Raw genomic sequence first — 72089 nt, forward strand, 5'->3', positions numbered from 1 at the left:
GGAGCTGGGTTCGGTCTCTGACTCAGTTGAGTGTCCTCCTTCCCTATGAGACAAAAAGGAGAAGGCAGAATATCTAATGCAGCTGATTACAAATATGATGTTGTATAACCCACAATCCCATTATGAAAAAAAAGTAATTACCTGTTTGAGTTGAACAGGGTATTGTTTTCAAAACAAAAGGTTCTAGTTTGTTCTCTTAATGAATCCCTTCCATTGCCCACACAAGAGACAGAAGTGCTGTCTCAGCGGAGATACCTGTCCTCCAAAGCAATAAATGAAGTATTTCTTCATGGAGATGTAAAAGATGAAGTAATGACCATATCACATTTTAAAGCAGAACACGTTTTTATTTAACACAGAAGTTATATAGATAAAAATCGAGAATAACCAGCATTTTTTAAAAAAAAAAACAACCCACAAAATCCAAACCTTGTAGTCTTACTCAAATTCAGTTCTACCTATCAGTCACTCATGTTTCTACATACAACATTTTGTCAGTTTTGTTCATTTCCAGATTAATGAATATTAACACCCCGTACTAACAAAACAGCTTGCTCACTTTTTGGGGACCCATGGGGTTGTTACAAAAGAGCAGGCATCTTCATCTTATCGTCCAACACATTCACTGCTGGAGGGACCTGAAACACCGCTCGTTAAGCAAGGAAAGAGCCACCAGTGCAGCGAGTCCCAATTACCTCCTGTGATCAATGGAAGGAAGGACTCAGCCAGCACCTCCAATATTGTCATAATCCCATGTCCAAGTCACTTCGGTACAAAAGCTATTCAAATAAATAAATAAATAACAGCAGCAGCCCCATCAAGTAAAACAGAAAATCCACACTTCCACATCTTTACAGTGTACAACTGTTCATTACAACTGAAAGCATTTTAACTTAAGACTTCAGCCCACGGGGAACAACCCCTCAAAGTCTGAGTGCAGCAGAGTTTAAGAGTATAAATCATTTTGACAAACTAGCAACACCGCTCTGCAGTCCTTCTGGGGGAAAGGATGGGCATCTTCAGCTAGAGAAGTCCTCCATCTCTCCCTTCTCACACAGGTCTTGGAAGTCGCGCCAGCGCAGCTCTTTTGGGGTTGCAACGTTATTTTTCCTCACAAATGATTCCTCAGATCTGCAGCAGAATTCTGCTACATTTAACTAGCAGCCTAAGGCCCAACTGCAGCATGTGTTTGTGAGGGCAGGCTGAGCGGTCCTGCTGGTCTCAACAGCTTTACACAAAAGGCGTGCAGCTAACCATTCAGCTAGGGAACTACAGCTTCTGAGACTGTAGAGCATTCACCTGCAAGGATTCTGGCACCTGCTATGAGCCTCTGTGGGGCCAAAATCTTCTCTGTGCCTCTGTTCAGCAAAACAGTTTAAAATGAACACAACATTCAAGTTAAGCAGAGAACACATGCTGAACCAAACCAGGGAAGTAACTCATCAGAGACTAAAAAATTACAAAACTGCCCTGGAAATCAAGGATTGTGCCAACACATGGAACAGCATATCAGCAGCTGATGAGATATTTCTTTACACTTTGCAGAGCTATTTTAGAGTGCTGTTTTGTTAATCAAGTATAAAGATCACTGCATTGTTTTGCAAAACTTAGAGCACAGTTCAGAATGAGACACATCCCTACAGATTTAATAAATATAGTTATGAACAATACACAGCTTAAATTACCTAACCTTCACAATCTAAGCAGAAACACCCCATACAAAAACAAATTCCTTTATACTTTGTACATCTCTAAAAAAAAGATCACCGAAACACCTGTTTTGCTAAGGAGATACCTGTATGAAGAAATGATATGTTTAGAAGACATTGAATTGTCTGTTTGCTGGGTAACACTTGTTACTGAAATGTTCTCTTACAACCTGCCACCTTTTCTTACAGACACATATTCTGGCTCTGAATCTGAAATTCAAAGCCACTTTAAATTAGCCATGTGAAAGAGATTTCTGGCTATTAAGGCCTTGAGCTGTCAAAGACTTCCAAATATAAATGACACCACTGAAATAAGCAAGTACCCAACAGAGATCACTGTGGCACTGAGCACTACAGCAGCTCATCTTTTCAATCCAGTAATTCAAAGGTATGGCAGCATACAGTTCTCTGCCACCTCAAAAGGAACAATCTCTCATTTCAACCCAGCCTAGAGGAGCAGCACAATAACGATGTGACATTTCCACAATCATTTTAATACAATGCCCTGAAAATTATTTGAGTCCTGCACCGGAAATTCTGACTCATAATCTACTTTTTGATGCTTAGGACTAATTTTTACACAATCCTAACTGTAGAATAGCACACACCCAAATAGTTTGTGAAAACTTCTAACTACGATACACTGCGACTATAAATTCTATTTCATCACTTACCACAAGGTTGGGTGTTATCCTTGGGATTAGAATTTGTGCTGTAGTTAAAAACTAATAATATGATGAGGTTATCATTGTCTGAGCAGCTTCAAAATACTAACAGCAGTGCATATTAATAACCAGATGGTATTATTCTCTACAAAGTGATGCCCTCAGTCACAGTGATGCACAAGATGACGTACAGGATACTTTGCTCACCAACAAGGGGACATTTCACTGCTAGGCTGTCTGTTATGATTTCAACCTCCTTCTGCTCCACTTTTGACTTGTTTTTAGAAAATACACAGTATAGCATTTTCATTAAAAACATCCTATCAAAAGAAATAAAAAAGGCACTTGGTATTTCTCTTTGGCTCAGTTGAGGCGGTCTGCTCAAAGCTTCCCAAAGTTCCTGTCCCTTCATCTGATGAATAGTTGCCATCCTGAGGTACTTATTCATGTGCAAAAATAAGAGCTTCAGGGATTTACCAGTTGCATTTCTCAAATTGCTTCCAGTAAATGTGCAAAATTCTTCACCGAACAGAACCTCTTATGTATAGCACATACGTATAGCACATTCCATTAAGGTTTCTTTCAGGGAAGAGCTCTGGTCACTTGCGCAGTCCTTGTTCCAAATCTGGTCTCTCAACTCAGTGTTCCTTAAACCTGGGAAAGAACAGCAACCAGGCAGGAAAAGTTTAGGTGTGAGATATAAACAGCCAAAATGCAGGGTCCATATTCCTTGGTATGTATTTTTTTTCCTCGTCTATTTCACTGCTGCAAAACAGCCAATGGCTGAATTAAAATTTTGCTTAGGCAAGAGTAACCCCATTAATTCACTGGATTTTCTTTCCCAATTCACAACACTCTGATTCCAGTCACTTTTTCCTTCAAGGAGACTTTTTAGAAAAAGCTACATTTGAAACTACCAACAACACAGAGCAAGAAGCTACCTGACTGCTCATTCCCCACCTGCATACTCCATGATGAAAACCACAGAGATTACATATTTGGGGAAAAAAAAAAACACCAACAAACCATAACTAAGAAACTTTGCAAAAAGAAATCAGGTTTTCAGGCACTTTTCAAAACAAGATGTCCTAAAGAAGAAAGTTCATGATTAAAAACATTAAGACAAGATTATTCCTTTGAAGCAAAACTGAAAACAACAAATGGAAATGGACATACAGAAAACCTTTATATGTTTTGTCTACACTTAGGTATTAGGGGGCAGTATCTTTGTAATCTGTTTTTAAATTGTTACTTAAGAGCAACAGCTGTATGTAACACTTACAGGGTATGATCTGCATTACACCTTAGTTCCTTCTGAATTAGATGGAGTAAGAACTGTAAAAAGAGACACAACATCTGTGTTACTATCCATACAGATATACCAACAAAGTTTCACAACAAGCTGCACGCTGTTATTCAGAGTTCTCTATTTGAAACATTACTCTGTAAATGCTGAAACCATCAAAAAAAAATACAGATGCTTAATCAATGTTTGGAAAATGAGTTTTCACACTGAGCATGAAACAAAAAATAATTTCTTTTTCACAGTTGTGAGATCAATTTCTGTGTAAAAAAACAGAACAGCTTTCCAGTTACTTTCCCAGCAGACATAAAAGAATCCAGCAGAGGGAACCCAAGACTCAAAAAGAAAATGCAAATGGAAATGTTGGAGCTTAAAATTATTTTAGCTGTTAATCTGAAAACAAGCTTGTGTGAAAAACTTTAATCACACAGTGATGAGCAATGTCAGCCACATTTACTTGCATACATAGCATCAGGCCTTCCAAATGCATTTTAAAAGGCTTACTAACTGAGGCAGCCTCCAGGAAAGTGATTCTACAAACAAAATTTGAGGATTCCCACATATATTAAAGATAGGATGAGAAATTCTAGGGTTCCTCACTCTTACAGATTTCCTTATCTTCAGTCTCACTGTCATAAAAGGAATTTTCTTCAATACTATAAGTAGTGGTGTTTTAAGATGCTAGATCTAATATTTCAGAGATATGAGTGGCCGATCATGATGGAACTGAATATCATGCATGAGACCAACCCCTCTCCAGGTATCTTTGAAGAAATAGAAGTTGAATGCAGGCATCTCTGCGCTGTACAGCAAATAACAGTGGATGCAGGAGTTACCAAAAAAATATTACAAGAGCAGAGGGAACATACTTCAACTATTAGTATATCTAATTTAATTAATTTCCAGACATTTGACATCTTGCATGTAGAAAAAAAATAGTTCAACATTTTGGGTTTAACTTCAGTTTAGAAAGAAAGCTTCCATCCCAACTCCAAACAGTGCTGCCTGCTTTTCTTGTCTGAGGAAAGAGTGATGCACTCAACTGGTCTTTCTGCAGAAGTACAGAGCTCAGTGAAATAACCAGGCAGACAAGGGGTTTTGTCTGGGCACAGCCAGTACAGAGGAAAGTGCAGTTCTGAAGTGTTTCACAGTCATTCCACCCTTTCATGAGCACTTCCATTCAGGACTTCAAAAGGACAGCATAAGCAAGCGATACTTCAGGATATCTCAGTACACAGTCATGAGAACATGACTGGCAGCATTCTATGAGAACAGACCAAATTGGTACAAATGCCTGCTAGGGAAGTCTGTGGCAAACACAGAAACATAACCTATAGGTTAACCTATAGGTGGCTACAGCAAGGCTGACTTCAAAGCCTCTTCTCGCCTCATCTTCTCTCTTCTTTGGTCTTTAAAGCAAAGTAGTTGAAGTTAAGGAAAAAAGACACCTTATCAGATTTTCCTATCCAGCACACAGAATCTCAAACAAGAGAGGAGGAAAAAAACATAAAAAATAGAAAAGGATATACTTTGTTTCAAGTAACCATGCATGTCACGCTCCTTTTGCCTAACATCTACTCCTGATAACTGTCAAAACCAAGAAAGTCATTTTTTGTTTAATCCAGCACAGCAATTTTAGGGCCCACCTGGAGAATGTAATGTATTAACTTTCAACAGTTTCATGATCGTGGTGATTTTGGTGACATAGCAACATGCCAAACAGCTGTTACTGCTCCAGTAAACCAGTTTTAAGGAAAATAGAAGTAATTCTTCTGTGAGTGGAATCTAGGGCATCTTCTAGCTTTAAATGTGAAGGTTCACTTACAATTTTGCCTGCTGTAATCTGCTCAGCCAGCAATTAACAGATGCGTAATTGTTCACAAATTGAAGTGCATCAAAACTAATTTGCACTTCTGATTACAATTAAATGAAAATTTCAAAACAAGCTACTTTGCTCTTTTATTGAAAATCTCCTATACAATGGGATGTTCCTTAGACAACAAAGCACTGCATTTGCAAAAGGAAAACATGCATTTTAAGACAAACAGTTTAGCATAAAGAAAATACACAGCAGGCAAGAAGTACTTTTAGACTTACCAGCAAAGCACACCCATCTGCTACCATGAGCATGTAAAACACATTGTTCCAACCAGATGGTGAAATGAGACCAGCCAAGAGAGGCCCCAAAGCTGCACCTAAAATATAGTACTGATAGTGTCACAGTGATGCAATGCAGGTTTTATTATGCTGAAATATAGCTGTTCTGAGACAGATTATCAATTTCTCAACTTAGTTAACTCAGTATTAGCTGATGTTCTAAAACATCCCAGAAAGCTCAAAATGTAACTGATATATCTACAAGCCAATAGGGAACTTAACACAGGGGAAGCTGGAAGACTAGAAGTTAGAGAAATGTCATTCTTTGGCTAAAAATATGCCTATTCCACATCAAGACAAATCCCACTCAATTCTCTCTTCTACATACTAGTGCAGGAGTCACAGGTAATCACTGATCTCAGAAAGAGCCCTATCACATCTACTTTTTTTTTTTTTTTTTTTTTTTTTTTTTTACTTCACCCTCCCTCAAACATGGGAACACAAGTGCTGCTAAACACTAAGTTTGCTCTTGCTCTCAATTCCAAAACTGTACCTAGCCTTGACAAAACCTGGAGAGAGGATAGTTTTTCAAAAATCTTTTGTTTTAACCTACCACAACCAAGCTCTTGCTTACCTACAGATCCTGTTCCATCGATGATCGCTGTTACTGTGGACAAGGCTCTTGCATTCCCTTTCAGGCTTTTATGGGTACCCTAAAGTGACAAATACTGCTTAGAATCCTGAGTCGAACTCAGAAAAAGTTTCTACAGTAGTATCTAGTCTACACCTCTCCATGTCAGATGTACATTGTGAAGCTGGACTCTCATTTGGTACCTTCAGAAACCAGTGCCTTTGAAAGCAACCTTCAAACTCTTAGCCAGTGAAAGGTATTAGGGTACCTTTGGTCTCAGATGGCATTCATAATCAACAGGCCTCATCCAACTGAAAGTTCAAATGGCAGCATGGACAAGTACCAGACATAGCTTTCTACACTGATGAGAATTAAGTCTCCAGCTTCTCTCTCACACAAATATAGCCCTTTCCTTCATTCAAAGATGCAAAGTATAAAAGAGGGTAGAGAGAAGTCTGTACAGAGTCTTGGCCTTGCATGCAACTTTTACGTCCACTTTGGACTGTCACCTAGAAGACTTGGTTAATCTTGTTACTATGGAAGAATAATTTAGAAGTGTCTCACAGGCAGGAGACTATTCTTTACTAATGTATGAACAATCTCAATGTCTGAGCTCAACACAGCTTAAGCATCTCCTTATCACCTTGCTTTAGGACAGTGCAGCCCCTTCTGATAATCCTTCAGAAGTCAAATGGCTCTCTCTGGAGGTCAAAGCTGCAAAGGTGGAAACAGAGGGGAAGCCAAACTCACCAAGTCAGCAGAGACAGCGGTGGTAATCAGTGCATAAGGGCCATTCACCAGGGCACCACTGATAAGCAGCATCACTGTTGCAAGTTGGACAAAAAAACAGAAACCATGAGTTGCCCGAAAGACTTAACTGTAACAACAAATAGAAAGACATGAACATAATCAGCCTGTATGAGTGAAACTGCTTTCAAAAGCACTACAAGTAGACTTAAAACATTTCTGATATTTGCACAATACATATAATATACACATAATACAATACACAGGCATTATTTGTATAATAATGCCTATGCTGAAATAAAACCTCATAACAAAGACCAATGATACTACCTAAGTCACTGTTAGCTCAACCAACAGTTAGTTACAATTAATTGACACGAATTAACGATTTGTTAACAGAATCCCCATTACATAACTCATACCACCAATTATTTAGTTTGTATTCCTTCTCCTTATTGCACAAAAAGCAAGGCATAGTCTAAGGAGTTTCATTCCATACTTCCTCCTCTCAAGGAAAAAAATAAAAAGGAAAATAAAGAGCTAAGCAGAGCAAAGGATTGTAAATGAAAAGTTCATGTGAAGTGAGAGGCATACAACAATTTAGAAATACTCACCTACAGTAGCCTCAAGGCCCATTTTACTGACTGTACTGAACATGTACAACTGCAAAAATGAAAAAACACACATGCTATAATACCAACATCTGCAGTGATGCCCACTTCCCCCATGTTAACTAAAAATATCTGAGGCATCAGGTGAAAAATAGTTCTGGCATCTGAGGTTTAAAATAACCCTTTTAGATCACAGCAGGATGGTTGCTTGATGGAACGGATGAGGGAGATGATAAGGGCTATGCTCCTATTTCCTCATCTGTCTTGTTAGAAGAAAGGGCTGTGTGACGAGATCACTCAACTTTAAACTCTCAAATAGTCAGCTTCAGTGCAGCACAGAAGAATTCACAAAAGAATCAAAACATACATCAAAAAAGTGCTCTTGACATGTCCAGCTGCCAGTATTCAGTTAGAGCACAGTAATTTCAGTCTTTGAGCAACTAAAATTCTGGCTAAGAACTGCACATCAATTTTAAAAGAGTGATAAACTACGCAAGATTTTCAGTGTCCAACTTAGCTCTCTGCTTATTACTTCTGCTTTTCTTCACAAGATATAAGGCACAAGAAATAACAAGCAGTGGATTACACTGGTATGATTGCTTAAGTAAAGGTGGTCCAAATCTATACTTCCTCATATGCTCAACTTCTTTCGCTTTTAGCCTGGTCTGAATTCCATGTCCAACTTAGAAGACGCTGTTGCAGAACTTCCTAAGGAATGCTGTCAAAGTCTCAGCCACAGCTGTAAAAGAAGGGCAAATTCTTACTGTGGGTGCTGCAAGCAATAACATCATTCCACAGGTCGATGCCCTCTTCTCTAGCCTGTCTGAAATCAGGCCTGCCAAAATTCCACCTGAAAGAAGAGACAGGTATGTAACACTGTGTACGTTTTACACAAAAAGGCATCAGTTACACTTAATGAAACTCAACTAAAGTTAAAACAATATATGACTTTTAATGCAGTTACACACAGCAACACAGATTATAGAACTGATGAGATATTTGGCACTTGGTGATATCCTATAACTCAGCCAGGTTTGACTCGGAAGGTAACTGATTCATTGGTTATTCCAACTGAATTTCCAAGATGGCAGGAATGAGGGTGGAACAGAGACTGAAGAAAAACTTAGAAATTATAGTTCTGTTGCTTTTGAACAGAAAATGCCTTTGCAACAGTGTCTCGTGCTCTCACTCTGCTTGCACCCCAGCTAGTTACTGGTCTCTGAACTCCTCACATGCAACAGTACTCAGCTGTAGTGTGCCCTGTCCATGTCATGTTTGTAGAGGAAATGAGCTAGTTTAGATCCTGGGACAAATGAAATACTTGTTTTTCACTTCATGCAGTCACTCCATGCTCTTTAGTTTTCTCTTTTTCTTGTATGTCCCAATGATCACACATAGAAGTACTAATTGGAGTATGTGGCAGATGCAAGTTTGAAGGCCCAAGGGAAAGAGCTGTCAAAATGATGTACAGAGAACTTGGTGCAGGGAGAAAGAAAGGAAGTTTTTCAGATTCTCCACATTCCTGCCTCTCCCCTCCCAGCTGCCCATCTTCCAAGTGTCTACATCATACTTGAATTTAAATGTAAATGCCAGTTTGAAATAGCACAGGGCACCTTGTTAACTTTGCATTCACGGTGGAATGAGACAAAGCTGAAAGAAGTCGTTTGTATGCCCAGGGTAACACTAACTCTTGCTTCAGCTGTCTAGGATGTAATAAGCAGAGGTAATATTTAGCACAAGTGTGAAACAGTAACTGCAACACACCTCAATACTCCTACAGTCAACTACAAGGCCTACACAGCTCTTGACACAGTGAAACTTCCCCTACTACAAGTATCATTTTCCAACAGACTGATACAAAGCTAATTTTCATAAGGGCGCTGCAGGGTGTGTAGGAGAGGGTACACATAAAACAGATGGAAATTGAGATAGTGCTTATTTATTTGGGAACCATACGGTCTGACTGCAGTAAATAATTAATCATTCAATGGTGTTCCTCACAAGTTACAAAGGAATAATCTCACCCCTATGATCAGTATAATTTCCCAACTTCATTTTATATGAGACATCATGAAAAAAAAATGTGGCCATTCGCTGTTGCGTCCACAAAAAATACACAAGTGTACAGCAGGGATAGTTCAGCTACATTAAAACAAATAGATTTTGACAAGGAAAGTGACAAAGATTCACAGTCAAGAGCATTTGGTATTCTTTTTTTTTAAAATTTCTGAAATACATTTGAAAGAACAGTGGTGTCAGTGGCACTACTATGATCTCACCAACAAGGAACACTGTGTAGAAGACACTAAGGAACCATGCGGGCACTTAAAATCTTAGAAGCTATCATGCAGTATTCTAAACACTTGTACTGAGTTGGTAGACAGGATGCAGGATTTATGGGAGACCCTGCTCCTGCATGAAGCAGAAGAACAGAAAAAATATCACGTGAAATCTAGCTTAGCACTGTAAAATTATCTTATGGCACATTAGTTATTCCAGCAGCAGCACCATTTATCTTCTGAATTACTGGAACAATTTCAGAACTTGAACTATTTTAACAGTAGCAATGCAAACTACCAGCTATTAATATTAAAAATAATTTTTAAAAATTAATGGAAGATGTATCTTAAGTAGTATCTTATGGGACGTCTCTTGCACAAATCCCACAGCAAACCTGACCAGGGCTGTCTGAGGTAAAACACTGCTCATTTCTGACATATTGCTCTGAGCTTTTTTTTAAAGTAAGAGTGGTGAAACACTGGCACAGGTTGCCCAGGCAGGTGGTGGATGCCTCATCTCTGGGAACATTCAAGATCATGCTCAAGGGGGCTCTGAGCAACCTGATGTAGCTGTCGGTGTCCCTACCCGTAGCACAGAGTTGAAACAGACAACTTCTAAAGGTTCCTTCCAACGATCCAATGATTCTATCATTCTACAAAGCTTATTTAAAATAGAGTGTCAAATGTGGCAGTGAAAGTGACTGAAAGCAGTAACTCAGTGATACCAACTCAGGATAATCACTCAGACTTGGAATTTTACCAACAAAATGGAATATCTGCATTGCTGAATAATTAATGAAAATATCAATTTGTGCTTAGCAGAGATACCATAGTTCAGCCTTGTCAGTTTGTCACGGAGTGTGATTTACACACTCTTGATCTTTGGGGAAGGATTGATGCATCATTCCTTCATTTTGTACTATATTTAAGAAATCAATCTGACATAAGCAGTAACAAACACATGGAGATATCCAGGTCACACGGCCTACACCACAATCACGGCATATCCTGAGAATCTGCTTTTTACAGTAGTTGAAGAGGTTATTAAAAAAAAAAAACAAAATCAGTCAAGGTTGCCAGTACTCCAGTGTCTGAAGCAGATCAGCCCATAGAAGCAGAACATCTATTATGCACAATGTAGCTAAAAAATTCCATAGTATTTGGCTCAGTCTGTGATGAACAAATCAGGGAGACTGTAGCGTTGTCCAAGTGAAAATGCTTAACAAGGATTTCAATGTCTGATCTATCTCTATTTAGTACCTTACTGCAACTCTACTTCAGGCAATATAAGGCAGAAGACTACTAATATACATCAGCTGTGTACACTACTGCTTCTGCTAAACTGGTCTGATTGAAGATGTAATGCTGATGTTTAAACTCACCAAAGATTCCACCCACATCAAACAGTGTAGAAAGATCCCCAGCTCTTTTGGCATCAAGGTGCTCTAGTGACAATTACAAAACAAAAACAAAAATAATCAAAACAATTTTCTTCATTTCCAGACTATGAAAAGCAGATCTCAGTACAGTGATGTGATGGGTATCATAATCAGTCACTCAGCAATACAGTCCTTTGAATACAATTACACCCAAGGGAGGACGTTTTAATGCTTCAGTTATAAAGTCTACTCAGTAGAGCTGTTGACTGTTAAAATTTGGCTTAACAATATTCCAATTTGTGAACAGCCACAGTCTTATGATCTAATGAGTGCTCCTAAGTGAGGCTCTTGGCTCTAAAATAATGATTAGCATACACTTGGATCACTTACAGAGCCTCATCCTGGGGGCTTCCATCACATGTCAAGTAATATTCATCATTAGATGGCTGGACACGTGCTCAGCACAGCACTTGCAGTGCAGTTTCTGTAGACTATGAAGACACAAATGATTTCCTCAAGTCCACTCTCTGTTATTGACAGCAAGGACCAGTGTTGGCATATATTTACATTTAGACTAATGTAGTCACTCAAGTACTACCAGGTCAGATTTCCAGAAGCTTCTCAGGAAGCCTGGCAACTTAAGTTCCATTGTGTTAGATACGGCATTTCAAAAGCAGCTAAATTTCTAAACTCCTTTGGTATGTATTGTTTAAAAGCTTCTGCAATACACTTGAAAGAGCAGCAGTGGTGTCAATGGTGCTACCATAACCTCACCAACAATAAATCTGCTACAGCACAGATTGGAGGACTGTTGATAAATATCTCCTATTACCAGGCAGCTGCTTTCAAGGTAGCACTGGTTACTTGGCAGTCCACACAACAGCCGTTAGCTATAGTATTTCCAGCCGAGTGTGTTTGCATGGGTTGTTAAACTTGTCTCGCTCCACTGTCTGCTACTGCTAGACTCAGCCAACAATGCATTTTTGTTAGCTGGGGATTTAAAGGTCACATCATCACTCACAAGAACTCTCTGTCTAGGGAGAACTCCTTCCTCCGCACTCTTCAGTGAAAAAAACAGCACTAGTGAACAGATAAAGAAGTTTGTCTGCATTTTAGTAGTTTTGCACTTTGGTAATTCAAAGCACCTTTAAAGAATGAGTTTGCAAGAGCCACAGCATTACAGGTTGGAATTGTTGAAGACAATCCACTTGCTTTTTTTTTTTTTTAAATTTAATTTTTTTTTTAATGTCTTCTCATCATACTGAATTCAATGAGAAACATCTCAGTTGGTGCCTTACAGCCCTCCTGCTACTCTAGCAAAGACAGCCTATTTCAGAAGCAGTAACGTTTACTCTCTTATTTATTAAGCCCATATTTCTAGACACTTCATAATCATAATTCTGTTTCCCCTTACCGTGATACTTACCTACATTTGTGATATAGAGGGGAAGCCAGAAGAGAAAAGTATAGCTCACAAGCTTTGCAAACAAAAGGCATAGGGAAAACTCTATGACTCCCTAAGAAAACAAAGGAAATAGGAAGTCAGTATCTTGATAATGGTTATTATCTACTTTCAAAGACCATTATAGAAATATTTCTAAGAAGCATTTTACACATTTTCTCTCAAGAATTCCCAAAAGACATTTTTCCCTTGACAAAAGAAAGCTCACAATCAGAGCAGACTACAGTATTCTGCTTACATACATTCCCTTAATTACACTGAACTGAATAGGGAACACTAAAATAAACAGGAAGGATCGGATATTATTTGGACAGCTGCATGACTTATTTTCCTAATTTAGAGACTTTCTATGCAAGGTGCAATCATATTCCAGAGAAATGAATATACTTTTATGTTATTTACATTTATCTTTCTGATGGCTCTAAGACCTCTCCCTTATTGTCACACTCTTTAAAAAACAGCCAGTTAACCGGTATGACACAGCTCAAATTACTAAGCAGCAAGAGCAAATCATAGATGTGGCAGATGCCTATTTCAAGTACTAATTTATTCAATCTCCTCTCTTGATGGATATATGGAAGGTATAGTTACTTGCTCTCTATAACTACCTGAAGGGAGATTGTGAGCTGTAGTGAGGGTCAGCCTCTTCTCTCCTTATCACCAGTGTAACTGGTGATACGACCAGAGGGAATGGCTTCAAGCTGCCCCAGGGGAGATTCAGGCTGGACATTAGGAAGTATTACTTTTCAGAAAGGGTGGTCAGGCATGGGGATGGGCTGCCCAGGGGGGTGGTCGAGTCATCGACCCTGGGGGTGTTCAAGGAACGTTTGGATTTTGTGTTGAGAGACATGGTTTAGTGAGAACTATTGGTGATGGGTGGATGGTTGGACTGGGTGATCTTTAAGTCTTTTCCGACCTTGGTGATTCTGCGATTCTGCACAGACCTGTAACTAAAGTGCCACAGTGACTTACCTTCATTCCCCTTAAACTGATGATATTTTCTTGCTAAAGACAGACATTTTTAAATTCCTAGCATGGTATACTGCAAGGACCACATACGGCTGGCTCTACTTCACCAACAGCTGTATGGCAGGAAAAATACTGAGGAGGTGCAGAGAACTTTAGAAGCAATTTTTCTACATATTTTTTCCACTTTGCCACGGGAAAAACAATTGAGACAGAGAATCAGATTGATAGAGTGAGAGGATGCAGGAATACAGTGGTTGGGTCCTGGGACTTCCCCCTCTACCTTTACACCTGATCTAAATCAGTGCAGGTATAATTCTTATTACTTCTGCATTGCATTGATGCTGATAGACTTCAAGCTGACAGTACAATCAAGACCTACTGTTCCTGAACTACAAGAAATTTCTTTTCCTTTCTTCTACCAGCTGTCTGGATGCTTTGACTATCTCAAACTTGTCAATACAAACCATATCACAGAATCACAGAATCACAGAATTGTAGGGGTTGGAAGGGACCTCCAGAGATCACTGAGTCCAACCCCCCTGCCAAAGCAGGTTCCCTACAGCAGGTCGCACAGGTAGGCATCCAGGAAGGTCTTGAACATCTCCAGAGAAGGAGACTCCACCACCTCCCTGGGCAGCCTGTTCCAGTGCTCCGTCACCTCACTGTAAAGAAGTTCTTGCGCATATTTGTGCAGAACTTCCTATGCTGCAGTTTCCAGCCGTTTCCCCTTGTCCTGTCTCCACTCACCACTGAAAAGAGTCCATCCTTGCCATTCTGCCCCCCACACCTTAGATATTTATAGACCTGGATCAGGTCCCCTCTCAGTCTCCTTTTCTCAAGGCTGAACAGACCCAGTTCACTCAGCCTTTCCTCATAGCAGAGATGCTCCAGGCCCTTCACCATCTTCGTGGCCCTCCGCTGGACTCTTTCCAAGAGATCCTTGTCTTTTTTGTACTGGGGTGCCCAGAACTGGACACAGTACTCCAGATGAGGTCTCACCAGGGCAGAGTAGAGGGGGAGGATCACCTCCTTCGACCTGCTGGCCACGCTCTTTTTAATGCACCCCAGTAAGCCATTGGCCTTTTTGGCCACAAGGGCACACTGCTGGCTCATGGCCAACCTGTCATCCACCAGGACACCCAAGTCCCTTTCCGCAGAGCTCCCCTCCAGCAGGTCATCCCCCAACCTGTACTGGTGCATGGAATTATTCCTCCCCAGATGCAAGACTCTACACTTGCTTTTGTTAAACCTCATCTGGTTTTTTTCTGCCCAGCTATAAGAGATTTTAAAATGAAAACCTTAAAAAACAATGTTGAGAAGTGTAAAACATAATCCACGGAAGAAAGATCTGACTCTGAAAAATGCTTACGCTCTTCCATTCCTAATACACATATCTCTAATTGACACCAGTGAACTTCCGTGTTACAGGCTGAAAAAGAGCAACACTGGAGCCTAAATGTTTGTCTCGTGCATCAAAATCTGCTTCAGCCTATGTACACCAGAGTCACCAATCAAAGCTTGTGATGCAAAATTAGTGACGTCTATCACTTCATCTAGAACTTCATGGAAACATGGAGGCAAAACCTGATTCCTACAGGAACTGGTAACAACAGCACACATACTCACAGGTATTCGCAAAGCCCCAAGGAAGCTGATAGCTGATGTCCCATGTCTGCCTTCCCCAGTGCCCATAGAACTGGAGTTCTGTGATGTCATGGAATTTTCGCTGTCAATAAGCAAATGCTGCATTTCTGAATCCTGCAATTCCCCCCAGTGGCACCATACACAAGAGAAGAGAACAATGTATCAAAACACATATCAAATCAGCAAATCATTCCAAAATAATTTCTTAAACAAACATATCTATTTTATTACAGATAGTTATAACTTTTTAAATATCTTGATTTGATATAGAGGATATAGAGAAACCAAACAGTGTATATGAAAAACAGAGTGAAATAAGTCTGATTGTTTATGCTTGCTTGGTTACTTATGGAATCAAGTTTTCACTCTGTAGTGGCTTATTTCAAGCTGCAAAAAACTTACATATCATAATATGGCCTAAAGGAAAAAAATAATTTCCAATTTCGCTACTTAAATGTGGTCTAATTACAACTGAAATCTACGTTTCTGTACAAAACCAATTATTATCTTTTCTACATATTAATATCAAGCTTGTTTTCCAGATTCTGTAACATCTTGTTCACTGATTAAATTATAGGCCAGCCCATTTTTCCAAGTGAGGTATGGACAGTGAGTTCTTCATGTTAAGCACTGATTTTTCACCTCTGTCCCATTTGAGAACTGCAATCCACAAATTTTGAAAAGCCTGACGTTAACCAGTATTGCCTAGGAACTAAATTCTGAGTTCTTTTTTACCACTAGGAAGGATTTTATTCTAATAATAGTTCCACTGGCTGCTAAAAATACTAGTGAGTGAATTATCACTCGACACAAATAAGCTGCCCCAGTCTAGCCATGAGCGCAGCTTATTTTTATCCATCAACCACAGTGAACTCACAATAGAATTGGAAATTTACATCTTACAGCTGAAAAAAAAAATGCAGTTATTAATAGTACTTCTTTGCCAAGTAAGAAAAAGAACAGGTTTTAGCTACCCTCACTTTTACTGCTCTTGGAGAAGCTTACCAAGCTGTATGCATCTATAAGTTATAAATGTATTCTATGTACTGTCTTCCTCCTTTCCATTCTTGTGCTCTTGAATAAAGCCTTACTGAAGAATTAAGCCTCATTTGAATTTGGCTGTATTTTAGTAAAGAAAATGAGATGTCATTACATATGCAGTACTTTTGACCTTTAAAGGCTCCTTCCATGTCAAACAATCCTATTATTCCAGGAAACTTACACAAATACAGAGGGTTAAATGTGGCAGTGAAAGTGACTGAAATCCAAATAACTTATTTAGTAACTCAGACTTGAAACTTTTACCAACAAAATGGAATGTCTGCATTGCACATAGCTGAATAATTAATAAAAACATCAATTTGTGCTTAGCAGAGATACTATGGTTCAGCCTTGTCAGTTTGTAAAGGAGTGTGATTACACACTCTTCATCTCTGGAGAAAGATTCATTATCCCTTCGTTTTGTACTATTTTTAAGAGACCAATCTGTCATCAGCAGTAACAAACACATGCAGATATCCAGGTCACATGGCCAATACCATGATCGTTGCATTTACTAAGTGTCTCCTTTTTACAGTAGTTGACAAGTTATTTAAAAAAAATAATCAGTCAAGGTTGCCACTCCGGTGTGCTCGGAGGAGGATTGGCTCATAGGAGCAAAACAACTGCTGCCTGCACAGGCAGAAAAGCTGACAGTGATCCTCATCTCAGTATCACCATAACACAACTGCTGTGAAAAGCAGAGGTGTTCATTCAGACAAGACTATCTTTTGTAATTAGCAGTGATAAAAAGGGGATTCCCCCCAACCCTCGTTTTTTCTTCTTCTAAAAAACAAACAAAAACCCAAAGCCAAATAAACAACAACAAAAACAGTTGCCCTGCCAGTACTCTATAATACAGACATAACTCAGCTAGTAGGGGGAAAAAAAAAAAAAAAGGGGAATATTGAAAGGATTGCCATTAAGTGCCTTCCTGGTTTGTCGTGCAAGAGTGTCTCTTCTCTGCCCACTTGTTATGCAGACTCTCTGCATAGTTAGAGAAGAAATCTGTGTGTACTAATTTGCTGGCTATATTTTAGCTCTGTCTTCATGACTTGTCTACAGACACCTACTTAGATTCTTAAATCTTCTCCCTTTATCTTCCAGATGGTTGTCAAGTTATACTGCCAAATGGTTTCTGGGCTGGAGACTGCTCTTAGGTGACTCAAAATGAACATGAGTAAACTTGGTACACTAAGTAAGCTCAGTGGTACTCTGAACTGAGTTTACTGACATTTATTCCAAACCACTGAACGAAGATTACACTGCACTGATTGCAGGAGCTACAGAAAGTCAACCAAAATACTGGTGGAGCTTTTTCTTAAAGAGTACAAAACCTTTCCATCAATGCCAATTACTGTTGAGGAGACCAGGAAGTTTCTGTTTTCCTGTAAAAGTCCTAAAGAAGTGTTAACAAAAAATAAACAAAAGGCTATCCTCTCAGGATATCATGTGTGAAGTGTACTGAATACAAATACAGTATTTCAAATGGAATTTCTTCAGTTAATTTTCATCACAAGATAAAATTCCTTTTTGCCTATAAATTGGCACACCCAGAGTTCAGTTTCCAGTGATAATTACCAGCAATTACAGTTGCATGCTTTAACCATTATTCCTGTGAGTAACTGCTCATATTTAGAACTTTGTATCCATGCACGCACCTGTAAGTACGCACATTTATTACTTTACATAAGGAGACAAGTGAGACTGCAGGGAAGGGACAGATATATCCACTGAAATATTTAAAGGATTTCAAATGGGTTGTCTTGAAAACATCTGGCACTGCATTACATCTGCTGAACTGTACAAAGATCACAAATTAAGATCAAATAAGTTACCATGCTATCTTATTAATCTCTCCTGCAGTACCTATGCAAGATAATGATTAGATCCCTTATCTGATGTCACATTTGTGTATGGAAAGGAAAGTAGATTTCAGCATTACAAAGAAAGACCAACCTTTGCCAACAGTATATCTACTGTAAATTTCCTGTGTGATGTTTAGAAAGTCTACTATACTGCTTTACAATAACACATCACATTTTACCTGAGACTTGCTAGTTTCCTTGGCATTTAAGGTTGTCATCTGGACTCTGAACCGAGATGCACCATTCAGGAATGCTTTAGAACTCTGAAAGAAAAATAACAAGCCCTCATACTTCTGTTACCTGATTTGTAAAGGATTACATAGTGCTAATAATTTCTTCAGAAATGAAGCCTATGCGTATCATAGCATCAACATATAGCATAATCCCAAATGAAGAATCCTTAATTAAATGCCTGTGTGTGTTTTGTGTTTAAGCTCTTACAGAGACCTATGGCAATATATGTAAAATGCAATTAAAAATGTCTTTGGAGGCTTAAGTCATACTGTTTTTTACAAAGTAGCCTTATACTGAATTTAGAGCACAGCCACCATTTTTCCACCATCTTACCAGCTTCTTTCTCTACTGAGCTTCCTTTGGCATTGCTGACATTTTTTTCTCATATGGAAATTATCTCAGTGACAACTACAGATTTTTATTTAATTCTATTTTCCCAGAAAAAATTTGTTTCTTTATTTCTCCGCCCATTTAAGCTAAAAGCGTCTTCCACTTGTTTAAGTTCACTCCATTCCAACTCAGAAGTGAACCAGAGACCATGCGCCTGGGGCTTCCAGAGGATGACTAAAAAGTCAGAGAGCCTCTGGGGTACACAGAAATCAAGGCAATGAGTTGTGTTTTAGGCCCTACATGGACCTGAACTAATGCACTGCTTTTTACATCTATTTATTACCCTGGTGCATTACTGCATCAGTTCACACCAAAATTACATTCCTTATAAAACACCATCGTGAGATCCTCAGCCTAAAATGACATGCCAAGGAGACTATGATGTGCCTAGTGAAATAAATATACAGCCTCAATGCAGGCTTGTGGTCAGGGAAGGAGAACCTATTGCTAACACCGTTAGAGGCACTGCGCATTCCTCAGGGGTGAGATATCTGCTTCCCAAGTGTCAAATCACATTCTGAATGCCACATCAAAACAAATGAATGAGAAACCACCACAAATCAAAAAAAGAATGCCTGTCCTCACTGAACATTTTAATTCAAGATGAATCACTTGGTAACTCCTGCCCAACAAAAATACAAGGACATATAATGCAGTTTTCTTTACACAAACCGCCTTTCATCAATCAAATCCTCCTAAGAGGGCAAAAAACTTCTGAGAGGTGAGGATGAATACCAAAATTTGTGCTGCACAATGCAGAGCTGAGGCACAAGCAGTCTTGGCCATACATTCTGCAAAAAAATTGAATAACACCCATGGGCAGAAGAACAGGTTTTTGTCTTACAGAAAATTAAACTCTTGTCAGAAAGTGATTTATAACAATCTGTGGGGAAAAAAAAAATCCATTATCTGTAGAGAAAAACCAAAAACAAAACAAAACAAAAAAAAAACAAAATACCAAAAAAACAAGACTTTCATTTGACTTGAAAAAATAAGATTTACTGTGGCAAAAAGGAAATGTCTTGGGATAAGGACTAGACATAGAGGCTGCACATTTAATGCTTAGAACATCTTTCTTCTTTTCATTAAGATAAAAACTGCAGGTTTCTTCTAAAAGCACAAGCACGTTGCCAAAGGAATTTAAGAGAGCTAGGTTTCCTGGAAATGCAAGTCAGGTTAAAGAAAGTTCTTAGACAATAAAGGCAAGTCTGTATGAACAGGCTGCAATGAATATGTGTACTTATGAGAAGGAAAAAAAAAAAAAAAAAGAAAGCACAGGGAGAAAAGACTAGAAGCAATAAAGACAGTTTTAAATAATCATATTTTACAAATGCCATTAAACCTTTCCTTCAATTTTGATGATAAATAGTACATCAACATATAATAAAGCCCATGGACTTCTTGCTGGCATTTGTCATGGGTATATCCTTCTGGAATGCTGCAGATTAAGTTTCCAATTGTAGTACTCAAAAGCCCTTTATTATAATCAAATGTCTTGAAGCAAATCCCAGATTCATAAATCAGAGTCAATGAGCAAACAAAGCACAACTGAAGGAACTGCTGAATAAGGAACGAGAACTGCACATCCGAGGCTCTGTGCTTGGCTCTCCATCTGTTCTTCTGGACAACTCAGTGAAATCAGATTACTCACCACTACAAACTCTGTAGAAATACTGGGCTCATGATCACGCTGCAAATAAACAGTAGACCAAATTCATCTAAGATAGTGATATCACAGAGAGACTAACCTAACCTTTAAACCTTAATATGAACATATCTTAAATTCTTCCCTATTTATTTCAATTGTCTTTGAACTTAACCAGCCTCATTCTTCCATTTACAGGTTCAGCTTTTGGCACCAACTGGCACAGCTGTCTGCACTCAATCAAAATATTTGTCTTAAGTGACAAGCTACAACCTTATGAGCAAAACAAACAGGCATGTTTCCTTGATTTCTTAAATAATATTTAATAATAATTTCTACCTATTTGCAAAAGCACAAGTTGTTCTGGTTGTCACCTGAGATGACTGAGCACAGAGTGACAGTTACCATTTTATGTATGCCAGCAAATTTTAACCCTTGGTTAACAAGTTTGGAAGTTTGTTCCCAGTGATAACAATCTGTCTTATTACATGTGTCTTCCTTCCTTTTTCTTTTTCTTTTTTTCCTTCAATTCAGCAATCAGATACAATAACTACCACATCTGCATTTTTAGGAGATCTTCTCAGACTTCTATTCTTGTCGATTTCCTTAACTTTTAAAACCGCCCTCCCCATAGTGAGCAGAAACTGTGACCCAATGTAATTCATAGACCACACAGATCTGAAGTGAGATGTCTAAGCAATTAAAGTGGTATAGAGCTTCCCAAGAGAGAATCTGAGAAACATTAGAGGCAGGCAGGGAAATACTTCACAAAACCCTAGAATATTTGCAGATGTGGATACGCAGAATAGGGAAGGAAGAAGTGATGCCTTCTGCTATGCAGAGTAAGGTTTCCATGGAAACAGAATGCCAAATGCAATGCTATACAATGAGACTGCGCGTGGTGCAGAGATCTTATTGATGCCCTGGAGATTAGGTCAAAGGACAGTCCCAGAAAGGGGAAATTGTGGTGAACAGAAGGGGAAAATAGGGGAAAATAAACCCCTAAAAACACTGGCTTCTAGTTAAAAACATCAGTACGATGTAGATATTGAATGCCTTTTTTTATTACTAGCTCCTTGAGGCATACGAACAGGCTATTGCATGCAATTTCTTAGTCATGCTTCCCAATAAAAGTGCATTAGAGACAAATAGTAAACATTTACTTTCACAAAGCTTAAGAGCCAATACTGACAATATTATGCTCAAGGTATTATAGAAGCAGCTGACATTTTTGCAGGAGAACTTATGAACGACATAAAGCCCAAGGAAAAAATGCCTCCTGTTAGGAGTCTCTACAAGTCATGTAAATGATTCTCATATTTGACAGAAGTTACCTTTAATAAGTGAAAAAGAAATAAATGAAAAATACAGAGCTCATTGTAAGTACAAATTATCTCACAGCAACAAACTAAGAATAGGAGTTCCACAGACCATTAAAAGCAATCAGAAGCTTTATCAGGAAACTTCCATATGAGGAAAAAATCCATTAACTGGTAAAGAAAAAAAAAAATAACAGACAGCAGAAGAGTCACCATCAGTTACTATTCAAGAAAAGAGAGAATTTACAACATAAAAAGCCATCTATCTAAGATTTTTTTTTGGGGGGGGGAAGGGAGGGAAGGAGGGGAAGGTGGACACAGTAAAAAGCAGAAATCATCCCTGAACAATCTGTCTGTGATACCTGAAACCAGTAGGTGCAGTTCACATATACGTGCAGACAGCCTTCACATATAGTAATTCTCTACTTTATGAAAAGACATATGGGATTCCTTAGGACCCTGCCTCTAACACACTCCTCAGCAGCCTTGACTTGCTGTCACACACAGGAAACCCCGAGACCTGTATTTGCTCTCTTGTTCTTCCGAAGACCTAGTTGAAAATGTAGCAGACTTGACTGCCCACGGGTCCCTGGGAGTCAAAGGAGAAATAGCCTGGAGCAAAATACTGCTCTGCGTTTTAGTTACAGTAGAAACAAACACATACCAAAGTCTTACTGAACATGAAACAGAGATGAACCCACAAACATATTCTGGAACAACAGGAGGATAGTGATGACATTCTGTAACATAATTGGTCTCCCAAGTACTCTCCTTTTTGTTTTTTTTTCCTTGTCTGTTATTTTTCTTTCTGCTTGAATTGCCTCCCTCCTCTTGCGTTACAGGTACACAAATCAAGAAAGGAATCTACTTCTCATGAGAATGAATGTGTACAAGTCCATGGGGCAGGATGACACGCACCCCAGTGACTCAGAGTCCTAAGGGAGTTGGCTAAGGTGGCTGCTGAGCCACTTTCCACCATATTTGAAAAAGCTGTGGCTGTCACGTGAAGTCCTTGAGGACTTAAAAAAAGGAAACATCATTTCCACCTACAAGAAAGGGAGGAAAGAGGACCTCGGGAACTTCAGGATGGTGAGCCTCACCTCTGTACCTGGGAAGATCATTGTACAAGTCCTCCTGGAAGACATGTTAAGGCACATGAGGGATAAGCAGGTGATCTGAGACAGTCAGCATAGCTTAACAAAGGGAAAGTTGTGCCTGACCAATCTGGTCACCTTCTATGATGGAGTGACGGCATCAGTGGACAAAGGGAAGGCAGCTCACGTCATCTACCTGGACTTCTGCAAAGTCTTTTACATGGTCTCCCACTGCATCCTTATCACTAAGTTGGAGAGACGTGAATTTGAAGGATGGACTATTCACTGGATAAGGAATTGGTTGGAAGGCTGTAGCCAGAAGGTTGTGGCCAATGGCTCTATGTCCAGTTGGAGGCTGGTAATGGGCAGTGTCCCACAGGTGTCTGTCTTGGGACAGGTACTCTTTAACATATTCATCAATGACACTGATGATGGGATTAAGTGCATCCTCAGCAAGTTTGCTGATGACACTAAGCTGAGTGGTTTGATGCAGCAGAAGGAAAAGATGCCATGCAAAGGGACCTTAAACTCAAAAAGTGGTCTCTTGTGAACCTAATGATGTTTAACAAAGTAAAGTGAATGGTTTTGCACTTGGGTCGAACTAATCTCAGATACGTATGCAAACTGGAAGAAAAATTCCTTGAAAGTAACCCTGTTGAGAAGGATTTAGGGGTCCCGGTATGAAAAACTGAATATGAGCCAGCAGTGTGCTTGCAGCATGGAAGGCCAATGTTATCCTGGGTTCCATCAGAAGTGGTGTGGCCAGCAGGGGCAGGGAGGTGATTGTCCCCCTCTGCTCTGCTGTCATGAGGCCTTAGCTGGAGTACTGTATTCAAGTCCGGGGTCCCTAACACAGGAAAGATTTGGAGCTTTTGGAGAGGGTCCAGAGGAGGGTCATGAAGATGATCTAAAGGCTGGAACAGCTCTCCTATGAAGACAGGTGGAACAAACTGGGCTTGAGAGAAGCCTTGAGAGAAGGCTGCAGGGAGACCTTATTGCAGCCTTCTAATATTTAAAGAGTTTATAAAAATGAGGGAAATGAACTTTTTACACAGGTAGATAGTGATAGAATAAGGTGGAATGGTTTTAAACTAAAAGAAGGATGATTTAGATTAGATGTCCGGAAGTTTTTTTTTACTGAGACAGTGGTGAAGTGCTGGCACAGGTTGCCCAAAGAAGCTGTGGATGCCCCATCCCTGGAGGCCAGGATGGATAGGGCACTGGGCAATCTGATTTAGTATATTTGATCTAGTGGATGTCAACCCTGCATGTGGAAGGGATGTTGGAACTTGATGATTCTTGAGGTCCTTTCCAACCCAAGCCATTCTATGATTCTCAAATAGCAGCTGAAGTTTTCAAAGGCGCATCTCTTTATCACTGACATAGATTTCTACATTACTTAATTCTGAGCGCACAAAAATTGAACTTCTGTGTTAAGTGTACTGGGCAAACATCTCAGTACCAGAGCTCACCTACTAACCAACTTATTTTAAACAGTGTTTGAACAACCCTGTACTAAATATTTGAACAAAAGGATTTTCTTTTAGAAGCAATTGAAAGCTAGAGTTTTGCTGCCACAACGGCACAAGGAAGAACGCATGTAATCTTCAGCAAGACAAAGAAAGCTTATCTATTCACATGTAGACTGTTTTGACAGCAGTAAATTGCATAACTGACACATTTTAAAACTCACCTAATATTTAAAGAGAAATAATGTATCTCTGTTCTCGGAGATTTCAAAATTTCACTAGACAGTCCTTAATCAATCTAATCCAATGTAAAAGTCAGTCCTAATACAAGCAGAGGGTAGGATCAGATGGCTTACTGAGATCCTTTCCAAATCAAATCATTCTATGACTCCACTAACAAAAAACAACACAAACACAACATAGCACTGTCATGTGACCAATATCGTTAAGTACAAGTTATTTTTCTCTCCACTTCACAGTTCTTCATTAATATCAATACAGTCCGTAGTAATTCCAATTAGCTTGGTTTAAATAAAGGCTGTACTGAATCACAACAAAATTCTCTGCCACAGACTGACTGCTTGCCCTAGTCTCTTAATCTTTTAGTTAAGAAGTGAGAGTCATCATCTCTGCAGGTGTTCAAGAACACTGTAAGCATGGCACATACAGCTTAATGAGCACAGTGGTGATGTCTAACAGTTGGACTAGATGATCTTAGTGGCTTTTTCTAACCTTAATGATTCTATGAACTGCAGCTTCACATACATTTTTTGCTCCTCTTTTCCCCAGTCATGTGTTCCTGCTGCCCTTCCCTCTATCCAAGGGATATCCCACCTTTCGTTCAAGCTCAGAGATACAAGGTTCATAGACCACATACTAGGTAAAGGGCTGCTTGCATTTTACTTTCTGCAGCACCCAGTACAGGGTTCTTAACAGTGAGATCCTTGATAGGCCATGGTTGACAGCTATCTCATATCCAAGCAAGTAGGGAAACTGAAGGACACCAGTCAAAACACTCTGAATACACTCAGGAAGATTGGAGGAAAATAACATGAAGAAAAACGAAGAGCTTTTACTGAGTTTGCTGTGCTAAGTTCATCCGCTGCAAAACCTTAGCTCAAACCAAGTCATTCACCTCCTCATTTGTACTGCTTTGGTAGACAGTAAGCTTCTGGTTACCACTGAAGCACAGAGGACCAATCATTCTTTCAAGTCTGGGTAAGTTATAACAACATGATACAAAAGGACCATGAAGATGATTTGAATACTAGAGCTACCATAAACATGTATATTATATTAAAAGGAAAAAAATCACAGCAGAAAAAACATTCACTTACACTGGATGGAGTGCAGGAGCAACTTATATCTTTAGGATCTGAAATACAATAACAAACGTAGTTAATGAAAGAAAGCATAAATAATCTCTCTTAAAACACTTGTCAGTAGTATAATTTACTACCAATAAGCCAACAGTACAGAAGATACAAAGATAGTTCTCATATGAACATCTGGTTATACATATAGAGAAACAGAAAAGGATGCTTCACAGTACCCTTTGCATTCTAAGACAACAGTTCTATCTGGCAGCCCAGTTCATTGCATCATTCTAGTTGTGTCAACAAAGCTTTTTATGTCCTCAGACAGGACAGATGCAGAAAAATAAGCATTCATATTGCTATCTTTAAGTCTACAAAGAGACAAATGAAAGGACTTCTTTCTCATTTCTAATTTAAGGTCACAGAACTTGCTCTTATCAGGCAATCTCTTTATTTTGTAGAACAGAATACGGATGTCATACATTGAATGGTAGCACAGAATACACAATACAGCCAGGTGGGATATTCTAATATTTAGATGTGTCTGACACCTGAACAGTTGTTCTTTTTTTTAAAGACAGGGGATTAAAGATAGGACAGTGCACTGAATTCTGAAGTGTTACTCTCAGATATGATAATCTGGGTGTATGAACTTGTCAGACACACGCAGATTTTTCTTAATTTAGTTCTAGGACAAAGTTGTTGCAGTATTAAGTGTATCTTGAAGAATAATTGCTAGCTATTACTATGCCCCAGGTCATTTAGCTTAAACAACAACGATTTGCCAATAATGAGCCCTTTCATGGTTCTATCACACTAAAGCACTTACGTTCAATAAGAAAGAGGAAACAAACAATCCCCATCACAGCAATAATAACACCAGGCATCACAAAGGAGAGACCCCAGCACGTAGATACCCAATAAGCAGCAATTAAGGATCCCAAGATGTTTCCCACTGATGTGTGTGAATTCCAGATTCCCATGATCAAACCTCGCCTGCATTAAAAAGAAACAAACAAGTCCCACAGACATTTCTTATTATTCCAACAATAAGCAATCTTGAAAAAAGCATATAAAAAAAGACTGCTTACCTGTGGTGACAGTGAAATATCTGAAAACTCATTGCTCTGTAACTGACCACTACTTTATGCTAGCCTTTCAACTGTCAGTTTCAAAGCATCTAAATATTTAGAGAAGTGTTCCAAGAACTTCTCTGTGCATGACAGAACTCATCCTGCATGTAACAGCACCATGGGGAGTTGCATACATCCAGATAAGAGTTTCTTTGGTAGAAACATGTATATAGATGTTGCATAGCATATACATACATACATGCTAAGTCCAATGCTTCTGTGAGTGGAAGTCCTGCAAATACACTGCACAGACATGACTCACAGATGCACTGAACTTGTCAGCCTGGAAATCCTAGATTAGAGCTGCTATACAATAGCTCCAGCAGAACCACTGTAAATCACAATTCTGCTGAAGTGTTGGCAGTTAGCAGGCTTTTTTCCTTGTAAGTTTGGGAAAACTGCCTTGCTTTCAGCAGGAAGTTACCTGGAGCAACCTAATTTTAAATAAAATAAATCTTTTTCTTTGACTGAAGACAAGATCCAAGAAGTCTGCTCACGTTTCAAGGAATTTGTAGCAAAATGAAACTCAGTGACATTGGACCAGAGCTCTATCCAACAGCCCATTATGTAGCCTCCTAAAACTAAAGACTGTTGCTATTGCTTAAAAAAGAAAATCTGAATGAATGCATCTGCTATGCACAGACCTGTTAATTCTTTTCAGTAGTTTGATACTGTATTTTTTCAACTGTCTCACAATTTTACATAGAAAACTTATACTGAATTTTCATATGCACTCCCCTGGAACTGATTGACAGTAATGTTCCCTTGATGATATCTACAATGGACTGCACTAAATAGCATTACTATACGCTACAGCCATCAACCATCATCAGAGGCAATAAATTTAATATGCAGCTCTCACAAAATTCATGGAAGATTTCTGCATGCTATGATAAAACAAGCATTAAGAGTGATCTCTATGCAGGATTTAAAAAAATAAAGGAAGAAAAAGGATTATTTAAAGAAAGTGACAAAAAGAAAGGTTAAGTCAGCTATGATATCTCTCTTCTTTTTTAAATTAAATTTCAAGTTTTTCTAAGTGTGTTAGAAGGAATATATCAGACCAAAAGATATCTTTAGAGCTGTACTCTGACAACTGCTTTGAAACACAGATGAAAACACATTAAAAAGGCATGATAACAGCCTTTATCAAAAGTGGTTTTAGACTGGTAATATTTGCAAGAATTTCAAAACAATTCATCTGAAAAATTAAACATCAAACAAAGGAGTTACCAGATAACACTAATTTGACATGAAAGAGAGCATTTCAGATTGAAATGTAAGCTAACCAGAAAACTTCTGACAAGGATCCACCTACCTTTTCTTTTATCCCAAAGCATCACTGAAGCGATAGGAAGATACTGACTACAATCTTATAGCCCTGAATGCACTGATTTGTACTTCCAAAACTTTGCATTATGTATTACTTACCTTCCTTTTCCAAACCAGTTGCCAATACATGTAACGACACTTGGCCAGCCAGTAGTCTGCACCAACCCATTAGCTATCTGAAAGCATATAGAAACAATAATAAATAAGCACAGCCTATGACAAGTTCCTACATAATCCCTGTTGAGTGCTGTGTCAGGAAGATTGAACAAGTGCTTTGATTTCAGAATTTTACTGAGGTTTTCAAAAGCATTATTTTTCAAGAATAAACAAGGTGAAATATTTATGGACAGGAAAGAACCCCTGTGAAACATTTCCAGTAATGCAAACCACAAAAAAGTAAAATTCAATCATGTGCTTACCAAAAATCTCATTTCATGCACAACACAGAACAGGCAAACCAATTCCCCAAACTCTAAGGGCTACACAATACTTCACTCAGTTTGAACATATGGCAAAGTTATATTTGGGATATAAGTGAAAAAATAAAAAAGCTTTCATGAAGACTGGACAATTTTGAACACTGGATTTAAAGTGATTAAAAGACATATGCAAATAAGCTTAGAGGAGAAACGTAATACACTGTATTCAGTCTGAGGTAAGAGATACTTTGGCCTGCAAGTTGTACAGATGTAAGGGAATCCTAACTCAATTCCTAAAACCTGTCAGGCAATCGTTCATTAACCCAAAGATCACAGCATATGAGCAACTGAACATGAAGTGAAGCAATCTCACACCTTCATGTTACAGGACTCACTGTCCACATCACTGGTAAGCACACAGCCTATGCCTAAGGCAGCTGGCTCCAGTCTTGGGAACCACACAGGCTAACAGCCCTGGGCACTGACACGTTTTACAGGTGACTTGGTGAAATAAAAGCTTTCAGTGCTCAAGTCTGTATTGCTGCAAGTCATGTTACACATGCCACGCAAACATGCCAGCTGTGAAAATGCAACCAAGATAATGCAAAGAAAGCAACAGCGCACGATGCAGACCTGTCCAAAATGACTCAGAAGTGCTAATCATACACTGGTCATGATCAAAATTCCATTTTGGGTCAATGGTAAATATTCTTGTGATGCGCGATTAGATCTACAAGCACTCTGAAAAATCCCACACAACAAATTTTATTAAAAAGGCTGACAGTTTCTCAGCCACACCAACGTGGGAGACTCCAACATTAGGCACATAAAATGTAATTTTCCTGAAGAGAAAGCCAAGATGAATCATTCAGGTCTTGGCAGAATGACAAAAGTAAATACATTTGTTTTAAAACTCATCCACATCTAAGCTTGCAAAGATTTGATCATCAATGAATTTGCCACAGACTAAAGCACTAATTTGTTTTCAAATATTTCTTTTCTTTTTTTTTTTTTTTTTAAACCTGGGGCTACCTACTCTATCATTTCTGTATGTTATTGTTGATGACAGATGTCAGCCTTCATATCCTCCCATCTAACCACTAATCATAGCTAGTAACTCAAAAGAAACAATAACAACACAACATTAAAAAGCACCATGGAAACTCAGACTATCTAAAGAAAATCATGCCTACCTGGGCCATTATGTAAAACCACAGATTATGTATATTACAGAAATAACCCAATCCAAACATTGCAGTGAAGAGCCCGCTAGCAAGCATTCCGACTGTCAGATAGTACCGGATGGGCAGCCGTTCTCCTATTATTCCACTTGAAATGTGGAAGGAAAGAGAAAGAAAAGCTGTAATTAAAAGTCGGATCATAAGGCTTTCAGGAATAAATAATACTTGGTGTTGCTTAATTCTTGTTGAAGGGAAACTTTACTAGTAAAGTACTTGACAGAAAAAAAACAATAAATGTTTCATGATCAATAAGTGCCTGGAACTAACATCTGCACAACAATCTTTCAGGGACATACTCACCTGAAGCCCATTGGAAGTGACTTACAGAATCATTCTCCAAATGGCCCACAGCACTGGGAACATCTCCAGTCATTTAAAATGAGATTTATCTCTCCCACTTATGACTCTAGTTATGAAGGTTCCAATGTTGGTAAAGAAAAAGAGGCAACTCCAAATGGCAGTTAATAACCCGTGGATAGTTTAGATAGTGTCTGCTACTGCTCTTTCACTACAGGACACATCACCTCAGTCTACACAAGTGTATTGGACACGGATAAAATTTGGGGATGCGCCTCCCAACCCCAGTGCACCCCCAAAGAAATACAGGTTAGACTGCAAGTTGAAAAGCACTCATGCACAAGGCAGTGGGGAGAGTTAAAATAATCTTTCTGCACACCAAGAGGTACAATACCACTGGCAACTAAGGAAGATGCATCGTTTTCTATAGCAATTAGCACAGATATAGGAGAAGGCATCAACATTCGAGTTCTCATTCTCTTCATGAGAAACTTTACAGTAGGATAGGACAATATATTGGGAATAGTATGGTCTCCTATAGTAAGTGATGAAGGTTTCCAAGAGAATCAGATTTACCTTAAATACATTCCAATTGCGTATGCGCACAGAAATGAGTAATCCAGTGCTCCCAGCAACTGCTTGTAGTTATTCTTATCTAAGAACATATTTTCAAAATAAATCACCAGTTTATACGTGCCAATTATTTTTATATATGATGAGAAAAATGACATGCATAGGACACGGCGGATGTACACTGGATATTTATTTGGACTTAAGCACATATTATGTAAAACACATTTGATAACAGCAACAAAAAAACAGCTACAATTTATGCTTTCTCTTGTAGTGCATTAGGAAAATATTTCTAGGCCCACTTTTAATTCTGCTTTACTCAAAACATCACTTAGGAAGTTATTCACAAGGTACCACTTCTTATAGCTACTTAAACAAACAAACAAAAAATAGAGCCCAACCAAGGAAAAAAAAGCCACCAAACAACTAAACCATAAAGGCTATTCTCAAAAGCGCAGTGGAAGGATGAGTTTCCTATATATGTGGTGCTAAAAGCAAAAATACCTTTTAAAAAATAGATTTAAAAGATTTTTAAAAAATAGATTTAAAAAAATCCATCATTGTACAGGCTTTTTAAGGAATTGTATTTTTTAAGGAATCATCTTAATACAGTTTTTTGAATGGCCAAATTCTTCTGCACTTCATTTTCTAATTTCTCATAAGCCACAGTGACAGAAGTCTAGTTTAAAAAAAGAAAAATAAGGTTCAGCTCTCTGAAGAAATGACCATAATCACAACAAAATGGAACTTGCAGGATGGAAGAGTGCAGCAGGAGGAACTCCATCCAGATGGAAAAAACATGTATAGCCTCAAGAGACCTGAACTCATACCAAGAATGATAACTATGTTTGCACGGAGCCACAATTCAAAGAATCATAGAATCACTTGAGTTGGAATGAACCTTTAACACTCATCTAGTCCAACTCCCCTGCAGTGAACAGGGACATCTACAGCTAGATCACATTGTTCAGAGCCCTGTTCAGCCTGACCTTGCATGTCTTGAGGGATGAGGCATCCAGCAACTCCCTGGGCAACCTGTTCCAATGCTTCACTACCCTTAGCATAAAAGCTTTTTCCTTGTAACATAACAGCCTAGATTTCTCTTTCAGCTTGATACCATTTCCCCTTGTCCTATCACAACAGACCCCGCTAAAAAAGACGTCTGTCCCCTTCCTTCTCACAGCCCTGCTTTAGATACTGACAGGCCACCTGGAGCCACCTCCTCTCCAGGCTGAAAAGCCCCAGCTTTCTCAGCCTGACCTGGTAGGGAAGGTGTTCCATCCCTTGGTTCATTTTTGAGGCCCACTTCCAGACATACTCCAGCAGGTCCATGTCCTCCCACTGACTCTGAGAATAAAGTTGCTGTTATTAAAACGCCCTTTTTTTTCCAGTGACATTCCAGCTTGCTGGCTCTGACATCTCAAAAACAGAGCTGAAAGAGCATCTTTAAAGAGCCATCTCAAAGAGACAGCTTTGCAACAGCATGTGTGTTCATGGAAAGAAGTAGGACACTAGAGCTCAGAAGTTTTCAGTATTAATAAATCCAACTAGTATCAGACAAGTAAGCTCAGTCTCCCCTTGGTCAAGGGACAAAAAAAACCCACAATCAATCAATTTTACTGCACACGACAACATTTGAAAACATGAGACTACATTTCAGTTGACTGACTACCTTGCAGCAGGCAGTTAGTACACAGAATTCTGTCAGAAAGCCTAGAGCTCTCTGCTCTTATTCTCTCTTATTCTCTTTGATGAGTGGATTTTTTAAAAATTGCTAATTAAAGAGTGACTAGAACAGCTTACTGATGGCTAGAGAGACTGGAGTTGACTATTCTATTCCAATGATTTTCTTGCCAATGATTAAAGTGACAGGGAATGATTTAAAATCTCCATTAAATTCCAGTACAATTACATTTGAAGTGTCTTTCTAAGTAGGCAAATATTCTTTCTTTTTGAGTAAAAAGACAGGTTGATAAGCTAGTCAGTACGTTGTCAACTCCATTCTTCAATTAAGTCCCAAGATTTTGATCTCCAACAGAATGATGAAAAATACTTTCTTCCAATAAAGACTCTGAAAAGTTCCAGTTTGGATAAACACCAAGTAATTTAATTTCAGTGTCTGTTAGACCTTGAACTTGAGTAGCAGAAAATGATAACCATTTATTCTATCCTGTCCCTTAAACATTTTAAAGATGTATCTAAATTTCAAGCCCATTTTCTGACTGAAAATAGTTCTACTGAAACCACCTTATAGCTCTAACAGGTAAAATAACATCAGTTGTTTAAGTGATTTTAAGGAGGCAAGACATTGCAAGCTAAGTCTTTACTTCCTTTGAAAAAAACATCCCTCCCATATACAACCCCTGAATCTCCCCATGTATGAAGAATAGCAAGAGGCAGAAAAACTAATTACTAATATAAGCACTTTATTATGGGGGGAAAAAAAAAGGGAGAAAAATATGCCTTACCAAACGGCTCCCATCCACACTGAGATGCATTAGACAGCTTTTTGACAGACTGAATCTGGGCAGCATATTCTCTGTAGGAGCTGAGTTCAACTTCATGTGAAGCAGCACAATGCTTATGTAGTTCTCCCTGATACAGAAAGGAAATTTGAAAATGAAAAATTCACTTCCAACAGAGCCCTTGTTAAGCTTCATACAGCAAGAAACTTAATAATTCTGTGTGAACCTGTGTCAAACACAATGACATCAGTAAAATTTTAAGCCATTATTAACTGCTGTTGTTCAGTGAAGCCACCTTTACACCAAAGAGTAACCATGTGGCCAGTAACGATGTGCTATAGAGAAGTGGTGTTTGTAAGTGCAGAATTTCAAAATTCTTCACTAATCCTGAACTACCATATCCACTGTTACTCACCAGTTATATACAAGAGCCCTGGCAGATTTGATTTGTGCTTGGCAAGTTACAGGTACATGACATTAGAATGAGAAAAACATAGGAATAGAGAATATCTTGTCACTGGCTTCACTGGGAACAGAAGTGAAAGCACGGAGTCCCAAGCATACAGACAACTATGATGTTCAGCAGCACTTGGAACAGTCATGTAAATGTCAATCGAATTTCAGCACATTTGAGTCATCAGTTGCAAGATTTTCTCAAATATAAGAATGCAGACGTGTTCTCTGTTACATATCTACATATTGGATTAATTCACATGAACTGCCTCAAGTGCAGGCACAACTGTTCTGAGCCTTAAGCCCAAAGAATAGAAGTATACACAACATTCTAGGAATGGTCTCAATCAAACTTATTACGTAAATATCCCTGTGTGCCAGTGTCATCAGGTTTCCATCTTTAAAACCATTCCAAGTTAAACATGGCCTTTACAAAAGAAAACACTGAAAAAGATGACTACTTCCTTGTTTTTTAACAATAGAAGGATGTTTAAATAACAACACAACCTTGCTTACCTTAACTATACTGATAGGTTTCCTTGATAAATGGAAGCTGGCATATAAGAAGAAGGTGAGAGTAAAAATGAAGGCTCTATACCTGTAATACAAAAAAAAACATGGATGTAACTTACTTTTAGTGCTTTTACAGAAAACATTACACAATGGTAATCTGGGAATAGATGAAGACAACTTTTTTTTTCACATTCTCTAACAGCCAGAAGAATCGCCCTAGCAGAAGTACCCGCTGTCATCCAGCTTTGGAAGGGAGCATAGTGATACACAGGTGATGTGCAGGACACATGTGAGTCTGCAGAGCTGATTTGCATGTTCACAATCTTCCTTCAGGGGCTATTAAAAGACAGTTAAACATTAAACACACAGATAGTCATATCTCACGCTTTATGGTTTCAGCCAGCTTTCTGTTACAATTAAGATGTAAAAGATGGCTGAGCTGTCATTTTAACTATTGCGAATGATTACCTTTTTCTTTCCTTATACTGCTTTTAGGATTTTTGCTTTATTTTTGCCTTCCACTGCAACAACAGCAATTGGCCATTTCTAGGGACTGCAGCACGGACAGACACTGCTTGCATCTGCTGTCAGTTGGAGCGTATGAACATAATTCTCCAGCTTTGGGTTTGGACAGGCTTTTCCCTCATGCTTTACTGGGCATCCTGGGGTCTTTCTCTGCAGTTCCTATGAACTATAAGGTCACTCCACCACTGCAAGCATAAAACAAATGCAGCAATCTAATCTATTCTATTCCCTACCTACAGAACGTATGTTTCAGCTGCTTAAGAAGCTGAGTGTTCTGTGGATTTCTACTTTTAACAGCACAGAGAGATCAGAGTATACCTGCTGGCTTTTTCTAGCCTTGATCTTAATGTAAAAATCTGCAAATAAAACTGCATGTGCACATAAGAAGATCTGATAGCAGACAGCTTAATACAGTCCCTAATTTTTAATCAATCTTCAATCAACTCCTGTCTTATAAACTTCTGTATAGCAAGGGTATTGTTCATAGTTCTGACATACAAAGACATTAACAAAAAAAAAAAAAAAAAAGGGTGAGTTTTACTGTGAGTTGAGTTATTCACCCTTATTACTGAAGGCATTGCCATGAGTTATAAAAGTATAATGACACTGTCCTTGCTTCTGTACTGTGATAAATTGTTTCAACAGAAGTGCTTGGTCTTCCATTTGTTATTTTTGTTATTAACACACAATTAATTCAGTATTCTTTCTCAGAAAGCACACAAAACAATGCCATCCACTTATCAGGACTGTTTGTTTTTTCAAATATTACAGTACTAAGAATTAAAACCTAATTCTAAAGGTCTGTACCACACATCAGTTCATGGAGAAGAATACACACTTCTGGTTAAAACACATAATCTATGTCAAGAAGGGTGCTCAAGAGTTTGAATACAAAAATGTGAAAGTTATCCTTTCAAGTGCATATCTTGCACAGGAAAATCCTCTAGGATACTTGACTAATACTTTTAAAATGAGCAATATTTGTTATACAACTTACAACACTTTTTGCTTCACATACCAAGTGATAAAAAAGCAAAAATAGAGCAAGAGAACAAAATAATCTATCCCAGACTCAAACTCACATTGTCAGCACCATACTTCAAGACTTACCACTGATCTCGTGAAAATGAAGTGATGAAGCGAATCCCGGGAGGCAGCTGAGCCATCTACAGCTGGTATCAAATTTTAGGCGACAGTTATGTGCTTGTGAAAACCTTAGCTGCTGTTCAGAATGCGTATTAAAGATCTTCCATAAGCCATGCAATTGTAGGCTGCAAACTTGGAAGACTTCCCTTTAGATCTTGGTCTTGTACCTTCAGCCACTACGTGGCAAGTGCTTCTCTCTGTTTTTGTTAATTGCTGATCTATGAAAAAGAAAATCTGGTAAGTAAACATCTTCAGCAAGGTACTTAGTATTTTCTAACCATAGTATTTCAGCTGTGATGATCTATTCAAGACAGAAGTCATTACCATAACTAGCCTTCTAGACATCAAAAATGTAAAGACAACTTCAAGCCAATATAAATTGCAACCTTTCCTACATTTTATCATTTACAATCTATTTTGAGAAGTCAGCTTAGCATAGAGCAGTGGAAGCAGAAGGAAAAGATGCACTTTAAACATGATCCAAAGCCTGCTGGCATCAAACCACTGCTTTTGTCTCAGAAAGAATACAAATAGGCAATTAGCCACCTTAGAGAGATCTATTTTAACATATCATAAACATTCATGAGGTTGAAATTTGCTCAAAAACAACTGCATTGTTTTCAGCCCAGGAATAGAGAATTCTTCAACTTGCAATCGGGTGCAGCTGAACAATGCTATCAGCAACACTTGACCAGAGCTCCCTGTTCTAGCCTGATTCCCCCAAGTATCAGTGACACACAAGGCACCAAACTGTCGGTGAAGCTGGAAAAACAAAGAAAGAAAATGTCCCCACCTGAGCTCCTTACAGCAGCTCACCCAGCAGTCAGGCTCATGCACATATGTGAATGACATCCCCTGGCATGCAGGGAAATGGTGAGATTATGGCAGCATTGATTCAGATCGATTTACAATGTAGGAGAATTCTAGCTGAAGCACCTCAACAGAAACAGCTGATCCTTTATTACAGGTGCTGCAACAGGAACTAGCTGCAATTACTTTGCAGCAAGCATGAGCTGTTGAGTAAGATGACAAAAGGCTCTGTGGGCATAAGGTGTGACTGCAAACCAAGTAGGCAAGCTGAGCCTCCCTGTGTGCTAACAGCAGGGCCATCCCAGCAGGATGACAAACGGTGTGCCAGGACTATGACCAGGATCTGCAACGTACCCCCAGCCCTGTCACCAGCCAAGCTCGTAAACTCAGCACCAGGCACATTTTCCTGAGCCTGGAAGTTGGTAGGATACAGAAACAGGTCTCCTGGAAAACAATGGGAAGTGAGATAAAGCAAAATCTCTTCTGAAGAAAGCACACCTGGCAAAACCAAAGGACTGGCTTAACGTGGAAATATTAAAAACTGCCACCCCGCAGGCTGAGGTATGAGCCTCTCTCCTCTCAGCTTTATCCTTCACATTATTACAGAAATCAAAGTTGATGGTCCTCAGCCAGCAGAATAACAACAATGAACTCAGTCCTCTTGTGCCAAAGCTGACCAGATCAAGGGTCTGGTTCATTATTCTAATGCATATTTTTGTCACGCCTTTTGTTTTTCACAGTGTCATATAATCATAGAATTGTCTGAGTTGAAAAAAATCTTTAAACGTCATCTAGTCCAACTCCTCTGCAATGAACAGGGACAATCACAGCTACACCAGGCTGCTCAGAGCCCTGTCTAGTCTGACCTTGAGCATTTCCAGGGATGGGCTTACACCACCTCTCTGGACAATGTTTGGCTTTCTGGGCTGCAAGGCACATTGTGTCCTTGTTATCTCCCTTCTCCGAAAGTGAATGGACTTGCTAATCTTGTTTGGTGTGCTCCACCTCCTTCCCCGCACTCTCCATCAGATTGTGCAATCAATCAGCAAACTTTATAATCATTCCCAGCTTTCCTGCCAGGAGTCTCCTACCCTGCTTTCCTCCCTGCTCCCACTCCCAGCTGTGGGTTCCTGCCTCCTTATGTACTGGTCTTTGTAGCCACACATTGATGGTTCTGATGGCTGATCTATCACAAAATGTGCCCTGAAAACCAGATGATCCAACAGAAAATACTAACTCCCTCTGTGGCCATCAAATTGCTAACTAGAATAAATCTGAAGCAGCAGGAGTATAAAGACAGGGACTGAAGGTGGCACTGCCCCCTTATAGCAACAGCTAGTTGTTATGGCAGCTGAATTCCAGACCAACACATGGCCATCAGTGATCTCACATTTGGTTGGAAATGAGCTACAGATAGCTCCTGTGAAAGAGAAGCAAGAGGAAAAAGAGGTGGGTAAAGGAGCAGAATGAACTTTTCTTCCAGCAGTAGCTGATCTGTTTCAACATCCCGACTCTATCTCCCCTTCTCTCAGTTAAACAACAGTTTTGGTATTTGAGTTAAGTGATCTCACTGTGAGGTGGCAGAAACATCTACTGAGGAAAAAAAAGTGGGAGGCTTGCAAAGAACAAAGATCCAAAGTCTTAAGCCTATTCATGTGGTTCCTTTAAAATATCGTGGGATAAGGCAATGGCCACCACAGAAAAGTAATTGTTCAACAGGTTGCTGTTTACAGTTTCAGCGTAAGCAGTTGCAAAAAGACTTCAAACATCTTACAAAAGGTTTCAGTGCTCTGTGTTCACTGCAAATCCCTACACCTGCTGCACGGATCACACTCACACCTCCAAAGTGCTTATTGGGAAGACAGTAAATAACAAGCCAACAACCAAAGCTAAAACCACAAGCTCCTAAATCCCTATTGTAAACGCAGAGCCCTGTAGCCCCACAAGGAGGACTGGACATTGGAATTACACTTGGAGTCTATTTGGCAGGGGCTGATTTCATTTTATCTAGTGCAGGAGGGGGCCCAGACCACGGCTGTGCAAAGTCTGCAACACCTTTCATGCCTCAAGTTCTTACTGCCTTGTCAACACCTTATCTCTGTATATCCAGAAGTTTCTCTGGCTTCCAGGTCATGCCTCTACTAGCAAATAAAACTTCTCACACAAAAGCCAAGAAACTTGTGACAATAAAAGTCGTGAACAGGTTATAAAGATCATATCCTCCTGTAGATGAGATTGGTTTCTTAAAACAAGCTATTATTCAGAAAGGGCACTAACAGACAACAACAAATAACTGGTAATTTACCAACACATTTGTTACACTTTCATTTCACAAATGAAGCACAAAGACAAACTTCAATCACTTGAACTGGTCTTTTGTACTTCCATTTTCAGCAACATTTTTACCTAAGGGTGAGCAAATACTTGTAGTTCCTCTTGGCTGTACTGCAATGCATGAAGCAACACTTAGAAGCAGTAGTACTTAGCATCTGTATTTAACCTTTGAAATTTTATGCTATTTCTCCAGGCTTCCACTGTACCATCTGAAACACAGCTCTCTCCCTGTTTCAGGAAAACATGGTCATTTGTAACTGGCCTTTCTCACCAGAAATACTGCAAAGCATGGTTCGACTGTGCTGGAGGAACAGCGTGGAGTTTCGCCTGGTGCTGTCTCTCTGTGCACTGCTGTGTTTAAGGACAGGCACACACTGCCTGCTGCTTCTCATACACCAAATCCAAGTCCTCAGGGTGTGGGCTCAAGAAGCCTTCAGACATACACATAGCGGAGGCATATTGTAATACTCAGCAGCAAAGCCTCACCCAGAAATAGTCAGATCCATTGGTTTTAGAGCTTGTATGGCAACCTAAATGTCCATATCTGTTTAGAACCATACAATATGGAGCTGGAAGAAACTCACAAAGATCAAGTCCAGTTCCTGGCTCCATACAGGAACACCCCAAATCAAAACCTATGTCTGAAAGCATCCTCCAGACGCTCCTTGAACTCCATCACTGGTGGCCGTGCCCACAGCCCCGTGCAGCCCGTTCCATGCCCACCGCCCTGTGGTGCAGACCCTTTCCCTAATCCCCAGCTGCCCCTCCCCTGACACAGTTCCACGCCGGTTAACATTAATGCAGCAAGCGGGAAACAGATTAAAAAACACAGGCCAAAGGTTCCTGCAAGTCCATACCTGGGGCCCGTAACACCGCATTACAAACCACCCCGGGGGCCGAGGGAGCACAGGCCGGCCCAGCACCCGAACGCCGGGCGCGGGCCGAGGTCAAAGTGCCTTAGGGCTGGCCACTGCACTCCCACCGGGCTCCCGAGCACACCGCGCTGTAGCTGCTCCCTCCCAGCCCTCCCCGGGCCCGCGGCAGGTGCACGGCCACCCCTCGCCCTCCTCGCCTACCCGCTGCCGCCGCTTTCCCAGCCGGTGCCGGCGGCTTCCTGCTTCCTGCCTGGCCTGAGCCGCGCCGAGCAGAGCCGGGCGCGGCCGCGTATCGCCACCCCGGCCGCGGGAGCTGCGCGGCGGGACCGGTCCGCCCGAGCCCCTCCCCGCCGCGCCGTTAGGAGTTGCGCCATGGACCGGGCTGCCGCGGCGGCGCGGAGGCCCCGGCCCGCCTCTAACGGCCGGCGGAGGAAAGCTGCCGCCCCCAGCACGCTCCTAACGGGAAAACTGTGTAATAATAATAATAATAATAACCATTTAAGCATTTGGCCCATTCCTGGAGGTGCTCAAGGCCGGGTTGGATGGGGCCCCAGGCAGCCTGAGCTGGTGGGGGGCAGCCCTGCCCGCGGCAGGGATTTTGGCGGCATGGGCTGTGAGGTCCGTCCAACCCAAACTATTCTGCCGTTCTGAGCTTTTGTTTGCTTTCTGGTTCCTTGATCCTGACGCCGGCAACCTCATGGCACGCACCAAAATGCTGCGGTTTCTTTCATTCCTCCTTTCTCCCTTCGCACTGTCTGTGCCAGCAGTGCCAATAGAAAACGCTCAGATCCCTGCTGTGACTTTACCCCGCGTTTTGAACGCTTAGATCCTGAGCTTTGCTATGCAGTCACAACGAACCCTTCTCCCTTAAAACAGTCAGGGTCTCAGCGTGACCACTGTGCTGCGCAGCTTACTGCTTCGCATCTTGTCACCAACAGATGGGGGCTGCCGCTCGGGCTCACCTTTTCCTAGTTGCCCTCCATCTTCACAATCCCCACTATGATGGTACATGAACTGAACAAGGAAACGCTTCAATCCTCTTTGTTCTGTGCAGGCTTGTCATGGAAATGCCATTGCCTGCGGTGGAAAAGCACACACCAACGTTGGGTGTAGATGGGGTAATTACAGTGGGACATTACATCTGCGCATGCCGATGTTTGTCAGTTCTGCGGTAACAGCCACTTAGCAGAGAGAAAAATAGAAAGGGAGTACTCCCCAGGAAGTGAATTGCATGAGTTGGGTGGCTGCACCACCGCGGGAAAGCACCCGGGCAGTGGTTATTCCAATCAGCATACATGCAAAATGAAGATGTGCAAGGAAGGTGAGTCCCATCATGGTACATTTTGTATCCATGGTGAGCCGCTCCAAATTAGCACAGCAACCACCATTATCATGAAGGATGCTCATGTATTTTAAATATATTTTAGCTTGCCCTTTTGTAGTTCCTTAAAGAATTTAGCCTTACTTTAGGATATTTCTATCTTCTTCTACAAACCACATGCTAAAAGCACAAACCAAGCAGCCACAAAAGAAAATATATATATATATATATTTTTCTCCTACTTTCTCCATTAAAATGCAGGCACTTTCCTATTCCATTCCTCTAGCATCACTGACACCTGCTGGCTGTTACACTTCCCAGGACTGATAAATGCGTGGCTTTTTAGTTTCCTTTGTTAGTTCTGCGTGCTTTGTTTTCCCAGCAGAGCAGCTGGGTTATTGTATAAGCAATTCACATCAATATTGGGAGCTGTCCAAATATAACATGCCATCAGGCTTTGGCAAGTAAATATATATACATACATACACGCAAAAGAGCCAAAAAAAAAAAAAAAAAAAGAAAGAAAAAAAAAGAGGCTGTGGAGAATGTATCTGTACACATGGGAGCCGAGAGGTAGAGTTCTGCTGCAGCCATCCTCAGGGATGGTTGGAGGTGAGCCAGCTCTGATCTGGAAAGCTGTGTTATCACAGCATGCCCTGCCTGCTGGTGAGAATTTTTAGCTCTGGCACAGGGCCACAATAGTATGATTACACAGTTTCCAGACTGGTAATTTTTACCACATCTATCTTGGATCAAAGGTAGTGAGAAACACCAGAAAAAGGGATCAGCAGATGACACCAGTGTCAGCAAAGCCTTTTTCTTAATTGGATCAGGTCAGTGCCCAAGTGCTAAGGTCTACTTACAAAGAAAATCTATAACACGTGGAACATGGAAGAGGCAGTAAAACTGTCTCTTGAGTCCCCTATGTAAAGACAGATGTTGCTGTGATTACAGGAGACATTTAAGAATGTGGCATTTGTTTGAACCCTGGGAGTTGCCTATCGGTTCAAAATTAGATCAAGTCATTCTTGCTGGTAGGACACTACTCTGACACTTGTGAGGGCTTTCCAGAGGGATGAGGAGTGAAACTCTGACATCACCTCGTCTTCTCTGAGGAAAGACCTGTGAAAAAAAAAACAAGCATAGCAACAAGGGTGTCTATTGTGGTAGAACCTACTGAATGCAGTCCCAGGCAAACCTACTGCTTGTAGGGATCACTGACCCTCTAATTAGGATGGAGAATCCCTGGTGAGGGATCCAGACAAGCTATATTATACTTTAGCCACTCACGGAAGAATGATCAAGAATGCAGACAATACAGAATTTAAAAATATATATCAAGTAGTATTATTAAAAATGGAATCTATAACGCAGATATAGCCAACCTAACAAGACAAAAGAAGAATATTTATTACGAGGATCTTATCTTGAAGAATTTATTCTACTTCCACAAGGAGAAAACATAGTTTATTTTATTACTTTAATTTTATTTGTACTCTTCTTTAGTTGATCAGGAGGTTGGGTAGAAGTGCAAGACATGGCTACAGAAACAATTTCAGAGGAGCAGGCAGATTAAACCAGGTAGATAGGCTACCAAGGGGTTTCATTTCTCCATGCTACAGGTTGCCGAAAAGCAATCATATGAGGAAGGAGTGCTGTGCTGTGGCTTTTTTAAATAGAAACGAAATACCAGAACAGTTACAAACAGAAAGCATGCCAGAACAGGGAGCCTGCACTAAAGCAACTGCCTTGCTAGTCAAGAGTAAGGACGTGAGGTATGAAGTTATGTGAGCTGATGGGAATGAGAAGACAGCAAAGTAGTCCCATCTACCTCAATCATTTCATTCTTCTCTGTTGAATTCATTCTGAGTTGCCAGATTAGAACTTCAGATGTTATGGGAAAAAAAGAAAAAAAGAAAAGGATTGTGCTGCTTTATCTTTATGTCATTATAAACTGCACATAAAGAGAGAAGCTAAGGTTGGGAAGTATTATTTGTTTGCTTGGTTGGTTTGGTTTGTTTGTTTATCTCCTTAAATAAACAAAATCCACTTGCAGGAAAACAAAACAAAACAAAACAATAGTATTGACACTGCTTTGTTAACACTGGCCCTAAGATATTTTTTACTTTATGAATGCTAACTGCTTTCTTTGTAGCAACGGTAATGCTGACTGTCATAAAAGCCTTGGGGAAAGACATTAGCAGTGATTCCTACATGGAATAACAGTGACATATATGTTCCAATTGCACTTTAGTAGAAATAAAAACCTGAAAAAAAGGCTTTGAAATTTTCCCATTGTGCTCTGTGCTTCAAAATTAGAAGTAAGGTCAGAGGAATGGAAGGCAAAATATAAATACAATACAACATTCTTCCTCGGCCACTTTGCAGGAGAAAACCTGAAGGGTTAATTTTAGCCAAGACTAAAAGAAGTCCAGCCAGTATTTCCAGAACAGCTTTCCTACAACCGTTTCTTTCCTAATCATCTGGTTTTCAGAGCATCCTGATATTAATCGCAGTTGAAGGTGGAAGTTGTGGTGGCCTAGCAGGGTGGCTAGGAAAGTCATTCATTTGTTTTTCTGGCTTCCTTATGAGCTCAAAAAGAGGTTGTCTTTACTTGGCATGCGAACAGACTAAGCAGCTTTTATTTTACCTGTAAAGGGCTTAAAACAGATGTGCAGAGAGGAGTTGCCATTCTGCGAAAGATTTTGACATTTCAAAATCTGGCTTCATTCTGAATTGGAGGGGAAACAAACCCCACAGTAAATTCCATTTCATTCATCCTTTGCTTCCAGAACCTAAGAAAACATTCTGCTAAGACTATTTTGAATCCTTTAAGTGTCTGATAGCACTTACAGCAGAATAATAAAAAGACCTGAAAGATATATTCCAAAACAAGAACTTCCTGTTAAATATTATTTTAATTCTTTAATCCCATAATTTTACTCTGAAGACAACCTGCTTTATATTTCAGTTTCAGGAGGAAGATAACTGATCTTTCTGACAGCTCCAGTTAAATTTTGCTAGTATGTGGTCCTGACCATGCAGCATATCAGCCTGTCTTTAGCTTGCATAAAGAAAAAGATACTGATAAATTTTTTTTTCTAATGAAATAATGAAATATTTCCCCATAGTTTAATTTCTGTTCTTTACATACCTCTCAAAAGACATAATCTTATCCTTACAGGACAGCTTCTAGCTATAGAAAATTTAAAAGCATGCACCACACATTTAACTGAGTTCAAACTTAGAGATTCTGACTTACAGATACTCACAATACCTGCCATTTTGAAGTTCAAAGTAAATTTAAATATTATAAAGGAAGTTCTTGGCTGTTCTCCAAGCAAAGTGAGCTGTTCCTCCCTCAGACCCTTTCCTCCTTCAGGACTTTGAAACAAGCTACCCAGCAAGAAGTTAGCAATAATGAAGGGGATATATGTGATAGCTTGTGATTTGTTTCTGTGTCTGTTCCAGCTGTCCCCTTGGCCACGTGAACTTTGAAGCTAAAACATCCGGTTATTTTTGTCATTGAGCTGAACTGGGATCACCTCTGTATACGTGCCCAAAATACTCTCCCTTACTGCTCTGAGCCATGGTGTCTGCTTACAATTAATGTGCCACTCATAGTCTTAGTAAGTGTTTTTATAGTTAGAGACATCACCCTATTGTAGATAAAGGCATCTAGCCTACCTTAGTTGAAAGAAGAGAGGTAAGCATCATCAAGAGTGATAAAAGAGGAAATGCTGATGCTTTGAAGAAGTGTACTCAGATCAAATTCTGCAGGAAGCAAGCAGTTGTAGCAGTAGTTTGCATACTCTGCAGCTACTTATTAACAGGGCAGCCATTATGCAAATCAGACTTCCCTTGTCAAATACTGGCGCTGCGCATGAAAGAGAAATAACCACATAGTTTTGAGTTAATAAATGTGTAGCTGTGTAACACTCTGCCAGCTAACAAAATGTGACTTCAGCATTCTTAAATATTGCAGACAGAGAGCGCTCTCAAAGTAATGACTGAGTGCTAACTGAGGAGCCTGAGGGGTTCCTATTAGCTAAGAACAGGATGTATTTAACAATAGGTCTCTTCCTTTTTCATCTTTACAAAAATGACAAACAAAGAGACGCACGCTAAAAAGTGACACAACTCGGAACTGGCTCTTTCGATTTCTGCTTATGAGAACAACAAAATGACCAGTACATGTGGCTTATCTTTGTACAGAGATCCTGTTTTCCTCCTGGTTTGGGTGGAACTTTGACCTAGATGACATGGTGACCTCCGCCACACTTTCCAACCAGTTATCCCTCTTTTTGCTGCCTGCTCCAATCACCTCACCATCACTTCCCAGCACTTAGTTTGCTGCTTTTCACCCCACATAACCTCACATGACTCCTCTTGTGAAAACTCAGCCATTAAGTTATGACTCAATGTGACAGCAAGGCAGTATGCTGCCCCACACCATCACATGGTGACTGTGGGAGCTCTGGAGATCCTTTGGTCCACTCCCTGCTCAAGCAGGACTGGCAGCCCCCTAGTCTGCCTGTAAGCACTATGAAGCAGGCATAAGTGCTGCCACAGAGAAGCAAAGTACTCCTTGCTTTTAGCGAGGCAACCTGCCTACAACATCTGCAAGCAGGCATGAGCAATGGCAAAGTGACCAGTAACTCCCTTAGTGACCAGTAACTCCTTTAATGACTAGTAACTTCCTTAGCCAAGGAAGGTTTCTAGAGTGTTTACCTAAAGAATGACAAAGGATTGCTTTGAACTGAGGTAAATAAAATAAATTTATGAGAATGATTGATCTAGCATACCGCAGCTCACATACGAAACATAGTGAAAAGTCCAAGTGGAGTTGGTAATGAGTAGTGTCACCAAGGTGTACCAGTAGTGTCCTGGGACCAGAATTCTTTATCAGTGATGTAGACAGAGGGATTTAGTGTACTTTCAGCAAGTTTGTGGACAACACCACGCTGAATGGTGCATTTGATACAATAGAAGGAAGGGGTGGCATCCAAAGGGATCTTGATACACTCAAAAGGTGGGCCCATGTGAACCTAATGAAGTCCAGCAAGGCCAAGTGCAAGATGTTGCAGCTGGGTCTGGGCAATGCAAGATGTGTGTACACACTGGGACAATAATTCCTTGGGATCAACCCTGCTGAAAGAGACTTAGGGGTGCTGGTGGATGAAAAACGTAACATGAGCCAGAAGCAACATGAGCCAGAAGCATGTTCTTGCAGCCTGGACATCCAGTGGTACACTGGGCTGCATCACAAGAGGAGTGGCCAGCAGGGAGAAAGAGGGGATTGTCTTCCTCTGCTCTACCCTCATTAGGCCCCATATGGATACTGTGTCCAGGCCTGGGACCCCAGCACAAGAAGAATGTGGAGCTGTTGGAGAGAGTCCAGAGGAGAGCACAAATCTGACCAGAGGGTTGGAGCACCCCTCCTGTGGAGAGAGGCTGAGCGATCTGCATTTGAGCAGCCTGGAGAAGAGAGAGCTCCAGGGAGACTTCATTGCAGTGTTCCAGTACTTGGAGGGAACATTTAAGCAGAAGAGGGAGTGACTTTTTACACTAGTAGACAGTGATGGGACAAGGGAGAGTGTCTTTAAACTTAGGTGGGACGATTCAGATTAGATGCCGGGGGAAATCTTTCCACAGAGGGTGGTGAGGCGCTGGCACAGCTGCCCAGAGAAGCTGTGGTGCCCCATCCCTGGAGGCGCTCAAGGCCAGGTTGGATGGGGCCCTGGGCAGCTGAGCTGGTGGGGGGCAGCCCTGCTCACGGCAGGGGTTGGGGTGGGTGGGCTTTGAGGTCCCCTCCGACCCAAACCATTCTGTGATTCTTTTATTCTCTGATCTTCCTATTCTCTGATTTTCTGATGTTATGAAAATGGGACGTGTAAAATGCTGAATAAGTCTCTTCCATACAGCTAGTATTGCTGCGGGGCGGGGCCGTGCCCTCAGCACCCAGGACAGCAGGCGCGCCCCCGCCGGCCATAACGGTAACACAAGGCGCGTGCCCGGTTGCCATCGCGACGGCTGCGACGCAGTGGCAGCAGCATGTCGGACCTGAGCGACGAGGAGGCCGAGGAGGAGGCCGAGGCTTACCTGGGGGTTCGGCGGGGAGCGGGGCCTCGGGGCAGGGCGGGGAAGGGAAGAGAGACTTTACTGCTTATGGGGGCTTTGATACTGTAGGCCCCATGGGGAGATCACAGAGTGCTATATCAGTGGGTATGGTAGATGCAGAGGGAGGCGCTGAGCTATTTTGGCTGGAACCTATTTTCTTCACAAGTCATCCACTCTTCCCACCACTGAGTCAAGAAGGGAGGAAGGGCTCAGTGTGCTGGGATCTGAGGGGAGAGCTTCTGCAGAGCCCTCCTGCGTGCTCTGCTTGGAGCAAAGCTGGAGCACCTCTGAGCAAACATGGCTTCCTCTAATTAGGTTGGATTCAAGCAGGTCTATCGCTCTTATATCATTTTTCTAATTGCATTCGATTAGGAGTATGAAGGTGAGCGCAATTCTGAAGGTGAACGGCATGGACGTGGGAAAGCAGAGCTGCCCAATGGGGATATGTACGAGGGTGAATATCAGCACAGTCTCAGAAATGGGCAGGTGAGACAGTGACCAGACAGTGGCTGTGTGCTTGTGTTTCTGAAGTTCTGTGAGTCTCAGCACTGTACTGAAATAGTGAGAACTGACAAGTCTTTTATCTATACCAAATATCTTTCAGGGGACCTATAGATTTAAAACTGGTGCTTACTACATTGGAGAATATCTTCAAAATAAAAAGCATGGCCATGGTACTTTCTATTATCCAGATGGATCAAAATATGAAGGTAAATACTGAACACAGTTGCAAAGATTTCTGTAATTAAAAAGACATGTTTCTTCAACTCCTAGAATGCAAGAAGATAGCAAAGTGAAGATTATTTTAAAAAGATAAATTTGCTATAAAACATTTTCCTGTTATTCCTTTTTTACTAGGAGCTCTGAGAGCAGCTTTATTTATTTAGTTAGTTAGGGGATTTACTTGGAATATTGTGAGAAGTGTGGTATTTATTAGCAATTTGTTCCAGATGTGTCCTTATTTCAAGTGAGGTATTACAGGTGCTGAGAAATGCCAAGCATTGTGTCTAATCTGGTACAATCTTGATAGAAGAGAGTATAATTGCTTACATCTAATCATCTTCATGATGATTAGAATTGCTTTGTTCAGTATAGAATCATATAATTATTTGAGATGGTAGGGTCCCCTAAAGGTCATTTAGTCCCCTACAATAAAATGGGATACCTACAGCTACATCAGGTTGCTCAGAGCCCTGTCCAGCCTAACACTGAATGTGTCCAGGGATGAAGCATCCAGCACCTCTCTAGGCAGACTGTTCCAGATGTAAAAAATGTCTTCTTTATATGCAGTTTAAATCTATTTTGTAGTTTGAAACAATTTACCCTCATCCTGTCGCAACAGACCCTACTAAAGTGTCTGTCTCTCATTCTATTTCCCTTCTTCCAGAAGAATACCTAAAACTCTCCAAATATCAGTTAGGCTTCAAGGAACAGTCTTTGTCCTTTAAAGAAGGCAAGAAGGAGCCTTCACACTGTAAGAGCTAGAAGCACAGAGCAAAAAGAGCAGCTCAGTTATTGCTTATTGGATAATATTCATCTGTAATGTATTTTTATTATTTTAAGTTTGAATAGAGTAGTAATTAAGGCACAAAATCTAGCATTCTTTTGCATTTATAAACATGCTGGCTGAAAGGACATTTTTAGCGAATTAGCTAAACTAAACAAGAACTCATTTTGATTTTAAGTGGAGGTGTCACACGCAGGTAGCTGAAAAAATATGTGAGGAGAGGAACAGACAGAGGAAAAAAAAAAACAAGGGCTTAGAATAAAGAAGGGTTTCATCAAGAAAAGAATGAGAGGGGCCCAGAATGAGGTGGCAGGGAACTAGGGAGAAAGATTATGTCTACCTTTGAGTATAGTTACCCATACTGTCTTTTTCAAAGTGATCTCAAAATTGTTCTAGAGAGAGAAATGAGGAACTCCTGTTTGTGATAGCATGTCAGCTGAAACCTACAGATGGGAATTAAAAGGAAACAGTATATAACAGGATATGTCTCAAGCCAGAACTAGTATAGTTGACATGACAAATACTATGGTCCTCTGTTTTCTTATTGTCTTCTTTGTATTGATTTTATAACAGTTGCTTGAGAAGTAACAAATGAGGAAAAAAAAAAAAAAGGCAGTGGAGGTGATTAAGCAGGAAACTTGCAAACACAGATAACAGAACTTGGAAATTCTGTGTATGGGGAAGCCTTTCCTTGGTAACAAAGAGCAAAGAAGATAGTATCTGAATAGAGGAAGAAAACCATCTCAAGTGAGAACATTAGCACTTTCTTTGCCTCTAACGTAGAATTTGTTCATACAGTTATACTCAGATCAGAAAGTGGAAAGTTATTGGATAGCCTTGCATATGGAACTGCTATCCGCCCTGTTGCATCTAACGATGGCTGTCAGAGTTCTCATCCATTTGTCAGATGTATAATAAATCATCCTTTTCTTTGCCAGAGTACTTCAGTAGTTCTTTGGTATAATCTGTGTTGATAATAACGGTGACATACTTAAACCCTGATAGGCAAATCAGATATGCTTAGAGTTTAATTGACAAATGTTTCCCATTCACTTGAGATTTTTTGTGTTCAGTAGGAGAGAGCAGGATTTGTTTTCTTTCGAAGTCAGTCATAATGGTGTAGTTTTCTTTTCCTTCTCTAATGACGTGTATTCTCCACTCAGCTACATTAATGAATGATGATTTTACAAACTGACCATTATATCACACAATTAAATATACTACATCTCACTAAGTTGTTGGTATGTTCTCATTAAAGGAAGCTGGGTAGATGATCGGAGACATGGCTATGGAGAATATACGTACGCAAATGGAGACACCTATGCTGGAGAATGGTTTAACGGCAATAGGTTTGTTTCATTCTTATGATGATGGTTGAAGTCATCCTCTGCAGAATCACAATATGATGGCTATTTCAAAGTGTGGCTGACTGCAGCTAATCAAGTGCTACTGGATGGTATTTGCAAGTTAGCCCGACTTCAGCCATTTCAGCCACTTAAAAAATACAGTTTTAATACCTTAAGTATAACAACATCCTATGTTCTTCATATTCCATAAAATAAAACAATTTTTCTTCTCCCTAGGCATGGACAAGGTACATACATCTATAAAGAGACTGGATCTATGTATGTTGGTGGTTGGGTAAATGGAATACAGGAAGGAGAAGCAGAGCTTATCCACCTAAATCACAGATACAGGGGCAAGTTTTTGGATGGAATTGTAAGTGTGCTAGAAAATGCTCAATTACTTTGAACAGTTAGCATAAAACTTTCTTAATAGGATTTATTTGCACTTAAAATGACAAGCTAGATCCTGTTCTTGTGTAGTATTTCTTGTACCATCAATGTAGCAGATGAAACTGAGTTGATCTGCAAGGTAGAAAGCCAAGTGTCTGTAACTTTGCTTTCAAACAGTATTACAGAATCACAGAATGGTTAAGGTTGGAAGAGACCCGTAGAGATAATCTCCAACCCCCTGATCAAACTGGGACACCCAGAGTAGGTTGCCCAGAACTGTGTCCAGGCACGTTTTGAAGATCTCCAACAAGGGAGATTTTACAGCCTTTCTGGCAACCTCTGTCAATGCTCTATTACCTTCACAGCACAGAAGTGCTTCCTGGTGTTCCAATGGAACCTCTTGTGTTCAATTTTGTACCCATTGACACTTGTTCTGGCACTATGCACCACTGAAAAGAGCATCACTCCATCCTCTTTGCATCCTCCCTTCAGATAGTTATAGACACTGATGGGATTCCCCCTGAGCTTCCTCTTCCTCAGGCTGAACAGTCCCAGCTCTCTCAGCCACTTCTCACAGGGAAAGTGCTTCTGTCCCTCGTTCATCTTTGTGGCCCTCTGTTGGACTTACACCTGCATGTCCGTGTCTCTCCAGTTCAGTATTGTTATTGACTAATGTATGAATTTTGTAGTAAAGCCCATTTTATATTTACACGTGTAGAATTTCTTAATTTTATAGTTCTACTGATTTCTTTGCATCTCTTTGTGCAGCCTGTCGGTCGTGGCAAATATATCTTTGACATTGGATGTGAACAGCATGGTGAATACATACGGTCAGAGGAGGTAAAAAAAAAATGTAATGGTGTACTGCGTATCAAATAATTCAGTAACTACTGTTGATCATCATATAAAACACTTTAACATCAGTACATATAGGGTATCCTAGATCTATCCAGTCAAAAAAGGGTGCAAATTTGTGCTTTCTTCAATACTAAATAAGGTTTCATTCTGCTTTTTAAATTTATCTTCTCCACTGTGTAAGCTTAGACAACTATATGATGTGATTTTTGCCGTGCTTGCAGACAGGAATCTGTCTGCTTTCTTCTTAAACTTCAGAAGAATCAGGACTTGCCCAAAATATTTTAGGTTTATGTGGTTTTAAACTACACGAACATAGATATTTGTCTGTAAATTTAACTGGTGTTCCACTTTGTTCTGAACACCAGAAAACAAAGAAAATATTTATTATTGTATTTCTGAATTGCTTGATGCTACATCTGCAAAAGGTGATTTGCAAAAGGTTCTTGTTTTGGAAACATGTCCATCGTTTTCCTGGTCCTGTAAGAAGCATAATTTCATAGCAACTAATTGTAGAAGTAGCTGGGATGAGGGCTCGTTCTTAATTCTCCTTCGCTCATGAACTTTTCTAAGTCTTTCTGATTAATATGATACAAAATAGATATCACAATAAGAAATGTATCTTAATATTCTGATTCCAAGAAAATATTACACATTATACCTGAGCTTTATACCTCTGATGTCCAGCATATTAACTCCCATTACATGCTCTATAAAAATTCTCTGCTACAATATTTGTTTCATGATATAATTTCACTAACTTTCAACTTTCTACTACTACATACATTTTACCTTTTCCAAAATTTTCTTTTTTATTTTTCTGGCTCTCTACAATGGATCTGTAATTTTTTATCAGTGGTATTTGGCTATTATCTTAAAAAACAGAACAATATTCCTTTGAGAGAAACCATGCTTGAGTAGGTCCCTCTCAGCTATTCTGTTTGAGGGAGAGACAAAATTTTATCTTTAAGAAAGAAAACTGGCAAGCATAGATCATCAGTATTGGTCAGCCAGATTCAACAAGGTTCAAAGCATAGTTTTCTTGCAAGATTTGCTGTTGAATTTCCTCCTTTTGTCAGTGCTTTAAAAGACTGTCATGTTGCCATTTGAGCCCAGGTAAAGAGCTTTTAATGTACAAAATCATCTTAACTACTCCTTTAATACTTGTAAGAAGAGACCTTGGATGTTGAGAATTGTCTTTTAGGATAAAGGAGAGGAAGAAGAAGAGGAGGAGCCCTCTTTACTTGCTGCACCAAAGTGGAAAGCAACAGAAATCACTAAATTAATACAGTGGATGCCCAACGTGGAAAAAGCACCTTCTCCCAGTGAAGGCCCCCCAGCAGCAGCAGGAGAAACAGCAGCAGCAGATGAAGCAGTGGAAGAAACATCAGCAGACGAAAAAGACAAAATACAAACAAACCCAGGTTTGTTCTGTTGGACATCTAGAAACCCTGTGTTTTGACTATCCTGTGAAACCATGTTTTTAAAATTTAATTACTGTGAGAGGGATTTTTTTTCTCTCACATTTTTCACCCTACACTTAATATTGAGGATTTCTAGGCCTATCTGTAAAAGTGACAGTATATATATGCATCTTTTCTATCTCACATAGCATAAGGTACAACTATCTTGGGAAGTCTGTGAATCATTTTAGTCTATGTTATCACCTCTTACACAAACTTGATTATAAATTGTTGCAAAAATATGTATGGGTTCTCTCACATGAGTAAAGTCTGAAGAATTCAGTCAGTTATTAATTGTGGCATGAAAACAATGTCTGAGTGTAAATTTGTAAAAATAAGTTTTCCTCAAATTTTCTAATTTCTCGTATTTCAGTCATTGACGAATCTGCTGAACACAGGGATGATATGCCTTCTCTTCATAAAGTATCCAGTGAAGTTTTCAGCCCAGCAAAGGATGCAGAAGTAGAAGATGAGGAAATAAGGGAAGAAGAAAATGAAGAAGGAGAAGAGTACCAAGGTGAGGAATGATGGAGATTTGCTTCTTCTTCCTTGCTCAATCAGGTTTGGAAACGATGCATGTCAATTGGCTGCTGCTGGGAGGCCCATTCTCAGGCTAAAGAAAACACGGGAACTCTACCTTTTGTCACAGGATAGAGCTCCTCTAAAGCTGTAAACTGGTTTTGAGTAGTCAAATTCATATATTTAACAGTGATATAAATGTACAGTGATAAAAGAGTACAAATCAGTGATACTGCAGTGCAGCACTACCTGTGCAATACAGAGCTGACAGTACTTGAAGAGCTGAGTCTAAAAGTGATCACATTTGCAAGCTTCCTTTTGTAAAAAACATGAGAGTAGACTGGGGAATTCAGGTATTTTTGAAACATGATTTTTCTATCATGAATAGAACTGTATGTTCTTGTCCTCCCAAGTTAAATAAGAAATAAGTCTTAGGTATTGTTACACATTATGATTTGGAGACACAAAGGCTAGTATCTCATTGATTGTTCTTAAAAGGCAAAGAGCTTTGCAATTTGGATGCTCAGATTTTCCTCCAGGCAGTTTGGAATCCTGTTTTTATAAAAAATTACAAAAAGGCAACATGAAAGGAAGCATCTGTGTTTACCCATACATAACTTATAAGCCTCCATTCAACTGTGTTTTTTCATTTGTTAAATGTTAACATTTACAAACTTCTGATGTAGGAAAACATTAGATAAATTTCTCCATCTGTAGTCAACACATTTTATAATAAATCAGAGCAAAGCACTGTCTATAGTGATCAGAAGGACTGTAAAAGAACCTTGAAAATTACATAGAGGTACAACATAAACATTAAGGACAGGTCTTGGAATTCTGTTAATTTATTTGATCTCATTTTTCACTCATCACCTCTGAATGTAATCTCTTGCTTCAGCACAGACTAGCCAACAAGATGATCAGGTGTATAGGACTGACATCTTACAGGATCCCTCAGCTGATCCAGCAGAAATCAAAGCAGGGTTCCTGTGTAGCTCTGCTTTGGATCTGGCAAGAGTTCATTGAGCTTGATTTGTCTCAAAGTCTGCTGGACTCAAATGATTTTTTATTGAACTTGATTCTAACAGATCTTCTGGCCTACTACAGTAAAGTAGATCTGATATCCTCATTGTTTTTTTTATTAGTAGTAGTAGTATTTTTTCAAGGGCAGCTTTCTATGAAAATCCTCTAAATAGGAGATGTTCTTTAGCTATTCTGAGTTACATATGGACTGGCTGGCAGTTAGTGTGTGTGTAGAGAGTCTGTCTGACAGCTAAGAAACAATTTATGTCAGTTAAGTTCAAAAATTGGCAGCAAAGGCCAGTAGGAAGGAGGACTGGGGTAGACAGAGTGATTCTGAAATTATGTTTTAAGCTACTAGAATTGCTTTCCAGTATTTTATTATAAAATATATTTCAGTTTTCTGTTTATTTTTTTTTAAACTTTGCCTCTACAGGAACTGCTGGTTTAGAAGATGAGGAGGAATCAGAGGAAGCAGAGTAATTGGATACAACTAAAGACAAATATAGGCAGAAAAGGAAATTGCAGAGTAAATAATTGGTTAAGGTAAACCTACAACAATATTTTTATTTGTATCTTTGTTATTTTTTGAATAAACATTTCTGTTACTGTTCTATCTGGAATATACCTCTCCAAAACTTTTACAATCCCAGAGTGTGCCATCTCAGGACCACCTCATTCCATAGTGGCAGGCAGTTGTTGAATTCAATATGGGATGATTCTGGATCTATAAATTTGAGTCCTCACACATTCATGGAATCAAAGTTTTGAAACACTTGGCATGATAGTTCTAAGGCAGAACATATATGCATCCAATAACTGACTGAACCACTTGTCCCTGTAGTAATTAGGTTGCTTTTGGAGACCTATTTCATCTCTTCACAGGAAGACAGATGATTTTCAAACCTGATGAATACATCAGTATTGCCCAAAACTTCAGAACATCATATCCATCCAGAACATCCATATCCAGGGAGTTAGTTAACATGCTCAAATATGGTCTTAGAATCTTTTATGTTGGAAGTGAACTCAAGAACTCCAGCTCTGTCTTTATCTACTATCACTGGACAACCAAGTATAGAGCCACATTACTTACTTACTGTAAGCTGTTACCACTGTTCTCCAAGATACCAAGCTCAAATCTCTCCTTACCTGATTTGCAAACCTGTTGGCAGAGATACTGTTATTCCACTTTGTTAAATGGCTTCTGTACTTCCTTTTTCCTCCAAGACTGACCCACAATGATGGAAGTTGAAGCACTACCTTTAGCAACGGCCACATTATCAGTGGTTAATACCCAGGATTGATCTTCTCCTATTTGACCTTTTCCAATTGAGGATGAAGGAGATATCCTGTGGGTTCCTACGTCCTTTGCCAGAATCCTGTAGTTACTCTTATTTTGCTCCAGGTCTCCCTCAGTAGCATAATTGATATTCACACCAATGAGCAAACAAGGAGGTAATGGTCATTGGACAGGATGAGTTTCAGCCATGCTTCTACAATACCCACAGTCTGGTCACTTGTCAAGCAGCAAACCTCCCACGACAGCATATCTGGTACACAGACAGGTGTCTCTATCCCCTACTGGAGAGGACCTCCAGTTTCTAACACTTGCTGTTTCTCTTTAGTGTTGATGCTTCATATGGGGCCAGTTAGCTTGGAACCTCCCTTTACATCCTCTGTTCCCCTCCCATGGCTACTGGGCCTCAATACCAACTCTCTACATCCAGGTCTGAGCAGCAATGGTGGAACATTTCTCCTGCTGCCAGAAGTTATGAACTTTAACAAGCTCCGGGAAGAATCCTTCCAACACTCCACCCAGTCCAGCCCCTAGACATCACCTCAACCTCACAAGTCAGGCTTTTGCTTCTAGAGAGACCCTGCTGATACCTCATTTGCCCTCCTTACTGATATACAGTCTTCACACCTCCTACAAGTCTTTTATGCAATAATGCAACATCTAAATCACTACACAGAGCCTCACCAAGAGACACCAACTCAGATTGTGGATACAACATCCCCCTGCCCAATCCAGGTCTAGACTGACACTACTTTGCCAAGGATATGTATTTTCTCTTTTGGTGGCAGAGGTCAGGCCCAGCAGCTCATGATTGTTGGTGAGCACAGTCTCACACTGACTGGATGAAAGTTTCTGCCTTCACTCAGCACCCAAACAGCACCTCCTCCTCAGCCCCCAAAAAACAAACAACTAAAAAAACAACAAACAAACAAACAAACAAAACCAAACACCAAAAAATCCACCACCACACACAAAAATAACCAAAACCAAAACAACAAAAAACTCCAACCATCAATCCCTAATGAGCAGGAACCTGTCACTCAGAATAGAGCTACCAGGAGATTTCAGCTGAAGAAGGCCTCCAGAAGCTACCAGAATTGAATCAAATGACATCCTATAAACAATAAGTTAAAAGTAAAGAGCAAGGTAGAGCTGCACAAAATACTGTGAAAGCAGTATTTGTTATAGATATATATTTTACACTTCTTCAGGTGGAAAAAAAAAAAAAAAGCTGCTCTGAAACATTGTTTTCCTGATAATATATAAATGAAACCTTAACCATTAAGAGATGCATCTGTTTAATTGACTTTCTTATACTTCTGAGAATACTGGTATGAATGTTGATGGACTTGGAGTTTGAGGCAGAATGTTGCTGCCCTGCAGCAGTTTGCTTTTGAAGTGAGGTAACTGGTTTGGGCCTGATTAGGGTAAGAGATGTTGAGCTGGCATTGCTGAAACAGGACTTGAATTTTTTTTATTCATAAATTTTCCTTTGGGGGAAAATAAAGGAAAACTTTTAACAAGTTCCTTTTCTCTACAACTCAACAACTCCAGCAAAGATATGCCAAGAAGTTTAAGCTAGTGATAAATATGGATTGAGATAAAATGGGGGTAGTGAGGTGAGTCACACGAAATAAATAGAGTTTATTACTTCTTCCCGAAATGTTTCTCCTATCAGAAATGTCACAGTGAGAAATTTTCCATGCAGACTTTTCCTCAATGCCTTACATGTGTTTTTTTTTTTTTATTTTTTGGCAGTTTCTTCTCACATAATTGTGACTTCAGTAAGCACTTTTAGAGGTGATTGCCTTTTCCTCTTTTGGCTTTCTTTGGTGAAGAGAAGTGCAGTGTTATTACAATAGTTTGATCAAAGCATACTTGGCTTAGTAATTTTTTATTTGTAATAAAAACTTACACATCATTAGTTTACCAGCTGTTTACTCACTATATTTTACTGTAAATTTGAGAAACATCAACATAATGTATTTCCCAGTTCAATTCCATTTAAAGGTACTCTTCAGCTCAAGAAGAGTTAATTCTTGAAGGATTTAGGAAATTACCTTTTCCCCTTCAACACCCAGTGCTGTAGCCTTTATTAGTACATTAGTGACCTCCAGTGGCAAAGCTGCGAAAAGTGCAAACTGTCTAGAATACAGCTAAAAACATCTGGAAGCCTCTATGGGTTAGAAAGGGCTCCTGAGAAGTTGGTTTACTTCTTAGGGAAAACAGTGCTTTTGTAGAAGAAGGCATTTCATTTCACTGTAACTTTCAAAAATACCGTAAGGATAATTTGTAAAGTCAGTAATTCCTTCATCCCTATTTTGGAGAGAAACACCTGACCAAAAGTTGTTGCACTGAGGTGTGCTAGTCTCTCTCATCCTTCTGCCTCTTCACTTTTCAGCAATGAAGAAAGACAACAGTAGTCATGTTTGAGACCTGAATAATATGCTGAGTATAAGAATCAGAAAACACAGTCATATTTCACTTGCAGAGCTGTCTCTTCCCCAGAGATAGGATTCTTTCCACAGTGAAGAAGGAAGCTCACCAAGAGAGCTCATTGCAGCTAAAGAAGGCACCTGGAGTTCTCAAGTCCATCTCATACCAAGAAAGTCTGGAGCACACGTACTTCCTGAAAGTGTAAATATTTTAAATTCCTTCAGAGAGATGCCTATTTTACATTCACAGCTGGGGAAACAAAACAAAACAAAAAATGGTTTAATTGGAAGAGACCTTATGGACCATCTAGTTCCAACCTCCTGCCATGGGCAGGGACATCTTCCACCAGATCAGACTGCCAAGAACTTGTTCAACCTGACCTTGAGCAATGCCAGTGATGGGACATCCACAGTTTCTCTGGGCAGCTTCTGCCTGCACCTCATAAGGAATTTCTTCCTTATGTCTAATCTTAACCTACTCCCTTTTGTTTTTAAACCATTATCCCTTGTTCTACTACTACATGCCTTTGAAAAAGATTTCTTGCTCTTTTTCTTATGATCTCCCCTTCAATTATTAAAAGACTGCAACAATTTACCCACATATACACCCCAAAAGGTGATGTCCTCTTGAAACGGTCCTTGGTAGCCTTCCCTATTCAGCCTGTAGGCTCAGCAAAGAGATTTCCTAAGAGACTTAACAGGACATGTCTATAGAAAGGCAGTGCACACATTGCTGTGTGAACTCTTACACTCACCAAGAACACTAGAGTGCTTTGCAGGTAGCAGCTAAAGGTCCATAAGTTGTAGTCACATTAGTACCAAGCTGTTCCTGAGCTAACTGATGCTATTATTAACTAGAGTGAAAAAATGTCTGCATTGTTCTGAGAGTGTTTGTCCATGTGTGGCACGGACACAAAGATCTCTGTGCAAATCACTACTAAGCCATATGGGCAGGTGAAGAGTGAAACTACAGCAAAGAAGATGGTATTTTGCCTTTCAGCCCTGCAAAAGAACAGATAACTAGAGAATCTGCGATTTTACTTGTAAGTACATTCATTATTCTTCCATCCAGAATACATGGTATGGCTCCATTCATGAAGGAGAGCAATTGTTTATGATGCATTTGCCAACCTACAAAATCACAAATTCACTGGCAGAGGCATTTACACAAATGACTCTTCAGAGGCTTTTAAAATAGCACAGTTACTTTCAAGTACTGTACAATTTCTGAGCCTCCCTCAAGTACAGTGATGCAGTGGATGATATTAAATTGAACACCGCAGTGTAAATTAACAACTTTTGACACAAGTTCTGTGTGATCATAAAGCCCCATTTCTTAAATACATCTGGCTTGCTATTTTTTTTTCAAAAAGACCAATGCTTCAGAAAGCTTCTTTTGAGTAAGCTGGTACTTTCAATAAGTTGGTACTGCTAATAGGTTATACTTCATGTTTTATATTGCATTGTATTATTTATTCAGTGTTCAAGCCCACAGGTAACAAGAGAAACCTAGCAGACACCTGAGAAGCAATGTTTTAGCAACTAAAAAAGTTAGGGTAAAATGAGCTCCAAAAGACAGAAATAAAGTCATTATATTTTAAATGTATTCTGTCAAAATTATATTGGTGAATTTACATAAACAAAGCTGCAACATAAAGTCCTGCAGTGGATTAGAAAATACTAGTATGTTACCAGCATCTCTATTTGCTTTTCCCCTCCAGCAAAATATGAGCACCAGTGTGCTTCAGATTTAAGCTCTTGTTCTCCAGATATTTAATTACACAAGTAGTTCCATTACGGAGGCACCTTTGGGTTAGTCGGGTTGAATGTTTTTTATCATCATGCTCCTATTTTTATTTTTTGTGAGAGGTAGGAGATGCTGCATCCTGAGTTTCCTTACCAAGAGTAAAGGAAGCTCAGGAAGATGCCAGCTAGAGGTTTCTCACAGGTTTTCTCCATGGGAGTATGCAGAGGCCATGTCTACACAGGTATTCAGCACTGACTTTGTGCTATAAGACATTCCTAAGAACTACACCAGCTTTGGGGAAATGTTGGCACCGGGGTACCAGGCTTGTTTTCCAAACCCATCAGCCTCAGGACAGTAAAATTCTCATGAGCTCCTTCTGTTAGAAGTCCATAATATCTTTCCCCTCCAACTGAAAAGAGCATGGAGAAATAGCCACTAAGTTATTTATTTAACTTGAGAGTTTCTCATGGTAGTACAAAATGGTGTAGCATGGACCCATAAGTCATCCATAGGGCCCGAGCTCTAAGATAAGCACCCATGAACCTACCAGTTATCTTTGCTCCCAGGCCAGTATGGAGAGAGTGCTCCTATGTTGCCCCCTCACAAAAGAAAATGGGACTTTCGGGTCTTTACCACAGCTTTTAAATGCTTTCTCAGTTTGTCATCTGAACTGGCCCATTGCTTAACTGGGGTCACAGATTTGAAGGTTTGTGTTAAATAGCAAAACTATCAAATGAATGCAGACAACAATATTGATGGTTGATTCCCTTTTGGGAAGTACAGAAGCTTAAGTAAGAAGAGTGTGAATATCAAAAGCAGATTGGCAGGATCTGAAAGAGATCTGAAAACATCTATTTCAGCAGACACGGCCTTGCAGATGGATTAGTGGGCTTACTAGCCTATGCTGTTCCAATCTTAAAGGCCTAAGCCAAACCATTCTGTGATTCTATGATTCTGTGGACTGCAGAAATGGAAGAGAACAGGTGAATGGACATTTGCTGCTGCCAGAAGATGCTGAAGCTACTTTTGGACATAGCAGACTACTGGGAATTTGCTTCCCAAGCAAAGTCCGATGCTTGGGGAAAGAGTGAGGCTGCAAGACCCACTGGGAATTTCCTCCACAAGACATGCAGCAAACAATAAGAACTGCAAATCCAGGGCTAGTTATCAGCTCCTCAAGCTTCACACAATAATTGCTTTGATGTTACGATTAAAAGCCAGAATATTGCTGAAGGATACAGGTACTGAACACAATCCTAAACCAGATGTTAGAGTCAGTTGGCCTCTACAGACCCTCTGTGAAAGGTATAAGATCTCCACAAAAAGATGGACTGTAAAATTTGATGATTCACTAACTCCTTCATATGCACCAGAGAACAATATTCTGTTTGTTCAAAACTTTTATGCTGTTCCCAAATCCAAAAGGCACGAACATTTTAATTTTTAATCATCCATTAAAAAAAAAAAAAAAAGATCAAGGGCAGATCCACCAAAAACTGCTTCATACAATCTTTTCAAAAATTATCCTTATGCTCCAGAGTATTTCAGTAATAAATCCTCCAAGACAGTCAAAAATCTACCTGACAGCTTTAATCAATGCTTGATGACTTAAAATGGTACAAAGGGAACAGAAATAACTACTGTTCTGAGTCAACAGATTTTCACATTTGCTTTGAACAAATATCAGTGCTGGCAAAGGGCTTCAGAAAAATCAGGACAGACACCACAGATTTGCTCTTCTGTTTTTCAGAAGAACTGGACTCAAGTGTCTCTTCAAGTTGTGTGCTTAAAATCGTGATTAATGATGAATTTCTTTGTTACTGTCTTTTCAAAGAGTGACTAATCTAGTGTTCCTCATCCTTGTGAAAAAACAATAGGTGTCGCTTTGCTCCCCCCCCATCCTTCAATCACACCTAAAGAGCCTATGTAGGCAGTAAGGCTGAGGTTTTCTTTTCCCACAAGGTGTCACCAGAGATTAACTTCACTGTACATCTTTAACAAAATTTACATATTCAGTTTTTAAGACAAGCAAAGCATTCAGATCTTCTATGTGCTACTAGAATTACCTGCTCTTGTAATTACCTATTACAAAGTATACAACTTTGTAATGAAATAGATCCAACTAAAGAAAATGACAATAGGGTAATATTTAATTTTGTAGCTGCATGAAAAAAAATCAAGAAACCGTAAAGGGATTTTCCATTTCTTTTGCTTACTACAAAAAATGAAATGAAATGAAATGAAATGAAATGAAATAAAATAAAATAAAATAAAATAAAATAAAATAAAATAAAATAAAATAAAATAAAATAAAAGCTTTACCTGTATTCAGCAATTTATTTCATATGATGAACACATCCCATCAGGAATTCTGTCTCTCTTCTAAGCACCAGTTTTTACAACTAAAAATCCTTGTAGATTCTTAGATTGTAGGTTGTAGAAGAAAGATATAATTGCAGCTCTGATCCTACAAAATGTTTTTTGGAGCTGAGTCTATGCTCATATGGGGTTGTAGGAAAGCCCAAAAAGGGGAACTTGTGAGTAGAAGAGCTTATCCTTGCCCTTTCATTGAGCTTCGGATACAATTGCCACTTCTGCTGCCTGTTCAGTTAATTTGGATGACTGAAATAAAATCTGTATAAGCTAAAACAAAACTTTGCAACAAAACTTTTCTCCTCTTCTGCTCAGCAGTGCAGTATGAGGTTTAGAAAACACCACAAGAAAAATATGCAAGTCCCCAAATCCTCTTTCCTACATGCTCTGAGGTTTAATTCGCTGCATTCACCACATTCAAAATTATTGGAGTGCATACGTAGTGAAAAACAATACACTGTCTTTTTCTGTGTGCAAATGTCTTAATGACATTCCTACCAAGCATATTTGGTTTGCAGATGGGTTTCTTGGTGCTCTGTGGGCTCTCTGCATGATAGAACTGAGTAAATTTGTTGAATTCTTTCGCTATGCCCCCACCTGTAAGGAAAGCCCTGCCAAGCAGTGCTTACCAACTTAGTAACATGAACAGGAGTAGAGAGCAATAAACTGGTTATAAGAAGCATTCTGCAGGTGGAGAGGCATGAAAAGCAAAGTATTTCATTACTATGTTGTGTGCAGTGGTAAAAACACAAGGGAACTGTTCAAAGAAAAAGGAAGACACTGTACCTGCAGATCACCCTCCTAGTGGAGCCACACAGAAAATTGATCTGATGCTGCTGGATGCTGCTCCCATGCATCAGCCTGGAGAAGAGAAGGCTGCGGGGCGACCTCATTGCAGCCTATCAATACCTGAAGGGAACCTACACGCAGGAGGGGAGTAAACTCTTCAGAAGGGCTGATAACAGCAGGACTAGGGGAAATGGATCAAAGTTGAAGGAGGAAAGATTTAGGTTGGATGTTAGGGGGAAGTTCTTCACAAGGAGAGTGGTTAGGCCCTGGAACGGGCTGCCCAGGGAGGTTGTGGATGCCCCGTCCTTGGACGTGTTCAAGGCCAGGTTGGACGGGGTCCTGGGCAACCTGATCTGAATGTGTATGTTTGGTGGCCCTGCTAGGCAGGGGGGTTGGAACTACATGATCCTTGAGGTCCCTTCCAACCCAGGTGATTCTGTGTGATTCTGTGTGATTAAGACAGGGCCATTTCTCCATCTGGAGGCTGCATTCCTAGAAAAAAGCTCAATACAGAAGCCCACACAACGCCATCACGCACACCCAGCCACAGCCCCCGACACCCCCCTCTTACATGTGGGCTTTGGTCTGCAGTGGCAGCTCTGGCCTCACATATTCTCCAGTGGTACCTGTGCAATCACTTGGTGAAATCAGAATAAATCTCACCAAAAGCAACAACATTCACAGATAGGAAGATCCCATGGGAGGGCAATGAAGTGGGAGCTGGTACTTCAGCTGAAATGAAGCTGGAAGCACCATGGAATAACATGCCCAGGGCCAGGTCCTCATCCCATGCTACTCCTGACCCTTCAGTGTCCAAAGCGATTTAAAAGAACAGGAGCCCAAGCATTCCTGATGGATCTGGGAAACCAAATTGAATGATTTCAGGTGCAAGACTGAGACAGGAGATCTCCATGCCATTGCTAAGGGAGGTTGGTGGGTGTCTGTGTGGTGTGCTGGATGGCCTCCCCTTGCGTGCCCTCAGGCTATAGGCACAAGTGGAAAGCTCAACACTGCCCTTTAAGGGCACGTTCCTGTTTGTGCATAAAATGTTGAGACTACATTTTAATCAGACGAATAATCAAGCAAAGAGCTACGGAGACCAGTCAAACAACCCATCTGGCAGTGTGTCACAATTTATATGATTTGGCACAGAGCAGCACACAGCATGGCTGTTGTCCTGCCAGTGCCATCTCAGGAAGTGGTCAGCAGATAGAGTTGCTCAAATCAAGGTTTTGTCACCAGTACAAGTAACACAGGGCATCTTAAAGCAATCAGTTCAATCTTCTCTGAAGGAAAGCCTTTTTTTTTTTTTTTTTTTTGCAACACTGATCACTCTGGAAACAGTGGGAGAATTGCTGTGGTAGAAAATGAACCTATTTTGTAGCAGAGGTAAACATACTGTCTGTATGGTATTTCCCCTCCTCCTGTGCTCTTGCAGAACTGGAGGAGTCAACAGGAAACCAACTGGCCTAGCTGATATCTCCGGGTAGGAGACTGCTTTTTTCAGTCTCTATTTCTCTGCCTGACTGAAAATACAGAAGTGCATGAAACAAGTAATTTTTACTGCATTGAACTGGTTATATTTTGGTCTTGGAAGATGTAATAATGTCTACTAGCGTGCCTTTAGCAGTAGAATTTGCTCTCTTGTATGCCAGGTCCTATGTTCTTTTTCCTCAATTACTGAGAAGAAAGTAAAGTTCAGGCACCAAACTGCTTTCTGTGCTTTGACTACTCAGAGAGGACAACTCTCATCCACTCTTAACTTTTCTAGATGTGTTGCTGGACTGTGCTGTACCACAAGCTATCTTCACCTTGTTTTTGGCAGATGCAAGGACAAAGCTGGCCTTCTAACCTTCCATGATACTATTTCTCCAGTTAAATGCTGCATTTGCTCCATGAGTTAATGTCTTCACTGGAGGGTTAACCATCAGCCATTTCTTCTCCTCTTTGAGCTCTTCACAGAAACACATGCCCAGAGAAGGGATCTAGGAAGGAAGGATACAAGCAGCAGTTACCAGCAGGGTCATTGATTTGGTTTTGCAGCAGAACAGAAGAGCAGATCTGAGACCATTCTGAAGATAGAGCCTGGAACATTTTGCCACTTTCAAAACAAACTGAAAACAGGCTGGATGCCTATAGTGAAACAGCTGAGCTTGTGCCATCACCTTGAGCTCACACTTGGATTTGAAAATCAAGATGTATTCACTCCTTATGCATCAACTGTAGGAAGTAAAATCACGTCTAAAGACTGAATTCTCCTCTTAGTAATACCGAGACAGATGATAAGGAAAACTGAAGTGAAAAAATCTGCCACTGGTGACAATACACAAGTAAAACAAGCAAAAAAACTCTTCAGCAAAGTCTCAAGGGCAAGCCTCGCTTGTGAAGCTGGCAAGAAAAGCCTTCTCTGCTTTGCCCAGTATCTGAGCAATTAAGCTGTGAACTTGCAGTGACCTGAAAATGTACAATTTAAAGAGTCACTGAATATAGCTGCAGTTTATGCTTGTAACTCTATGAGGAGAGGGAAGGCTCTTAGTCCTGCTTCTATAGTTAGGAGGCTCATGCCAGAGGGAGAGGTTTCCACACATACCTCACATGTAGCTGCTGCCTGATACTGATTATGCATGGGTGTTGAATGAAAATCTCCTAATATGTTATTTAACAGGACAAAATTCTTCTCTTGACCACTAGTTCTATGCTAAAACTACACAAGATAGATCCTTTTGTACTGAGAGAGCTAATGTCAATGGTATTGACGTGTCGTTACAAGTCTCACTGCCTGGGAAAGCTCAATACTGTAAGTACAGAAACACATACAGAAAGCTGCCTACTGAATAAAAAGTCTTCTTACCTTTCGGACTACGTGGGCAAAGTCGCTGCTGTCTCTGGCAGGGAGTCCTACCAGCGGTCGGGTGAAAGATGCCAAGGAAGAGCCATGCCCCACAATAAGGATGACACCTGAAACACCATAGTAAGAAAAGAAAGGTAGTTAAGGTGTTGTCTGACTTTGCAGACATCTTCGTTAATGTGGCAGAGTGTACTGTGCTGGTCGGAAAAAGTCTGACTTGTTGCAGACATGGCAGCTAGTCAGAAAAAGTATTTGCTCAGTGAACAGCTTTCCAGAAATGCAATTTTCTGATGCTGATCTTCATCCCAAGGCACAAGTAGAATGATCAAAATTACTCTTGTAATTTTTTACTGCCTTCTGTTTAAGTTTGATTTTTCTTTTCTGTTCTGTAAATTGTATTTATTTTTACTTACTACAGGCCAACAGCTACAAGCCTACCTTGAGCTCTGTGCAAAACAAATAATCAATGATAAATGTGCCTCTGTTGACAAACCCATGCCTATTCCTGATACTGAAAGTATCTTGCAGAATATACAAAGATTTGAAACCTTTACCTTTGCTGGGGCAGGCAGTGACAATCTCTTTTATAACTGCAGAGCTTCTGCTCACATATTCCTCATAACTTTCTGACGGGACCAGAGAAGAGAGTGGGATGATTCCCCTGACAATATAATCAGAAATACGTTTTCATCTAGATGAATGAGCCCACATGAGAGGAAGCACTTGGTTAAAAGGATGTGGGTTTATCCACTCACCTGACTGACATACCGATACCTCAGCGATTCACATTAAAACTTAAGCCCACATCTTGTAGTTCATAAAACACCAGAAGCAGAGAAAACCATGCTTTAATAAAACCCCTAGTTTACAGTGGAAGTTGTTTAAACTAAGACCCATCCCAAAGTTTCTCAGGAGCTTCCTTGACCTGTCTGTGTCCATACTTGGAAAAAGATGGCAGAGTCTACCATGTCTTGGTGCACAGTGGCTGGTGGTGCCAAGGATAGGCAGCTGAGAAGGCCAAATTCCGAGTGATGAGAGCCCTACCAGCCTCCCCAGTGCTGGGGGACTAGCAAAATAGTCAGCAGGACAACAGTGATTTGCTGCCTCTCAACAATCTCCTTGCTTTTCTTGGTTGATGCTTATATTAGGTCTTCTTGGCAAGAGAATTCAGCCTCCTCAAACTCATTTCCTATTTTTCATATCATCCTTTGAATCTGAGAGCTAGAGAAATTCACAGCCATGGCTGGCAAGTATGATTATATGATTAGCCACATGCTGTGACACAATCCAGAATGTTTATTTCTTTCTACAAAAAAACTGCCCTGCTGTTTTGCTAGCCTCCTTTTTCAGTGAATAGACAGAAGAGAGATTAGATTCATATATTGTAGTAAGATTTGATATCAAAGTGTACTTTTACCAGTGAGTCCTTGATACATTTCAGGTAAACTACAGCTGCACAAACTACAGAAGTAGAAAATAAGTGGTAAAACTGTGTGGCAGGCCCATGCTAAATTGTTAATCATAGCTAATACTAATTCTGGCTAGGTTAAGTCTGCTGATGGAACAGTCCGGGACTTGACCCAGGTGAAAGCTGCTCCTTGAAGTGAGTGAATATGGTAAAACTACCTCTGCAACCAGAGGATTTTGAACCCTGTACACGACAGCAAGAAAGTGGCATCAAATGTGCAGGGTTACAGCTTATCCTCTCTGCTTTTGCCTGGACCTGAGTGAGCTGTAAGGCTGCAGTTGACACTGTTGCAAAGGTTTCCTCTCCAGTTCCCACTGCTCTATACCTGCACTCTGTCCTGTGTGGAAATTTGAGGAAAATGATCTCATATTGAAAAAACTGTTGAAAAAGTTTAGAATAACCTATGTGCCATGAATAGGAAAGATTTTATTCTTTCACGAAGTTTAAAATGAAGATGCTCACTTGGCTGTAAGAAATACATTATGAGCTGAGAAGTTCCTTTCCCTCTTTCTTACACAAGTGGGACACCTCAGACACGCTCACTTTTATTAGCTGAGCAATTTCCTGGAGCTGGCTGTGCACTGCACACAAGGAGCAGCCCCAGAGAGCACAGTAAGCAGCTAGGTAAATTGGAGCTCATTCATTTCCTGCTCCTCTGTGGTTTGCAAGTACTCAGAAATAGCATCAGTCCCCTCTTTCAGCTCTGGGGGCCCCCAAAAAATCCTTGCTGCAACTCAAAACATAACAACGCCCTCCTCGACTGAGTTTGGCATGAACGTTCTGCTGCCCCCCAACCCCACCCTTCAGATCACAAGGAAAGCTGGCTCGTGTTGGAGACACCTCTCTCAACCCAATGGATATGAAAGCAGCACCAGAGCAAGGCTAATGCAGTATGCAAGCTCCAGGTGTGTGCCCATGTGCCCATTTCTAATAAGACCCATATTGTCTCCATGTTAGAGCAACAAAGCTGACTCTTGCCATGAGACAGAAGACTGCATATCTTTGGGAATAGACCACACAGTCTTGAATTTGATTAGCATCATCCATTGTTTGCAATGTCCCTAAAGGTTTATGACATATAAAGAGGGAGGAGGTACCTCAGGAGAAGAAGAACTGGCTTTAACAGCTAGAGAGGAAGAAATTACCTGTAACTTGTATCTATGTTGTAAGAAGCCTCTGTCAGTTCTGTGAGAGTCATAAAGTTTGGAATTACTCTGCTTGCTTCCCACTTGGTCCATTCAAACAGTCCTGGTTCCATTCTGATTTTGACTTTTTGGTCTAATTTAAGCCCTGCAAAGACAAGCTGTATTTCTTAAAAAGAAGAAGTTATACTCAAACTGTCACATTTGGGCAGTACATTCTGTTTTGTTTGCTGTAATATTTTCATTAACCAAATAAACTGCTTATTGTTGAAAAAAAAAAAAAAAAAGGATTTTGTTTAAATGAAGGCAACATATTCTTGTCTGACTAATGTTAGGACACACAAAAAATGAGACATTTTTGTTATGTTATAGCTATATTGCTATTATTATTGTTGTTATTTCTGGAGTTCTCTTGTGATACTTTCAAAGTACAGAAGTGAGCAAAAGACCTCAGCAATGTTTCAATCTGAATAAACTTTATAAAGGAAATATCTTTTTTTACCCATTTGTATATAACATTTTGTAGAGTGACCACTCTGTGGGGCAATAAATCATTCTACAGCAGAATTTTAATGTAATTGTTGTAAAAATATACATTCTTTTGTTTATTATTCTCCAGAGAGGTTACAGGGTTGCACCATTTCCCATAAGAAATGCACACGTTCTACTGAAGATGTAAGGATGATGATGAACTGTGAGCCCTTCACAGATCTATTAGAGGGGAGAGGTGAGGAACAGTGAGGAGAAGAGAGAATGGAAGAGGAGGAAGGAAAGAGATTTGAAGCATGAAGGAACTAAAATCCTTTGGCTTGCAATAAATAACCACAGAATTGTACACAGAATCATTAAAGTCCGAAAGACGGCAAAGATCATCTAGTCCCTGGGCAGCCTATTCCAGCACCTGACCACTCTTTCTGAGAAGAAATGGTAGCTAATATCCAACCTGTACCTCCACTGGCTCACTTGAGGTCACTATCACCATAACTTCTCTTACTATTACTGTTTACCTGGGAGAAGAAGCCAGCTCCCATCTCTCCACAACCTCCTTTCAGGTGGTTGTAGAGAGCAACAAGGTCTGCCATGCTCCTCCTCTTCTCCAGACTGAACAACCCCAGTTCCCTCAGCTGCTCCCCATCAGACCTGTGCTCCAGATCCCTCACAGCTCCACTGCCCTTCTCTGGACATGCCCTATGGCCCTTGATGTCTTTCTTGTAGTGTGGAGCCCAAATCTGAACACAGAATTTGAGATGTGGCCACACCAGTACTAAATACAGAGGGATGATCACCTCCCTGCTCCTGCTGGCTACCCCCAGAAACTTGATGGCAGTTTGACAAAGACATTTTCATTTTTTATGCCTTACCTTGTAGTACATGTTGGGCTGTCTGTATGCAGCGTAGGGCAGGCGATGAGTACATGTAGCTGACTGTCACCTCTTGGTCCAGCAGAGCTTCCCCTAGTGGGAACAGCAACGAGAGGTGCTGTTTCACTCATCACCGTAAGTGAGAAACTACTGCAAAAGTGTTTCAGTAAAAAAAGCTAGGACCAAGCGTTGGAAAGGTAATTACAGAAGACTGTCTCAAAATCTGCCAAGAGCAGCTAAGCATTTGCACCAGACTTCTATTGTCAACATCAGACGTGCATGCTCAGGGTGCAGAAATAACTTTGTTTGGTGAGTGAACTGAGTCAGACTAACCCATATCACCCAGCCAGCAGTTTTATCTGTGATAAGCTGACCACAGTCTGCTGACCACGAAGCTGTGTCCTCCAGCCAGCCCTCTCCCTGGGTGACAATTGAATGAGACATCACTCTCTTGCAGATGTGCAGCAGGGCACAGGTAGTGTTGCAGTTTCCTTCTTTTAACTGTCTCGGCCAGGAACTGGCAGACTGGGTCTCTAGGATGAACAACCAGCCTCTCTCTATTTTACTGTTTAACAAGTTCTTGCAGCAGTTGTCCATCCAGAATGGTTACCACAAACAATGCTGCTAGCAAGTTTCTCTACTACTAGGCCAGTGTGAGCTCTGCCAGATGCTGAAAGATCGCTTCCCAAACCCATCTAGTTGCAGTAGGATATTATCCATCTTACCTATAAGTCTTGATTGGAAAACACCGCAGGAAGATAAAGGAGGATCATGCTCAAAATGCTTTACACCGTCTTTCCGTTTTGGTAGGGTAGAAGGAAAGTTGAGGTCTGCCCTGTAGTATTTTCCTAAAAAAAGGTGGAACATTTTGCTGTGATGAGAGGGAGGCAGCAACAAAATACACTGTCTGCCTTTCGTTGTAATGGCTCCATTCATTTTGAATTCTCAGACCAGAATTATATTTCTGCTGGCAAATAAAAACAGGCTGGAGCCCTGTTAAAAAATCCCAGTGACTGCTAATTACCTCAAAGAGATCACGTTTTAAGTTCACAACACTGACTTGGGAAATCACCTGTCGTAACAAAATAACACCTCCTCTGCAAGCTCCAAATGAGCAAAAGAAAGGAGTGGAGGAGAATGAACACAGAAAGTGGAGGTGTCTGATAAGCCTCAACCAGGTCATCTGAATAATGAATAGTAGAGATTTTATGTTTTGTGCTTCTGTCAGCGACAATCGTACCAGAGCAATGTTTGTTCTGTGGTGTTTATCCAAAACAAACATAAAAGACAGCGGGACATAAGGTCCAGGTCGGACCAGGCTCCGAGCAACATGTTCTAGCTGTAGATGTCCCTGTTCATCGCACGGAAGTTGGACCAGATGGGCTTTAAAGGTCTTTTTCAATTCTAAGGATTCTATGATTCTATGACATGATGATGGTAAGGTGCAGGTCAAAGAAGTGTTGTGTCTGACTGCGCATCATTATTCACTCTTCTGTGTCAGCATTTACATCTACAGATAGAAGCCTGTATCCCTTGTACTCTGATACTGGGGTAAAGAAGTTCTGGGTCAGGTTTGCTCAGAAACTCCCATTATCTTACTCACCATCTGCAGTTAAGCACTGTTGAAGCCAAGATTTCCCAAAGACCTGATCAACTCTTTCTCCATGGCGCATCACCAACACACCTCTTCGCAGATTGGTGTTCTGAGACAGCTATATAAAAATTACTTTCCATTACAATATTATATACAACCTGCATGGAAAGTCTAAATTGCTGGATGCTGTCTAACATAGCAAGGACCAGCAGGGCTGTCCCAAGAGATAGATAACAACCACAGAGGGGGAGAGTATTAAATTGATAAAATGGATTAGAATATTTAGGACAAAAATAAGCCTGACTAGCTCTCTGTTGAAAGCAAATGAAGAATATCTTTGATCTTCATAGGCTACAGGTTAGATTTAAATTCAGTGTTTATTCTAGTGAAAGGTAGTACTGATAAATCTTTTAATTCCACTGTGGGAAGGAGTTACATCAGTATGTATTGTGTAGTTGGTACAAACAAAAAGGAAAAGCAGCTAGCTGATTTAAGTAATAATATTC

At 40.2% G+C, this 72089-nt stretch overlaps 3 protein-coding genes across 9 annotated transcripts in view; 1 reads left to right on the forward strand and 2 right to left on the reverse strand.

Moving 5' to 3' along the window:
* Positions 1-317: 317 nt before the first annotated feature.
* On the reverse strand, positions 318-44695 carry SLC37A1 (solute carrier family 37 member 1). 7 transcript variants are annotated; one of them, XM_052674036.1, is made up of 21 exons: positions 44584-44695; positions 35931-36184; positions 34299-34380; positions 33333-33459; positions 30868-30946; positions 29947-30082; positions 28434-28510; positions 26699-26865; positions 25891-25928; positions 20678-20716; positions 18582-18665; positions 15479-15610; positions 12848-12938; positions 11425-11487; positions 8528-8613; positions 7767-7815; positions 7156-7229; positions 6409-6487; positions 5775-5872; positions 3657-3709; positions 318-3028 (listed from the first exon to the last, which is right to left on the reverse strand). In XM_052674036.1, exons 2-21 carry the CDS (start codon positions 35984-35986, stop codon positions 3013-3015), a joined length of 1626 nt encoding a protein of 541 aa, XP_052529996.1. In that variant the 5' UTR covers positions 35987-36184; positions 44584-44695; the 3' UTR covers positions 318-3012. The 7 variants fall into 7 exon arrangements, with proteins under 7 accessions (XP_052529996.1, XP_052529995.1, XP_052529991.1 ...); XM_052674035.1 differs by lacking the exon at positions 44584-44695 and adding an exon at positions 40948-41030; XM_052674031.1 differs by lacking the exon at positions 44584-44695 and adding an exon at positions 40187-40362.
* Positions 44696-47318: 2623 nt separating this feature from the next.
* Positions 47319-55149, forward strand: RSPH1 (radial spoke head component 1). The gene is made up of 9 exons (XM_052674115.1): positions 47319-47414; positions 47799-47912; positions 48031-48136; positions 50192-50282; positions 50517-50652; positions 51438-51509; positions 52729-52948; positions 53361-53504; positions 54963-55149. The coding sequence occupies exons 1-9, from the start codon at positions 47361-47363 to the stop codon at positions 55007-55009; spliced, it is 984 nt and encodes a 327-aa protein (XP_052530075.1). The 5' UTR covers positions 47319-47360; the 3' UTR covers positions 55010-55149.
* UBASH3A (ubiquitin associated and SH3 domain containing A) overlaps positions 55068-72089 on the reverse strand; it is a 27802-nt gene continuing 10780 nt past the window's right edge. Inside the window, exons 8-15 of the mRNA XM_052674113.1 lie at positions 71593-71701; positions 70715-70837; positions 69990-70082; positions 68632-68776; positions 66573-66679; positions 66022-66128; positions 64982-65155; positions 55068-58455 (exon numbers count right to left, since the gene is read on the reverse strand). Coding sequence (XP_052530073.1) covers positions 65018-65155; positions 66022-66128; positions 66573-66679; positions 68632-68776; positions 69990-70082; positions 70715-70837; positions 71593-71701 — 822 coding nt within the window. The 3' untranslated portion in view covers positions 55068-58455; positions 64982-65017. The remainder of the gene's footprint in view (positions 58456-64981; positions 65156-66021; positions 66129-66572; positions 66680-68631; positions 68777-69989; positions 70083-70714; positions 70838-71592; positions 71702-72089) is intronic.

Source organism: Tympanuchus pallidicinctus, unplaced genomic scaffold (assembly GCF_026119805.1).
Source record: "Tympanuchus pallidicinctus isolate F22 unplaced genomic scaffold, pur_lepc_1.0 scaffold14, whole genome shotgun sequence".
NCBI classification, from domain to species: Eukaryota; Metazoa; Chordata; class Aves; order Galliformes; family Phasianidae; genus Tympanuchus; species Tympanuchus pallidicinctus.

Excerpts from the sequence above, each read along its gene's own strand:
- SLC37A1 (XM_052674036.1), bottom strand. The coding sequence starts at position 35,986 with ATGGCTCAGCTGCCTCCCGGGATTCGCTTCATCACTTCATTTTCACGA. Across the intron at positions 18,666-20,677 it reads TTTCTACAGAGTTTGTAGTG|AGTTCTAAAGCATTCCTGAA; the intron begins GTGAGTAATCTG and ends TTTTTCTTTCAG. Across the intron at positions 7,230-7,766 it reads GGGCCTTGAGGCTACTGTAG|TGATGCTGCTTATCAGTGGT; the intron begins GTGAGTATTTCT and ends AACTTGCAACAG.
- RSPH1 (XM_052674115.1), top strand. The coding sequence starts at position 47,361 with ATGTCGGACCTGAGCGACGAGGAGGCCGAGGAGGAGGCCGAGGCTTAC. Across the intron at positions 47,913-48,030 it reads ACAGTCTCAGAAATGGGCAG|GGGACCTATAGATTTAAAAC; the intron begins GTGAGACAGTGA and ends AATATCTTTCAG. Across the intron at positions 48,137-50,191 it reads AGATGGATCAAAATATGAAG|GAAGCTGGGTAGATGATCGG; the intron begins GTAAATACTGAA and ends TTCTCATTAAAG.